Source organism: Vicia villosa, unplaced genomic scaffold (assembly GCF_029867415.1).
Source record: "Vicia villosa cultivar HV-30 ecotype Madison, WI unplaced genomic scaffold, Vvil1.0 ctg.000044F_1_1, whole genome shotgun sequence".
Taxonomy (NCBI): Eukaryota; Viridiplantae; Streptophyta; class Magnoliopsida; order Fabales; family Fabaceae; genus Vicia; species Vicia villosa.
Window position 1 is genome coordinate 1211117 of NW_026704976.1, and position 67912 is coordinate 1279028.

The window sequence follows — 67912 nt, forward strand, 5'->3', positions numbered from 1 at the left end:
AGAGTTGGAGTATCTTGCTTCATCTTATCCAAATACTTCTGAGACGCGTCTCGGTTCAGTTCAACAAACAAAACCTTGAAATACAAATGAAGCTTTAGTATATAGTCATGCTTGATAATTTGATAGTCAGATAAACAAAAAGCAATTTAAGTAACTATACCTGATCAAAATATTCATCGGAATTCGGCAAATCCTTGCTTTTAGGTAGAACATAATTAGCTGCCATGGTCATAAAATAACAGAATAAGCATAAGAAGATTATTAAGTTAAGAAAAATATGATAAACTAAACACCAGTAGATAACAAGTAAAAGGTAAAAAAAATACCAATCATGTTATTCAGAGCATCAATTGGAACTTCTTTGCCCATTTCTATAAATCTTTTTTCAGATCGTCTCGTGAGCTCTTCTGGGTTTGGGAACACGACAACAGCAATCTAGAATGGACAAAATATTATATTATCAAATCTATAGTAAACTTATTTTTCCAACTCCAACAAACAAATAGATAAGTAGCTACCTTTTGATAGTCAACAAAAGGCGTAAGCTTACGCTTGCGTGCATTTTTATACACATTAGTCTGATCGATTATATAATTGCGAGGTATGTTAGCCGCCCTGGACAGAATTACATTGAACATTGAACTTGCCTTGTCCATCAAACGATCAAACCTTTCCCCGTAGTTGTTTTTCCGCAACAGTCCAGGAACCTGAAAATCACTAGATTACATAAAAATTGAAGATAGAAAAATGATAATAAAAAAAAATGAATGGGGAGCTAAACTAACCTTCATCTGTTCAAGAATTAAGTTTGTACCAAGCAAAACATATCGCTTCTCCGAGTGATCTTTCACCCATTTTTCCGCCCATGTAGTCTTGCCTGAAGCCGGTAATCCCACCATCATCATCAATTCACAATCATTTCGGTCAGAAAACGAAGGTCCCATAACCGCATTTCCATCTGCAACTGCCAAGGCCCAAGGTCTGAACCCTTCTTGAGGAACAAGTCCTTGTTCAGCACTGAACTGCATCCGAACCTCAACATTTTTCAAAAGAACATGCGGAAAAAGTGCCCACTCCCAAGGTGAAACCTTTGAAAGAGAAGAATCCGCTCCAAGACCAAGAGAAGTGACATCAAACTAAAATGCAGTACCCAACCATTTACCATTCTTAGAGAAACCAATAGAAGCCATTGGTTTACTCTCAAGATCAACACAACAAACAATTGTATCACCAACACCAAACCTATCACCATAATTCAAAAACTTGCCGGCATTGGAAAACTTGCCAGTGCCACCATATCCAAAGCTGTGTTTGGTCTCACCAAGAGCTCCAACAACATCATCACCTCTAGAAACACCAAGACGACAAAGGTTCCGCTGATCAGGGGTAGTATCATCCGTATCAACATCTTGAGCAGAAACAACAACACAGCCAAAACAATATCTACCATTTGTAATTCCAACATTAGCTCTAGCACCAGACCAACAATAACCGAACCCTTCCTCATGAAGGCCATATCCAACAAGTCCATCGCATTCAATGTTAAAATCTAACAAAATCATCCATGAAACACAATAAACACGCAACTTAAATAAAGAACTTAAATGAACGTAAATTAAACAACATTAATCAAGAAGCACCATATATAAACATGCAAAAATAAATAAACAAATTATACTAATGTAAATTAAAGCGAGGATTATGAATTTTGATGAAGTGAGTGAGAATGAAAAAGATGAATACCCAAGTCACAATCAGCAGAATTGAGAACAACACGCGATGACGAAGAAAGCGGTTCCAACGCAACTTGTTTTGCTTTCTTCTGATGAGTTGATGCTTCGTCTTTTTCGCATGAGAAATGGCGTTTGGTAGGAGCCATTGTGGAATGAGATACAGAAGCAGCAAATGGAAGAATTGAAAACTGTCAGTAGAATTGAGTTAGTTGAAATAAGATTCAGTAGAGAAAAGAAAACGGAAATGCAAGGAAATTTTTTATTATTTTTCTAAATATTAAAATTTTATTTTAGTAATTTTATTTTTTTATTTATTATTTTAGTATTTATTATTATTAGGAAAAAATATTATTCCCATTATTTTAGGTAAATTTTACTATATGTTTTATCTTATTTTAAGATTTATTTATTATTAACCAGTAAAAAAAGTATTTATTATTATTAGGAAAAAAATTATTCCCATTAATTTTACTATTTTCAAAATAACTATTTCCATAATTTAAGATTAAGATTTATGTATTATTAACATATTACATTTTAAAAAATAAAGTTGTAAATTTTATTTAATTAAAAAAATTTATTATCTAATAGTAATTGCTATTTCCAGAAATTTAGGTCTTTATTTATTTATTTATCATTTATCAATTATTTTCCTAAAACAAATTCATGAATTTTCTAAAAAAATTTACTTTATTATTATATTTTCCTAAAATTAAAAGAATTTTCTAATTTGTTTTATCTTATTTTAGCATTTATTTATTATTTACCAGAACTACTATTTTCATACTTTATGATAATATAGAAAGAATGATTCTCACAATTTAAGTTATTTTTTATGAATGTCTCAGCAATCCATTGTTGACCATTGGCATTATTATTAATTTTACTGTGTCATCAAAACCCTTATAAATCAGTATCAGACTATTAAGACATTAGTGATATTTGTTCAAAACTAGATTTTTGGCCCGTGCGTTGCACGGGTTTTATTATAATTTTTACCTGAATTTTATTAAAATCAAATAATATATTTATTAAGTATAATTAATTATAATAATATCATTAAACATACTTTAAAATTATATTAAATACAAAATAAAATTTTATAGTATGAGATATGTTAATAAATTATACATAAAAATTTTCAATTATATTTTTAAATTAGAAAGATATGTCATATTTATGTGAATAATACAATATTATAAAAAAATGTTATATAAAATTATGTGTATGTATTATTTGTGATTAATCATTAAGTTCATAATAAATATAAGAGTCAATCAATGTAAATTTCAATTTAGTGTTTAATCTATAATTTATAAAACCTTAGAATTTTTTATTCAATGTCAAGTCCAAAAAAAGATTTAATTATATATTCTCTAAAAAAATTAATTATTTGAAATTATATTATATCTTACCATATTGATTCATATTTTCATGATTTATTTATTTATTATAGTGGAAGAAATATGTTGTGACTTGATTAATTGATTGGTTATTTAATGGGATATAGAAAGCTATTATTTATTATGGGGAAATGTATATCATTAATCAATTGAAAAACTTTATATAATCATCTAAATAAATTAATTATATTCACATCAATAATTAAATTAAAGAAAAATAATTATGAAAATTAAAATGAAACAATAAAGAGTTCTTTTTCCAATTTTATAGACATTGATGGTTCTAAAATTTATTATTAAATAGTGATATTTAGATTCTTAAATATAACTTAATGATAAAAAAATTAAATTAGTCCTCATATTTCTCTTCCATTTAACAAAAAAAATTAATTATTTATAGTACATATTACTTGAATATTATAATAAATCAAATACTTATTACGTAACTCTTAAAAAGTTTAGTAACTTAAAACTAAATCAACTATAACTTACAACTAAATTTTATTTTACAATTTTATTTTTCGTAAATAATTATTTAATTTTAAAGGATATTTAGAGATAGTTAATAATTTATTATCATATTAATACAAATTGAAATTAAAATTAAAAAAAATAATAGTACAAATAAAAATAATATAATTTATAGGATTCAATTGATCTATAAAATAAAATAGAAACCATGCCTATTACTCATATAAAAACCCAATATTATTAAAATGATGTGTAACAAAAATTAATTATTTTATTTATTATAATTAAAAAATAGAGATAAAAAACTATAAACATAAAAATTACAATATAAAATTAAAAACTAAAAACCATTTAAGAGATAATACAAAATAAAAAAGTATATATGCACCATATGAGAAGTGTTTGGAGAAAAAAAATAAGATCTACGACTAAATTGTATACTACAACTATGTAAAATATGTGCATCAATTATACATTTATATATGCAATCATAAATATTAATAGGACCATAAATTTCATTAAAAATGATAACTCATAGTTTTAGTGAATAAAATTATAATTAATTAATATCATTTGTATAAAGTAATAGTCTTCTAGTTCCGCTGCCAGGTTTTCAACATTGATCAAAAGAGAAGTTCAATATCTGTTTTTGGTCATTGTGCCAAACAATATCCCATTGATAGGAAGGCCAGTAATTCTCCTTTGCCACCACCGAGAACGTATTTATGTACACATTTAAGACTTTTTTCGACATTGCAAACGGGGAATATATGTCTTCTAGAGACATATAATACAAATATAATATATTATATATAAGACAGTACCTACAAACAAATACTAAAAAAATTAATAAACATCAATAAAATTAAAAAAACTTAACATATTATAAAATTGAACTAACAAAATAAATTTGTATTTTCTAACTCTCCTCAATCTTTCACAATCCAATTTATCAACAATTTTTTATATATATTTTATGATGTTTCAAAATTTATACCTACAAAAATAATTCAAGAATTAAGAAATATTAATAAATATTAAAATCAAAGCATACAAAAATAAGGAGTTTATACCCATTCTTCTCTCATCATTGCCAACCACCATTTCTGCCACCCACCATTTCTAAAATTAAGAATTAACAAATATTAGTAGTAAATGTAGAAATCAAGGCATACAAAAATGAGGAGTATATAAATAAAATATAAATATTGTGTTTGAGATGAAATAGCATACTAAGGAAATTATATGTGAGATTCAATGACATGAATTGTGATTGAGATGAAATAAGATAATAAGGATCGATTATTTATAAAGGGAATGATAGAGAATAAGTGGGTGAGTGAGATTGGTTATGAAATAATACTGGTGGAGAGTAATGATGTGGTTGATTTTTCTTAAAATAATTAATAGTTGAAAAATGACTTTATGATAAGAAAACGGATGGTAATGGAGTTGTACGTTTTATTACAACTAATTAATAGATAAAAAAGGAGTTATTATAAGAAAACTAAATGTCAATAATTATAATTCGAAAACGAATGGAGTTATTGGACCATTTACGTAGCTATTATTATTATTTTAAATGCAATAATTATAATTGTCACACTAAATATTAAAATTTATTAATTGTAAAAATTATATATATATATATATATATATATATATATATATATATATATATATATATATCAAAACAGAATATATATATTTTTTTGGTAACCAAAACAGATTATATTTGAATTATAGAATATTAGTATAAATGTTGAAGCAATTTAAAGAGAATATTTATAATACTTGAGTTATAGAATATTTAGAAAAACTAAGTAATTCAAAGTTTATATAAAAAAAATTATGCTTTTAATATTAAACAAAATACTTAAAAAGAATACTTAAAAAAATAATTAAAAGAGAATTAGGATTATAAGATATAATAATATTAGTTGAATATAATAGTGTTAATTAAAAAAATTGTATTATTATTATTTGATAATTAAATATTTTTTTGTATGAAAAAATGAAAAATTAGGATAGTAAAATATAATAGTGTTAGTTGAATACTTTTGTTATTATTATTATTATTATTTGAATATTTGTATTAGTTAGATATTGTATTATTATTATTATTATTAATAGTGATGGTTTAGTTTTATTATAATTATATTATAATTATATTATTATTATTATTATTTATTTTCATATATATATTTTGTATAATTAGGATTTGCATTTAGAATTATTACCAAATGACAATTATTTATCTACTTAATCTAAATGCAAGGTTGTAATACTTAATCTAAATTTATAATATTTAACGATAATATGAGTTATAATATTTAAAATGTTGAATTATATAAATTTTAAATAAAAGATCAAAATTTTAAATTTACATTTTATTTTTATTACTATGAGTATATATTTTATAAATATCAAGAATTTCAGTTTAGGATAAAACATTATCAACAATTTCAATTTAGGATAAAAAATTACAAATTTAGTAAATAATAATGCACACAGAAATAGTAAAATTTAAAATTTTTATAGTTTTATAAATTTATTAAGAAAATGAAAAACTATTTGTTTGACATTTAAATTTTTCGTTGAAAACTATTTGTTTGACTTTTGAATTTTTCAATGTCTTAATGTAAAAAAATTGTCTAATAATAATAATAATATTAAAATATCACAATTTTGAATTTTTATTTTATTTTTATTTCCATTTTTATGATTATATATTTTTATAAATTTATTAAAAAAAATTAAGGATTATTAATAAAATATAACTATTGAAGGATTAGTAATAAAGTAATAACTATTTATTAATATTATTATACTATTACTATTTGATGTTATTGCTAGAAAGATGATTTAACAATATTGTTAAAAATATAGTGGTTAGAAATGTGGTTTTAATAATATTGTTAGAAAAATATAGTGGCTCATAAAAATTAAAAATTCTAAAATTATGCCACATAAGCATTATAGTTAAGATTGTGTTCAAAGTTGCTATAATCATGCCACATAAGCATTAGGGTTAGGATGACAACCTTGCATTTAGATTAAGTAGATATAATTGTGGTAGTTGCTTATTAGAATATACTTTTGTTATTATTATTATTATTATTTGAATATTTGTATTAGTTAGATATTGTATTATTATTATTATTATTAATAGTGATGGTTTAGTTTTATTATAATTATATTATAATTATATTATTATTATTATTTATTTTCATATATATATTTTGTATAATTAGGATTTGCATTTAGAATTATTACCAAATGACAATTATTTATCTACTTAATCTAAATGCAAGGTTGTAATACTTAATCTAAATTTATAATATTTAACGATAATATGAGTTATAATATTTAAAATGTTGAATTATATAAATTTTAAATAAAAGATCAAAATTTTAAATTTACATTTTATTTTTATTACTATGAGTATATATTTTATAAATATCAAGAATTTCAGTTTAGGATAAAACATTATCAACAATTTCAATTTAGGATAAAAAATTACAAATTTAGTAAATAATAATGCACACAGAAATAGTAAAATTTAAAATTTTTATAGTTTTATAAATTTATTAAGAAAATGAAAAACTATTTGTTTGACATTTAAATTTTTCGTTGAAAACTATTTGTTTGACTTTTGAATTTTTCAATGTCTTAATGTAAAAAAATTGTCTAATAATAATAATAATATTAAAATATCACAATTTTGAATTTTTATTTTATTTTTATTTCCATTTTTATGATTATATATTTTTATAAATTTATTAAAAAAAATTAAGGATTATTAATAAAATATAACTATTGAAGGATTAGTAATAAAGTAATAACTATTTATTAATATTATTATACTATTACTATTTGATGTTATTGCTAGAAAGATGATTTAACAATATTGTTAAAAATATAGTGGTTAGAAATGTGGTTTTAATAATATTGTTAGAAAAATATAGTGGCTCATAAAAATTAAAAATTCTAAAATTATGCCACATAAGCATTATAGTTAAGATTGTGTTCAAAGTTGCTATAATCATGCCACATAAGCATTAGGGTTAGGATGACAACCTTGCATTTAGATTAAGTAGATATATCCTTTGTGGAGCAATAACGAGGTCTCAAAGTTTTCGAAAATTTGAACTTTCTCAAATAAAGCTTCCACCATACATCTTTTGATAAATTTGTTTCATATAAAAAATAAAATAAATGAATGAGTTTTTAATTAATCAAATTATAACTTTTAACATGATATATTCTCATTTATATGATTTTTTTTTAAGAAGCTAAAAAATATATTACCAACAATCAAAAATTCCTTCAAGCACAAGTCATACTTAAAAGATTACCGAACATTATTACAACACTTAAGTCTAATTAAAACTACACAACAAAACCATGACACCGAAATTGAAATTACCTAATACAATTTGTAATATATGATTGAATGGAAAAATCAACACTTCTAACCATTTATGGAAATGTCCTACCAATATTTAATTATTTATTATTACTATTAAACAAAACTATTATTCCTATAATTTATGGTTACATTTAGTATCTATTTTATTTTAATGTTTACTTTTTTTATTTATTATTAACTAATATCACCATTCTCAAAGTTATTTTTCCCATAATTTAAGGTAATGTTTATTTATTGTTAACCAACTAGTTTTTAAAAATAAATTAATAAATTTTTCTAATTTTTTTAATTATTTATTTATTATAAATCAAAAATTACTATTCCCGCGATTTATGGAAACATTTATTTATTTATTATATACAATTTTTTTCCTAAAAGAAATTTTTATTTGTGGATTTTCTTAAATTCTTGATTCTATTTGATTTTATTTTCCTAAAATTTTGAAAAAACTCATAAATCTGTTTTTTCTTATTTAAAATTTATTTGTTATTATCCTAAACTATTATCCCCATATTTTAAGGTAACTTTAAAAAAAAATTATGAATATAACATTTATTAATTATTAAATAAAACCACTATTCTCACAATTTAGATAACATTTAAATTTTTTTTATCAACGTCTCACATATTTAAGGCATTAATTTGAAAAATGTCTCTCAATCAGTTAATTGTTGAACATCCATGACCGTATATTTATTATTAATTTTATGGTGCCAACGATATAATTTATAAATAAATGTTAGGATATTGGTGATCTTTGTTTTTTAGAGGAAATAACATTTACTTAATTTTAATAGCAATAAGAGAATGTATACGTGTTGGTACATTATTGGTAAAAATCTAAAAATTAGCAAAAAGATGTAGCCGTCCGAGCCAAGACATGAGCAATTTTCCACAACGCTTTTAGCATCCAACTCAAAATCCACACTATCATAACCGCACCTCTTTGATAGCAAAAAGTAGCCTCATAGCTTCCTCAACTGCAACTTCAGTGATAGGGAAGAATCATTATGTCCTGGCTGCGATAAATAAACCTTTGTCGTCTCTGATACAAGCACCTATACCCACTTTGTTGTTAGAAAAAGAAGCGTCAATGTTGCATTTGAGACGATCAGCCGATGGTTTACTCTAAAAAAGATCAACTGAAGTATGAACTTGGGGGTTATTTGAATTCCTGGATTGATGGACATTTCTCCACCTGAATAACAAATGCATAGCTCGATTACAAATGTCATCTTTAGATTCTTCAGTTTGGCTTCATATCTGATTATCTCTGCACTTCTATAAACTCCACAAAATAGTAGAGAAAGTGGCTTGTTCCTCTTGGTTGGCAACCTGCAAAAAAGAGAACAAAATCGAAGCAACAAGTACTTGAGAATCCTGCATAAGTTATAATTTCGACCATAATCACACACTTTCCCAACACTCTATGCTTTTAGAGCATTGAGAGAATAGATGATGATTGTTCTCTTCCTCAATCCCACAGATACCACAAGTAATCGGGCAATCAACACTCTTATCTTTAAGCTGCACTCTAGTAGGAATAGAATTTCTACAAAGCTGCCACAAAATTTTTTTTACTCTTGGCAGAATTTTTAAATTCTACAGTAAATCCCAATTTCCAACTGCTCTGAGGTGAGAGGTGTCTATAACTTAACACAAAATCGATACGCATTTCACACAGAATAATTACCATTTCCGTCAAGCTTCCAAATGATTTTAGCCATAAGGACCGCTTCAAACAATGGCGTATTGAGAACTTTGTTTCTTCTACACCACTTTACCATATCTTCTATTTTTCTTACATGGTATCTTTAAGTTCATTTATCTTAATGGGTATGTGAGGAAAGAAAACCAACAAGAAAAAATTCAGAAAAAACCTTTAAACACCATAAATGCCTTCTAACAGTTATGGCTGGAAATGAGTCGAGTCGAGTCGAACTAGCCTAAGCTCAGCTCGACTCATGAAGAATTTGTTAAGCTCAAATATCGCTTCAAGTTCATCACAAAAAAATTTTCAGCTTAAACTCGACTCGTTAGAAGTTGACGAACAATTCAGTTCTACTCATTAGGTTCAACTCTCTTGTTTCACGGACCTAAAAGTCATTTTTTTAAGTATATATATATATATATATATATATATATATATATATATATATATATATATATATATATCATTTTAAATTACTATTTTTTTAAATAAATAATATAGAAATAAAATAAAAGTTATAAAATTGGAATTTATACGATGTTGATTTTATTTGTATAACTATTTTTAGAATATTTTGCTCACTTGAGAATATAAATCATCAATTAAATTTGTTAGATTAAAAAAATATAGGGGTAAGATTTAATGCAAACTTTTAAGCATACTTTTAATGACAATATAATTCATCTCATATATAATCGAATAGACCCGTGAAGCGAACGAGTAATATTATGTATAGTTCAAGTTTAGTTCATTTAGTTAACAAACTTAGTTTTTAGCTCATATTCAGCTCATTTGATTCATGAACCTATGTTTTGTAAGTTCAAGAGTGCGCCTAAGAGGGGGTGAATTAGGACTTTGAAAATTTATCGATTTTTAGAAACAACTTTTTCTCTTATTTTTAAGGTTTATGGTGAGATTAGGAAAGCAATAAAGTGCATAAAAAAATAAAGGACGCAACGATATTTCCTGGTTCCCCTCACAATCTAAGAGTACTCCAATCCCCTTTCAACATGAAAGAGATTTTATTATTGTTTGTGACTTGTACAAGACCCCCACAAACACCGAGAACAATCCTCTTAGATTTTACACTAAGTCCACTAAGAGAACAATCCTCTCAAAGTGACTTTCTTGCTTCTAACAATCCTGGACAACAAGGTACAACCAACGAAGTAGAACAAGAAAAACAATTCTTTCCTTGCCAGTCTATTGTTTCCAACAATCCTGGATAACAAACAATTACAAAACACTTTTGGAAAATATTTGAGTAGTAAAGTTGATGAACATATATCAATCACTATGATTGATCTTCTCTTCCAACAAGCAATTTATAATGATAATATAGTGCTTAAGTGTTTATGAGAATGATATGAATTTTCTGGAATGTTATGAACATAGATGTAGAAAATTCTTTATGAAATATTAAGAACAAAAACACTTGTTTGAAAATTAGAGTGAAAAATATGATGTTTAATTGCAATGGAAGAGGTGATTTTTAATTTGAAATTTCATGTATTTATAAGTGCACAACGCCTCTATGAAACATGGTAAAGTTTGAGATATTTTCATGAAGGTTTGCAATAGTTTAAAATAACAATGGTTCATGAAAAAACATAATTTTAAATTCAGTACAGTACTTCTTAAGTCAGTTAAAATGGTCATTGAACTTAACAAGTTTGCAGCATTTTTCAAATTTCAAATTTAAAAATACTGTTTCAGAACATTATAAATTGTGGCGGTTTTTGTACTATTACGGCAGGTCAAAATGCCACAATTTACCAAAAACTGCATGTTTGAAAAAATTAAAAAATTGTTAATTTGTCTAATTATTTTAACCAATCTAATGCAACATCTATTGATTTATTCAAGTCAATATATTATATTTGAAAGTGATTTAACATGGTTCAAACATGATAAAAAAATTATATTTAAATGTGATTTAACATGGTTCAAATATGATTAAAAAAATTATATTTGAAGGAAATTTTGAACACAAATGACCAATGCATGCAAGTGATTTTTTGGAGAATAATTTGAACATTAAAATTATCAATATTATTGCATGCTTGTACCTCTATCAATCAAGATCCAGCTTAGTCTTCAACTTTAATATTGAATAATTTGGTGCTAGCTTTTACTCATGATAAGACTTGGACACTTGAATTGATACATTGTTCTTGAAGTTTTTTCCATACTTTTTTACATGAATATTTGAATTTCACTTTGTCTTCATCAAAACACATTGGATGGAGAGTCTTGACTTCACACGTTCAACGATTTAATTGTCGAACCGAGTTATGAAATATTTCTGTGTTGGTTCGGTTCATTGTCAGTCCTACTAACAATAGTTATGTACCTCTACCTCCCATGTTCGTAGGAGAAAACTATCAATTGTGTACTGCAAAAATGAAAGCTTATTTGAGAGCTCAAAGTTTATGGGATATTGTGGAAAATGGAAGCAATCCACCATCTCCTCCAAATAACCAAACAATAACTCAAATAAAAAATCACAATGCGGAAGAGGCAAAAAAAGGAAGAGCATTTGACATAATACATGCAACACTACATGATTATATATTTATCAAGATCTTGATTCTTGAGACTACTAAAAAAATCTTGGGACAACCTGAAGGAGGAATTCCAAGGGAGTGAATGAATAAAGAAGATGCAAGTGTCGAACTTGAGAAGAGAGTTTGGAGCACTTAAAATGAAAGAAACCGAAACTGTTAGAAAAATTTCTGACAGAATTTCGAAGGTTATTTCACAAATAAGATTACTGGGAAAGGAACTCAGCGATGAAAGAATTGTGGAAAAAAATTTAGTGTCTCTTCCAGAGAGGTTTAAAGCAAAAATATATTCTCTCGAAGAAACTAAGGACTTTTCTCAAATCACACTTACAGGGCTTGTTAATGCTTTACAAGATACTGAACAGAGAAGATCTTTAAGGATGGAAGAAAATGTTGAAGGTGTTTTTGTGGCCAGCACCAAAGGAAAAAACCAAAACTACAACAGTTTTGGAGAAAAATTCTTTTAGTTAGAAGAAAGAAAAAGGAAAAGGAGAGGAAGTCAACAACAAAGAAGAGAGAGTTGGAAAAAGAATTTTCCACTTTGTAAACATTGCAAAAAAGATACTCATTAAAGAAGTATTGTTGGTACATGCTAGAAGTTAAATGTAGAGTCTAAATGGATAGCAGAGATGTAAAATTTGATGAGTCCTCTAAATGGAATTGGGAGAAAATTCAAGATGAAGATTCAAGTAAGGTATTGTCTATGGAAGATAGTTTGGAGGATCAAAATTTAGAAGATGAAGGAGAAAATTATGATAGTGATGCTGATTTTCCAACCCGAGGTATTAGAACCTTGGATGATTTTTATGCCATGTGCAATATAACTACATTAGAGTCTACACGGTATGCTGAAGCTACTAATGTTGAGGGATGGAAAGCTGCCATGCAGGAAGAGATGAAGATGATAGAGAAAAATCAAACATGGAAGCTTGTAGAAAAGCAAAAAAAATCAAAAGATTATTGTTGTTAAATGGGTTTATAGAACTAAATTCAATCCTAATGGTTCTATAAATAAGCTTAAGGCCACATTGGTGATAAAAGGTTATTTTCAACAATACGATGTTGATTTTTCAAACACTTTTGCACCTGCTGCAAGACATGATAAAATTAGGTTGTTGGTTGCCTTAGCAGTAAAATTGAGATGGAAAATTTATCATTTTGATGTTAAATCAACATTTTTAAATGGATTGCTTGATGAAGACATTTACGTCGACCAACCTGAAGGTTTTATGGTTGCAGGAAATGAAAATAAAGTTTACAAGCTTCAGAAAGCCTTCTATGGCTTAAAACAAGCACCAAGAGCATGGTATAGCAGAGTTAATGGCTATCTTTTGCAAAAAGGTTTTAAAAGAAGTGAAAATGAGGCTACTTTGTATGTGAAGAGGTCAAAGAATGAATTGCAACTAATAGTGTCATTTTATGTTGATGATCTATTTGTTATAGGGAATTAATCTAATTCTCTAAGTCAATTCAAGCAAGCTATAGAGAATGAATTTGAGAAGACAAATTTGGGTGAAATGAAATATTTTCTTGGAATGGAGATCTTTCAATCAAGTGTCATAATCTTCATTTCTCAAAAGAAATATGCTTTGGAGGTATTAAAGAAGTTTCATATGGATAAATGCAAGCTTGTTTCCACACCTCTGGTTGTGAAAGAAAAATTATCAAAGGATGATGGTGATAATAGTACAGATGCTTCTATTTATAGAAGTATAGTTGGAAGTTTGTTGTATCTTTCAGCGACTAGGCTTGATATAATGTTTTCTGCTAGCTAACTTTTCAGGATCATGCATTCTCTAAGTCAAGTTCATCTTAGTGCAGCTGAGAGAGTTTTAAGGTACATAAAAGGTACAACTAATTATGGTTTGTGTTTTATGAAAAATGGGAGTAGAGACCTCCAAGGATATAGTGACTGAGTTGGAAGTGTAGATGATGCAAAAAGTACCTTTGGTCATGTTTTCTCATTCGATAGTGTTGTATTCTCATGGAATTCAAAGAAACAAGAAACTGTCGCCCAATCATCAGCTGAAGCGGGGTATATTTCTGCTCTTGCAGTAGCAAATCAAACTATTTGGCTAAGGAAGATTTTAATAGATATGGGACAATTTCAAAACAAAGCTACTGTCATGTGGGTGGATAACAAATCTGCTATAGCCATAGCTAAGAATTCAGTCCATCATGGAAGAATCAAACACATCAAGGTTAAATATCATGCTATTAGAGAAGTTGAAAAGTCAAAAGAAATTAGTTAGGAGCATTGCAATTCAAAAAATCAAATTGCAGATATAATGACCAAAACTCTTTCCAAGGAAAAGTTTGAAGAATTGAGATCAATGCTTGGAGTATTCAAAACAAAACAAATAAAATCAAAGAGGAGTGTTAGAAATTGATATTTTTCTAACATATCAATTACTTTACTTGTTGTTACTTTACTTGCTTGTTGTTACTATAATAATTATATTCTTGTCAAAATAGTAAAAGTAGACCAAAGCTCATGATGTCTACTATTTAGAGTAGATTTACTTTGGATTTTATCTCCACTCCAACAAACAAGCTTGCGTGGCTCTATGTATTTTTGTAATATTTTCCAGGTTTATGCAATTCAATAACATAACAGTTTCCTCCCAAAAAAACTTTATTATTTTGTGCTTTCTATTCATCTCTTCTGCACACTTTACCATTTTTTTTTTTTTAATAATTAATAGAGTAAAGAGGTACTAAACCCGGAAATACAAGGAACAAACTAAGCTGAACATAACAGACCCACAACCAAAAGAACCTACAACAGCACACCAGCAAAACAAAACAAACAACATTATTAGAGCGACGTAAAGGCTTCAAGATCCAATCAACCAAAGAAGTTCCATTTGGCCTTTAAACTTGGAATAGATTTTCAATCCTACTTATCCAAATAATCCAGCAGACTGCTAACCACATCAAATTTTGAAGCTTTGCCTTAACTTTTGGAACTGAATACAAATCAAGCCATCTAAGGATTTTGTACCACAACTGTCTTGCCTCAGTAATGTCTCTTCTAACAAGCTCCATTCATGTTTGCAATCTATTCAGCAAAACCCTTCACCCAAATAAATGAATTAAGCTCGGCACTATGGATCTCCAAAGCTTTCTCATTTCTCTAAGAATACCTTCCTCTACAATAAATCCTTCACAGCTTAACTCTTCCAACCTCTCATAGCTACCTTTGACAAGGAATCCTTCCTTGGTTTTCCACCACGCGCATCTATCTTCCATATTTGGTTTCAGTTGAATCAACATCAGGATTTCCTTCAAAAGCTCGTGTCCTTTAAGTCTTCCATGCGCATCCAGGATTTTTTCTCTGGCAGAGCCGTACCTACAAGACAACAAACCAAGCCAAACAGAATTGCAACGATTGAGAACGCGCCATATAGGATTTGTTTAATGAACGTCATACATACCAATAGCAAGAAAAAAATATTTTATCTCTTGTTTTTTATGACATGGTGGTATTAGTTCATGCCTAAAAAGAGATAATTCATAACTGTTCAATAGTAGGCTACTTATAAGTTTTCACAGATCATCTCAAATCATATTTCCTATATAAACAATCCTAACATATGCACATAGTCATTTTATATACTAACACCATGTTATTTTATACAACTATCTCATCCGAACACTAAACAAATCCTATATCAAATAACTAAAACTAAACAAATCCATAATGTTAACTCAAGTTAATGGGCTACAAAGGATTATCGAATGCCAAAGAAAATTCCACTTCTCCATTTTGTATCATGAAAACCAAACAAATCCTATATTGTGGATTTTTATCTTAAATATTATTTTAAGATTACTCCATTTCATGTTTTTATTATGAATCTTAAATACAGTAATACATTTTTAAGTTAGAGTACATGCCCACATAAAAACAGCACTATCTATCTTACTACAGAAATTGTTTCTGAGCTTATTTCATTGGACTGATGTTCTTGTTTTATATTACAAAATCATATTTGGTGTTCTTAACTTGACATCTCTAAGCCAAATTGTATATCCAAAATACAAACAGACATCCAAAATTACATATTGAGAGTTCCACTTACCAAATATAATGTCTGGTAAATTTCAAGGGTAGTAGTACTTTGGATACTGACAAGCATATCTCCCTGAATACTGCACGTTATCAGGTAATCCACCATGTTGAGGTCTTAATGTCGCTTCTCCATACGGGGGAAGCGAAGCTGAAATGTAATAGCAACAAATTATTATTGTGTTGATTAAAAAAATAACTTAAAAAATGAGAAATTCTAAGAGAATAACTACGTGTGGCTGCAGCAGGTGAAGGCAACTCAGGTTGGAAATCTCTGTATTCAACATAAGGTCTTCCATATGTACTATAATTAAAAGGTTGCGACTCACGGTAGTCAACATAAGGTCTTCCAGGAAAACCCATGTTGCTGTTCCCTGCCATACTTGGCCTATACTGGCTACCCAAAACAGGATTCCTATATGCTTCGACGTCACCGTAAGTTCTACTGGAACCAGCATTATCTCTAGGATAACAAGATGGTTCGTGATTGGAATAAAGTCCAAAAGGATAGGGTGGTCTTGCAACATTTGAAATTTGACTGCTTGGATATCCTCCTGACAATGGATTCATGCTAAGCTGAGGTTCAGTCATATGGCCATGTGCATCGACCTGAAAACAAGTCCTTAGAAATTAGCATTGTTGCCACAAGATAGAAATAACCAAGATGGGAAAGTTTCAGTGCTGGAAATGGCAGATCTTAGAAAATATTTTGACAATATTTTGTATTAAATATCATATTTCAAAACAATAGCTAGTTATATTATCCGCTATTTAACAACACTGAAAAGTTTACAAGTAAATAGAAAGTTGCAAAATAGGTTTGTCTGACTAACTTGACTAGGCATCCTATAGTCGGCTTGAGAGTTTGGACAATGAGCTCTCCACTGTTGAATGCCACTTCCTGAGCAAAAATGCAATAACGTCGGGAATATTAAAGATAATTATACAATAAAGTAGACTGCAAGATCAAGAAGCAACTGTAAGTAGATAAAAACCTGTTGAACTTCCTTGATTTTGCAATGCAGGCCCGAAAGAAGACTGAGAAGAACCTCTGCGCGATAATGTTGACTGGTTGTTATTAGATAGAGATGGAGTATCTTGCTTCACCTGATCCAAATACTTTTGAGACGCCTCTCGATTCAGTTCAACAAACAAAACCTTGAAATACAAATGAAGCTTTAGTATACTAATGCATGATAATTTAATAGTCAGATCAACAAAAAGCAATGCAAGTTACTATACCTTATCAAAATATTCATCTGAGTTCGGAAAATCCTTGCTCTTAGGTAGAACATAGTTAGCTGTAATGGTCATAAAATAACAGAACAAGCATAAGAAGATTCTCAAGTTAAGAAAAATATGATAAACTAAACACCAGCAGATAAGAAATAAAGGGTAAAAAAATACCAATCATGTTATTCAAAACATCAACTGGAACTTCTTTGCCCATTTCTTCAAATCTTTTTTCAGATCGTCTCTTGAGCTCTTCTGGCTTTGGGAACACGACAACAGCAATCTGGAGCGGACAAAATATTATATTATCAAATCTATAGTAAACTTAATTTTCCAACTCCAACAAACAAATAGATAAATAGCTACCTTTTGATAGTCAACAAAAGGCATAAGCTTACGCTTGCGTGCATTTTTATACACATTTGTCTGATCAATTATATAATTGCGAGGTATGTTAGCTGCCCTGGACAGAATTACATTGAACATTGAACTTGCCTTGTCCATCAAACGATCAAACCTTTCACCATAGTTGTTTTTCCGCAACAGCCCAGGAACCTAAACAAAATTGGATTAAGCAAAAATTGAAGATAAAAAAATTATAATAAAAAGATGATTGGGAAGCTAAACTAACCTTCATTTGTTCAAGAATTAAGTTTGTGCCAAGCAAAACATAACGCTTCTCCGGATGATCTTTCACCCATTTTTCAGCCCATGTAGTTTTTCCTGAAGCCGGTAATCCCACGAGCATCATCAATTCACAATCCTTTGGTTCAGAAAATGAAGGTCCCATAACCGCATTTCCATCTGCAACTGCCAAGGCCCAAGGTTTGAACCCTTCTTGAGGCACAAGTCCTTGTTCAACACTGAACTGCATCTGAACCACAACATTTTTCAAAAGAACATGCGGAAAAAGTGCCCATTCCCAAGGCGAATCCTTTGAAAAAGAAGAGTCCATTCCAAGACCAAGAGAACCAACATCAAATTGAAACGCAATACCCAACCATTTACCATTCTTAGAGAATGCAATAGAAGCAAATGGTTTACTCTCAAGATCCATGCAACAAACAATTGTATCACCAACTCCAAACTTATCACCGAAATTCATAAACTTGCCGGCATTGGAAAACTTTCCAGTGCCACCATAACCAAAGCTGTGTTTTGTCTCACCAAGAGCTCCAACGGTATCATCACCTCTAGAAACACCAAGACGACAAAGATGTTGCTGATCAAGGGAAGTATCATCGGTATCAACGGGTTGAGCAGAAACAACAGTGCAACCAAAACAATATCTTCCCTTTGTTATTCCAACAGTAGCTCTAGCACCAGACCAACAGTAACCAAAGCCTTCCTCATGAAGGCCATATCCAACAAGTCCATTGCATTCAATGTTGAAATCTAACAAAACCAATCATGCAACACAACAGATTAAGATACAAATAACCACTGCTTCATTAGTGAAATCTAACATGAATCATTTATGAAATACCATATATAAACCTACAACTTGAATAAAGAAAGCAATATTGAAGAAGGTATAGAAAAATGAATACCTAAATCACAATCAGCAGAATTGAGAACAATACTTGATAAAGGAGGCAGTTGTTTTGCTTTCTTGTGATGAGTTGATACTTCCTCTTCTTCACATGATAAATGGCGTTTGGAAGAAACCATGGTCTAATAGTTTTATTACAGAGAATATAAAACTGAGTTAGTGGAAATATAAGGTTTAGTCGAGGGAAGAAAACAGAAATGATATGAAGTGAAATAGTTTTCTTATTTTAAAGTCATATAATAATGACTAATGATAACGTGTCAATTTTATCATTTTTTTTTTATCTTTTATATATAATATTTGATAATATTATTTGGGAATATATAAGGAACACCATCTATATTATAAGGAAAACTATAATATTAGTTGGTAATATATATAAGATAATATTATTTGGTAATATATATAAGGAACACCATCTATATTATAAGGAAAACTATAATATTAGTTGGTAATATATAAGGAACACCATCTATACTATAAGGAAAACTATAATATTAGTTGGTAATATATATAATTGATAATATTATTTGGTAATATATATAAGGAACACCGTCTATATTAATTATAAGGAAAACTATAATATTAGTTGGTAATATATATAATTGATAATATTATTTGGTAATATATATATATATATATATATATATATATATATATATATATATATATATATATATATATATATATATATATATGAGGAGGGATCAAATTACACCAATATGTTACACTTATAGTTACACTCATTAATAACCTTTGATTTTATTTTAATCCAATGATTAAAAATGTTTAATTAGTGACTCATGATTCTTACTTAAAATAGTTTTATTCTATTTTTGGTAATTAATAATTTTGATTTTATGAAATTATAATTTATTCTTTTACTCATAAAATTAATAACATCTCTCCTAATTTATAAACTTCAATTTTATAAAAAACTGATTCTAAACATTTCTTAAAAAATCAAGATTCTTAGTAAAAAAAACTTTTCTTATTTTAAAATATATCAATTATATAGTGAATTTAAGTAAATAAAATATAAATTTATTTACATAAAAAATAGAAAATTTTGTTTACAGTTACAAAAAATTATATAAAAATAATTTTTGATATTAATAAATATTTAAAATCATAAATTTTTAAGAAATAATAATAATAATAATAAGTGAATTGAATATAGTTTTATTTTATTATAAAAATTGTGAATTGTTTAAAAAGGTTAGTAAACATTATTTGATGAAAAATAATGTTTGTTACTAAGAAAAATTTGGTATAAAAATTGTGATTTATTTTAAAGAAATAATAATATTATATTCGCTTAATGTAATTAATAAAACAGTTTTATTTTTAAAAAATAAAAAATAATTCTCAAAATATGTATAAAAAATACAAAAAAACTAAATAATAAATAATTAGAACATAATAATTTAGTTGTGGATCAAATAAAATTTTATTTTAAAAAGTAGTGAATTTTTTTTAAAATTAAGAATACAAGTTTTTTTAATTAAAAAATTATAGTTTTATTAAGAAATGATAAAAATTAACATATTTTAGGAAATATTAGTCGAAATCACTTGATTTTTATTAATATTTTATAAAATTACGTGAATTTTTATATTTCTTAGTAACAAATATTATTTTTCATCAAATAATGTATACTAACAATTTTAAATAAATCATAATTTTTATAATAATATAAAACTATATTCTATTCACTTATTCTTATTAACATTTTTTTAAAAAATTTATGATTTTTAACATTTATTAATATTAAAAGTTATTTTTATATAAAAAAAATTTAAATTTAAACAATTTTTTCTGTTTTTTATAATTTATATTTTAGTTACTTAAAATTCTATATATAATTGATATATTTTAAAAAAAGAAAAGTTTTTTTTTTAATCTTAATTTTTTTTATGAAATAATTAGAATCACGTTTTTTATAAAATTGAAGTGTGATTTAATTGTTACAAAATTAGGAGATATTTTATTTATTTTATGAGAAAAAGAATAAATTATAATTTGTTAAAATCAAAATTATTAATTACCAAAAATAGAATAAAACTATTTTAAGTAAGATCATGAGTCACTAGTTAAAAATTTCTAACCATTAGATTAAAATAAAATCAAAGGTTATTAATGAGTGTAACTATAAATGTAACATATTGGTGTAATTTGATCCCTCCTCTCTCTCTCTCTATATATATATATATATATATATATATATATATATATATATATATATATATATATATATATATATATATATATAATGATATATTAAGTATAAAAAAATCCTCCCAGCACATAAAGTAACAGAAGAATTTTAAATGTAAAGTTACATCAACAACCAGAATCAAAAACCGCAACAACGAATAGGAAACCAAAAACTATAAGTGACTATAGAAGAATTTTAAATGTAAAGTTACATCAACAACCAGAATCAAAAACCGCAACAACGAATAGGAAACCAAAAACTATAAGTGACTATCTACTATATATTGTATAGAATGTATCCTTTAACTCTAGTAATCAACAATAAACGATTTAAAATAAGATTTCAACTACCAGGAGAATTGTAGTTTAACATTTTCACAAATAGAAATCAACAAATGAGTAATATTTTGGAAAATTCCTTGATTTCGTACTTTCCAAATGATCCACACAATGGCCTCCCAGATTACATGTAAGACGTTACATCATGCTTTTGACCACCCACCCAATGCTATAAAGTGATCATGTCGTTCTGGTAAATTACTCTGAGAAACCGACGAAAATCCTAACCAACAACCGGACAACATTGGCTACAGTTTTCCATAATAACTACATCTAACAAATATATTGAAGGATAAAAAAACACTTAGAAAGGGGGGTTTGAATAAGTGTGACTTTAAAAACTCTTAAGATAAAAACAATGAACACAATTATTTTTATCTTGGTTCGTTGTTAACGAAACTACTCCAGTCCACCCCCTTAGAGTGATTTACCTCAACTGAGGATTTAATCCACTAATCAATCTGATTACAATGGTTTTCCACTTAGATAACCTCTAAGTCTTCTAGAGTATACTGATCACAACTTGATCACTCTAAGAATACACCACTTAGATAACCTCTAAGTCTTCTAGAGTCTACTGATCTCACTGATCACTCTAGGAACCTTTTACAATCAATGTAAAATAATGTTTACAAGAGTATGAATTGCTTCTTAGAAAGCTATAATCAAAACTGTGATATTTCTCTTAAGTTCTAAGCTTAACACTCACTAAATATTACAAGAGTTTGTGAGGTTGTAGATGAAGTTCGTGAGCTTTGATTTTGACAGCGCTTTGGTATATTTCACAATAGTTGGTTGCTGCTTCTGATCAGAACTTCCATATTTATAGGCGTTTGAGAAGATGACCGTTGGGTTGCATTTAATGCATTGCGTAAATAGTACAACGCTGCATTTAATGTTTCACACTTTTGTCAACTACCTCGAGCCATGCTTTTGCTGCTTTTACTGACTTTGCCTTTTGTAGCTTCTAACGTTCCTTTTGTCAGTCAGAGATTAGACTTAATAGCCTGTCATCTTGTACTTGCTTCTGAACTCAAATTTATAGATACAACGTTTGAATATCAGGGTCATTCAGCTTGGTACAGAGCATCTTTTTGTCTTCTAACTTTGAAGAGCTTGAGCGTGATACCGTTCAGAACATCAGTGCTTCTGCTTCTGACTTCATGTTCTTCTGATGCTTCATAGTTCATGTTCTGATCCTGCTTGACCATCTTCTGATGTCTTGCCAGAGCATGTTCTGATGTAGCCATCCAGAACCTTCTGAGTCAGTGCTTCTGAGCGCTGAATTATGCATACTCTTTATGTATTTCATACAAGTTTTCACGGATCATCTCAAATCACATTTTCAAAATAAACAATCCTAACATATGCACATAGTCACTTTATATACTAACACCATGTTATTTTATACAACTCTCATCTGAACACTAAACAAATCCATAATTACATATTGAGAGTTCCACTTACCAAATACAGTGTCTGGTAAATTTCAAGGGTAGTAGTATTTTTGATACTGACAAGCATATCTCCCTGAATACTGCACATTATGAGGTAATCCACCATGTTGAGGTCTTAATGTCGGTTCTCCATACGAGGGAAGCGAAGCTGAAATGTAATAGCAACATATTATTATTGCGTTGATTAAAAAAATAACTTAAAAAATGAGAAATTCTAAGAGCATAACCACGTGTGGCTGCGGCAGGTGAAGGAAACTCAGGCTGGAAATCTCTGTATTCAACATGAGGTCTTCCATATGTACTATAATTAAAAGGTTGTGACTCACGGTAGTCAACATAAGGTCTTCCTGGAAAACCCATGTTGATGTTCCTTCCCGTACTTGACCTATACTGGCTACCCAAAACAGGGTTCCTGTATGCTTCGATGTCACCGTAAGTTCTACTGGAACCAGCATTATCTCTAGGAAAACAAGATGCTTCGTCATTGGAATAAAGTCCAAAAGGATAGGGTGATCTTGCAACATGTGAAATTTGACTGCTTGGATATCCTCCAGACAGTGGATTCATGCTGAGTTGAGGTTCAGTCATATGACCACGTGCATCGACCTAAAAAACATGTCCTTAGAAATTAGCATTGTTGCCACAAGATAGAAATAACCAAGATGGAAAAGTTTCAGTGCTGTAAATTGCAGATCATAGAAAACATTGACAATATTTTATATTAAATATCATATTGCAAAACAATAGCTAGTTATATTATCTGCTATTTAACAACACTGAAAAGTTTGCAAGTAAATAGAAAGTTGCAAAATAGGTTTGTCTAACTAACTTGACTAGGCATCCTATAGTCGGCTTGAGAGATGGGACAATGAGCTCTCCACTGTTGAATGCCACTTCCTGAGCAAAAATGCAATAACATTAGGATTATTAAAGATAATTATACAATAAAATAGACTGAAAGATCGGGAAGCAACTGTAAGTAGATAAAAACCTATTGAACTTCCTTGAATTTGCAATGTAGGCCTGAAAGAAGAATGATAAGAACTTCTGCGCAATAATGTTGACCGGCTGTTATTAGATAGAGATGGAGTATTTTGCTTCATCTGATCCAAATACTTTTGAGACGCGTCTCAGTTCAGTTCAACAAACAAAACCTTAAAATACAAATGAAGCTTTAGTATAGTAATGCTTGATAATTTGATTCTCAAATAACCAAAAAGCAATGTAAGTAACTATACATGATCAAAATACTCATCGGAATTCGGCAAATCCTTGCTTTTAGGTAGAACATAATTAGCTGCCATGGTCATAAAATATCATAACAAGCATAAGAAGATTCTTAAGTTAATAAAAATATGATAAACTAAACAACAGTAGATAACAAGTAAAGGGTAACAAATACCAATCATGTTATTCAGAGCATCAACCGGAACTTCTTTGCCCATTTCTTTAAATCTTTTTTCAGATCGTCTCTTGAGCTCTTCTGGTTTTGGGAACACTACAACAGCAATCTAGAACGGACAAAATATTATATTATCAAATCCGTAGTAAACTTATTTTCCAACACCATCAAACAAATAGATAAATAGCTACCTTTTGATAGTCAACAAAAGGCGTAAGCTTACGCTTGCTTGCATTTTTGTATACATTTGTCTGATCAATTATATAATTGCGAGGTATGTTAGCCGCCCTGGACATAATTACATTGAACATTGAACTTGCCTTGTGTCAATAATTTTTGGCTTCATACTTTTCTCATTATTATTTCTCAAATATACAAAGGTTAGAAGGCTATACTGGTAATTACACTAAATAATTACATTTAATGAGAACAAATCAATTCTCCCTTATTCTAGGAACAAACCCTTATTCTAGGAACAAACCCATTCTTATTCGCATCCCCCCTCAAATTGATGCTGCTTGTCAATGAGCATCAATTTGCTAACAAGAAACTGATGACGTGGACGCGAAACATCCTTGGTAACAATATCTGCAATTTGCAACTGAGTACTGACATGAGGAAGTGATATTATTCGGTCATCATAAGCGTCATGAATTGAGTGACAGTCAACTTCAATATGTTTGGTGCGTTCATGAAAAACAGGATTCGCGACAATTTGGATGGCACTTGTATTGTCAGCATAAAGCGAAGTTGGCTCTATTTGAGGAAATCCAATTTCAGCCAAAAGACCACGAAGCCAAATTATTTTAGAACAAGCAGCAGACATGGCACGATACTCAGATTCAGTAGAAGATTTAGAGACTCTCGCTTGTGTTTTACTTTTCCATGAGATCAATGAAGAGCCAAGAAACATGCACCAACCAGTGACAGATTGTTGAGTATCAGGACACCTTGCCCAATCGGCATCACTATAAGCACTCAATTTAGGAGCAATTCCACTAGAAAAGAATAAACCACGATGAGAGCTTCCCTTCAAGTAACGAATTATACGACGAACTGCTGTCAAGTGAAGGTGGCGAGGAGAGTGCATGAATTGACTTATTTGTTGGACAGCAAACGATATGTCAGGGCGAGTAATAGTCAAGTAATTAAGGCTACCCACGATTTGACGATACAATAAGGGATCAGGCAATAGATCACCATCATCACGATGATATTTAACATTAACCTCAAGAGGAGTATCCACTGGATTAGCCGATTGGAGACCAGCCATGGAAATTAAATCTATGGCATACTTGTGTTGATGGAGGAATATGCCCTTGGATGTAGAATGAACCTCAAGACCAAGAAAATAATGCAAATTACTAAGATCTTTCATATGAAACGCTGCTTGTAACTGCTGCTTAAGGCTTTGAATGGAAGCATGATCAGAACCATGAATAATCATATCATCAACATACAGAAGAAGTAGGACGATTCTAGTAGACGTTCTATGAATAAATAGAGAAGAATCATACTGACTCTGAGTAAAGGAGAATCCAAGTAGAGTGGAGCGGAATTTTTCATACCATGCTCTAGGCGTTTGTTTCAAACCGTATAAGGAGCGTTTGAGCTTGCACACACCTTTAGATGACGAAAATAAACCTTGAGGAGGAGTCATATAAATATCATCTGCTAGGTCACCATGAAGAAAAACATTTTTCACATCTAATTGATGAAGAGCCCACCCGTTAGAAGCAGCTATAGAGAGTATCGTACGAACAAATGTCATTTTGGCAACCGGTGCAAATGTCTCATCATAATTAATTCCATATTCCTGTTTGTTTCCTAAGGCAACCAAGCGAGCCTTGAAACGGTTGAGGGACCCATCCGAATTCAATTTCACAAAATACACCCATTTGCAGCCAATAGGTTTCACATCAGGAGGGCAAGAGACAATATCCCACGTGAAATTCTCTTGAAGAGCTTGAAGTTCCTCATTCATTGCTTTTATCCAATGTACATCTTTAACAGCCTGTGAATAACAAGTAGGAATAGATATGCTAGAGAGTGTGGAAGCCAAAGAAATATGTGGGGAATCATACTTGTCTGGCAAATATCTATCTGGTGCTCGAGATATTCGAACAGAACGTCGTGGTTCAACCGTTACAGGATCAGGTGGCGGTTCAGCATCGGGAAGGGGTGTGGGAATCTGTTGTTTGTGTTTTCTGACATATACATGACCTGGTTTATAACGTTCTATAGATTGAGGCATAATAGAAAACTTAGGAAGAGTAACAATATCATTCATGACAGGAAAAACACATGGAAACATAAACTGATTATCAAAAAATGTCACAGTTCTAGAAATGCGAAAACGATGGTTAGTGACATCATAACACACAAATCCTTTATGAGAGTGGCTATACCCCATAAATGCACATTGAACAGACTGCGCTTCAAGCTTATGCCTTTCAAATGAAGGTAAGGGAACAAAACAAACACATCCAAAAGTATGTAAATCATTATAATTAAGCTGAATTTTAAAAAGGCGAAAGAAGGGAGAGTCAAAATCAATAACCGTTGAAGGAAGGCGATTGATCAAGAATACCGCTGTGGAAAGAGCCTCAACCCAAAATCGGGATGGCACAAAAGCTTGAAGAAGTAAGGTGCGTGTTATATCAAGCAAATGACGATTCTTTCGCTCTGCCATCCCATTTTGTTGGGGGGTATTGGGACAAGACCGTTGAAACAAAATCCCTTTTTTTTTGAAGATATTCCTGAAATTCATGAGACATATACTCACCACCCGATTCGGATTGAAAAAATTTAACACTTGCTTGAAATTGATTTTCAACATATGTCAAAAACTTCTGAAACATAGAAAACACTTCAGACTTAGATCTAAGAAAATATATCCAAGTAAAGCGGCTGTAATCATCAATAAATGTGACAAAATATTTATAGTGAGCATGAGATGCTACAGGAGACATTCCCCACACATCACTATGAATCATCTCAAAACAAGTAGAAGCACGATGGGCACCTGACGGAAAAGGAAGTGTTTTACTTTTAGCCAATTTGCAAACAGAACATGAAATAGAAGTAGTACAAGCATGTTTATTTCCCAACAAACCAGTTTTAAATAAATGAGACAAAACAACAGAATTTGGATGACCCAATTTTCTATGCCAATCCTCATAAGAGTTCAAAACAGTATTACACGCAAAAGATAAATGACTAGAACTAAACTGGAGTGGAAACAATCTTCCCACTTTAGGCCCCTTCGCGATCACCTTCCCCGACACCTGCTCCTGCACAAGACAACCAGCACGAGAAAAATTAACATTACAATTGTTATCCACCAATTGACCAACCGACAGTAAGTTGGAAGCAAGTCCGGGTGATACAAGCACATCACGAAATTTAAAGTTTATGTCACCAACATCAGTGATAGAGAGTTTATTGCCATCAGCAATTTGAATTTGTTGATTACCATTATAGGAATGTAAATTTTGCAAGTATTTCGAGGAACCCGTCATGTGATTGGATGCACCAGAATCAAGAAACCATGATTGAGAAACATTAGAATACTTACCCTGAATTCCCAAGGCTGAAAGAGCAGAAAATACCATTTGTTGAATCAATTCAGGTTGTAGAACACCACCAGTAGATGCACCAGTACTGAGAGGACCAACTAAAGAGTTGGTAGTGGCATGGAAAGCTTGAGCCGGACGTTGTGCTGGCCGGGGAGGACGTGTGGGACATCAGAGATGATATGACCCTGTTGTTTGCAATAATTGCAAAACTTCTTACTGCAGTTTCGAGCAACATGTCCAAATTGTTTGCAAGAAAAATATTGGACTTGTCGCATATCACGAACCTTTCCTCTACTTTGAGCAACATATGCAATTGCCACAGGTTCGGAACTGACAGCATCATGAGACATGGTTTCTTGAGTAATTAGACGTTGTTCCTCCCTTAAAAGTTCACCGACACAAGTATCCAAAGAAGGAACCAGATTCCTATTGAGCAAAGCACCTCTAACAATATCAAATTCTGGACGAAGTTTCATGAGAAATTGATCTCGCCTACTTGTGTTGTAGACCTCTTGAACAACCGCGAGAGAGGTTTTGGGAACATTAGCATGTATAATAGCAGAGTGTTCTGTCCAGAGATTCAGAAAACCAGAATAGTATTCTTGAATAGACAAATCACCTTGTTTGTAGTTGGCTATGTCTAGCTCCAACTGAAAACGTTTTGCCAAATTGTCCTGGTGTTAAATGCGTTTAAGATAATTCCATATTTCTTGAGCAGTTAAAAAGGAGCGCATATTATTTATCATCTGAGGATCAATACTGTTGAGAATCCAAGTGATGATTTGAGCATCTTGAGTTTCCCATGCATCTAAATCATTTTTATCCTTCGGGGCCTTAGAAACATCATCTAAGTGGCTCCATAATCCCTTTCCTCTAACATACATCTTGAATTGAAATTCCCAAGCCGAATAATTCTTGCCGGTGAAACAAACACAAAAGGTATCTCTTTCTTTTTCGAAAGCCATCTATGGAATTAGATTCAACCTCACTGATTAATATATTACTATAATAATAATTATTATAATTATTATTATTATTATTATACTATTATTATAATAACAAGCTACAGGCAGCAACCAAAAGGAACAAACCTCACGACCAAGATACGCAGTGCAATCCGTGAGAACTAAATGAAGCGGCAACAAAATTCTATACTTAGCGGCGGAACCAATGATATTCAGAGTAAGAATCACAAACCAAGAACCAAAAAAAAGAACAAAATTATAACCGAGAAAACAAACCAGTCACGACCTAGAATCACAATTCGTGAAAGAATCGCAAACAACCGAAGCAAGCCAAAGCCCTAAACCCAGAATCACAATGAAAATCGGCACTAAACGAATTCCACGGTGATCGATCAGCAACCAGAAACGATGAACAACAAACTGAACCAATCAGGAAATTGTCGCAGACCGAGAGAAAAAAACAATCAGAACTAGAAAATCACATGTTTGATCTAGAGGCTGATACCATGTCAATAATTTCTGGGTTCATACTTTTCTCATTATTATTTCTCAAATATATAGAGGTTAGAAGGCTATACCGGTAATTACACTAAATAATTACATTTAATGAGAACAAATCAATTCTCCCTTATTCTAGGAACAAACCCTTAATCTAGGAACAAACTCATTCTTATTCACACCTTGTCCATCAAAAGATCAAACCTTTCACCGTAGTTGCTTTTCTGCAACAGTCCGGGAACCTGAACATCACTAGATTAAGTAAAAATTGAAGATAGAAAAATGATAACCAAAAATTGATCGGAAGCTAAACTAACCTTCATTTGTTCAAGAATTAAGTTTGTGCCAACAAAACATAACGCTTCTCTGGGTGATCTTTTACCCATTTTTCAGCCCATGTAGTCTTTCCTGAAGCGGGTAATCCCACCAGCATCATCAATTTACATTCCTTTGGGTTAGAAAATGAAGGTCTCGTAACCGCATTTCCATCTGCAACAACCAAAGCCCAAGGTCTGAACCCTTCTTGAGGAACAAGTTCTTGTTCAGCACTGAACTGCATCCGAACCTCAACATTTTTCAAAAGAACACGCGGAAAAAGTGCCCATTCCCAAGGTGGAAACCTTTGAAAAAGAAGAGAGTCGACATCAAATTGTATTGTAGTACCCAACCATTTACCATTCTTAGAGAAACCAATAGAAGCAAGTGGTTTCCTCTCAAGATCAACACAACAAACTATTGTATCACCAACATTAAACCTATCACCGAAATTCAAAAACTTCCCGGCATTAGAAATCTTGCCAGTGCCTCCATAACCAAAGCTGTGTTTGGTCTCACCAAGAGCTCCAACAACATCATCCCCTCTAGAAACACCGAGATGACATAGATGCCGCTGATCAGCAGCAGTGTCATCTGTATCAACATGTTGAGCAGAAACAACAACGCAGCCATAACAATATCTTCCCTTTATTATTCCAACAATATCCAAAACCTTCCTCATTAAGGCCATATCCAACAAGTTATTAAAAATCTTCTACTGGTTTATTATTCTCACAATTTAAGGTAACATATACTATTTTTATTGTATTTTAATAATTATTTACCAAAATAATTATTACTAAAATAAATATTCTCATACTTTAAAATAAAATTTATTTAATATTAAACAAACAGTAGTTTAAATTAATTTCACGTTTTTTTCTTATTTATTTATTTATTTATTATAAATCAAAATAAATTATCCCACAATTTAAGGTAACATTTATTTATTTGTTTGTTTCAATTTGTGAGTTTTTTTAATTCTTTACTTTATATTATTTATTTTCCTAAAATTAAAGAAATTTTAGTTAACTGGTTTTATCTTATTTTAGCATTTAGATATCTATTCATTATTACTGGGGACATATTTTCCAAAAATTATTATTACCAAAATTACTATTATCATAATTTAAAATCAAATATATTTAATATTAACAATTAGTTGTTAAAATTATATTCATGTGTTTTTTCTAAATTATTTATTATAAATCTAAGTAAATTTTCAAACAACTTAAGCAATTATTTTTCTAAGAACAATTCGTGACTTTTTCTAAATTCTTCACTTTTTATTATTAATTTTCCATAAAAAATATTATTTAATTAGTTTTATCTAATTTTAGAATTTATTTACTTATAAGTACAGGGACATATTTTTCTAAAATCATTGTGACCAATATAACTATTTTCTAATTTAAAAAAAAAAATTTAATATTAAACAATTAGTTGTTAAAATTAAATTCAAGATTTTTTCTAAATTCTTTATTTATTTATTATAAATCGAAATAAATTTACCCACAATTTAAGGTAATATTTATTTATTTGTTATTAAGCAATCATTGTTCTAAAGCAAATTCGTAATTATTTCTAAATTCTTGATTTATTATTATTTTATTTTTATATAATTAAAAAAACTATAACTTGTTTTACCTTATTTTAGAAATTAATTATTTAATATTTTTGGGGACATAATTTCCTTAAATCATTATTACCAAAATAACTATTCTCATAATTTAAAATAAAATTTATTTATGACTAGTAAGATGTTAAAAATCTCATAATACTAAACCCGGCAAGTAGAGGACTAGTAGGATGTCGACCATCCTATAATACTAGATGTTGAATATTTGACTCCATACATAAGGCGGAGAGATAAATTATGGAATTTTGACAAATGTTAATTTAAAATAAAATTATTTTGTAAAAGTAGAGTTTGAAAATATTTTATATCCAAACGAGAAACTAAGCAGCGGAAAATCACAATAAAGTAAAGAGTTAAGGGATAGAGAGATATACTAGATATTTATACTAATTCGGCTTAAATAGAACTACTTTATCCCTAAGAGTTATTCTTAAGAGTATTTAATAAATTTGAGTGGTTTTAAAAGAATATGCCCACAAACATCCTTAAATAAGAAAATGAAGTTTTAAGACTAACTTTTAACTAAATGTTGACAATTGCAGTTAGCAGCTCTCAATCAAAAAACTTGAGTAAGTATCTTTTATCGTCTCCATAGAGATTAGTGCAAGGGAAAAACTACCGTTCAACAGTTTCAATCCTTCTAAGTTTGATTTTGGATGCGGAAGGTAAAATGCGGGAAAAGTAAATAACACAAATAAACAATCTCATAGTCTAAGAGAATTTTTTATGAAATTGCATTTCATTCTACTCGTCAAATATTTAAATTTGCCAATCAATTGCACTCAACCTAAATTACTCGTCAATACCATCACGTATCGCTCACAACCAGAGTTGTGTCTAACGCAAAGCTGAGATAACAACCATGTCATCTCGAAGGCGGTGTCTCAACGAACTCGATAATACAGAAGCATTAAGCTTCGACAAACAAGCAATTATTAGGACTAAACATTGTGTTTAGAATCCAGAACCTAATATATATTCATTCAAGAGAGAATCAGAGAGCATATGTCTACGGCAAACTAAACCTCTACATAAAGCAAAAACAAGAACAAACATCTTTATTGATTTGTAAAAGAGATTTTATACAATCCCATGATCAACAAATATACATACAATAAGAGTAGAAGTATACATACAAAACCCACCATTGAAATGATACATAGAGAAGAAGGAGATGAACCAGAAACTTCTCATGGTGTCAACGCAATCCGAGACAAATCCATAGTCAATCGATAAGATGTAGCCTCCAATGATGTTTCCTAAACCTCTAAACTACCAAAATCGAATCAGAGCCTCTCCAAGGGGAAAAGGGTGATAAAACCTAACAAAATATGTTTTTACAACATATATAAAATTCTGGTTTACGAAGACCTCGCTAAGCGAGACTTCATTTAATTGAGCTAAACCGCCTTTGGGAGAAAATATTTGGAACAGTAAAAATGATCTCGCTAGGCGAGATGGGGCTCGCTAAGCGAGCTTGCCAACACAGCTCTGGCTACTTTCTTGAAAGTGGTAACGTGCTATAACTTTTGCTCAGTGAGCTTCTGCATAATTTTCTCCTTATTGCTCCAAAATTGTGTATTCGAAGTCGTGCCTTCGACACTTTATTGTTCGAGGCTCTGATACACATCAATACCTATAAAACGAATGAAAATGGTCAAACGGTACATAAATGAATCAAAATTCAAGTAAACACAATTCATACATATTTACAAACTAAGCGGGGAATTATTCAAAGAATATGAACAAAATAACCGACAAGTGCCACAAGTTACATACACAAAAATATCGATATTTTGGCACTTATCACTAAACAACAAACAAGGCTTATATTGGTTATCCTGTCAGCCATAACATGTTACATTAGTTAAATTCGACATCCAAAAGGATCAAATATGTAACTAAAACTCTGATTGTTCTCTAGTTTTGTGAAATGCTTATGAGGGCTGAGATATTATTACCGTAAAAATCAAATTTATGGAATATTGGATCGAACTCTAGTCTCAACAAGGGGAAACTCCTTGCCCAACAGGGATTAAGTATGAGGTCAAAGTCTGTTCGCATGCTATTGTCAGAATAGTGCATGTTGTAGTCCAAGTTGTTCTAACATGCATTAGTCGATATATGCTAGGTTTGTTAGCATGTCAAATTATGTCTGTTTGTTAAGCCCAATTGTTTAAGTTAGCTTGTAGCCTAAGTTAGCATAGTAGTCTATAAAAAGACTAGTTCTCTCTGGTTGTTAAGAAAGGTTAATTGTTGTTATTCACTTGTAATCTGTAAACCCTAATAGAGAAAGTGAATAGAAAGCACAATTACAACCACTCCTAAGTCTTCTTCTTCCTCACTCTTCTCTCTCTTTTGTGAAAACCTAATAGGGTTTCTTGTGTTTGTTCAAGAAACTCGTAATTTCGGGTTGTTCTTGACGGAACTCTGTTGCAATAAACTGGTGCGGTGAGCATGGAGAAGATGTCATTAACAAAGTTTGAGATTGAGAAATTCATCAGAGTGAATGATTTTAGTTTATGGAGCTTGAAAATGTGAATCCTTCTTGTTCAACCGGGTTTGCTAGAAGCCTTGCAGGGAGCCGAAGCCATGGATGTTTCCCTAACTGGGAAGGAGAAAAATACGATGGTAAAGAAAGCCCATCGCACCATTGTATTGAGCCTTGGTGATAAGGTTCTCCAACAAGTGTCGAAGGAGAAGACGACGGTGGGTGTGTGGTCGAAACTTGAAAGTTTGTACATAACTAAATTGTTGGTCACTCGCCTCTACCTAGAGCAAGCTCCGTATTCATTTAAGATGAGTGAATACAAAGTATATGTTGAGAAGTTGAATATGTTTTAAACAAGTTAATTCTTGATCTAGAGAATATCGAGGTCAGTATCAATGATGAAGATCAAGCATTGTTGTTGCTCTATGCTTTACCATGTTCTCATGATCACTTCAAAGAAATTCTCTTGTATGGAAGTGATTCGTTGAGCTTTTAAGAAGTTCAATTTTCCTTGAACTATAAGGATTTGAACAAACGAAAGGAGAATAAACCATCTTCTGTTGGTGAAAGATTATCCGTTAAGGAAATATTCTTGAAGAAAGATGGCAAGTTCGACAAGAAGATGGGTAAAAGTCATCAAAAATCTTATGGTGGTGATGTTTCTGGTATTCGATGTTATCATTGTAAGAATGAGGGTCATATAAGAAAGTTATGCCCTAAACGCCTGAAAGATCATAGAGGAAAGGATAATGGAAACACAACCATTATTCAAGATGATTTTGACTCATTTGATGTTCTTGTGGTTTCAAGCAGCGACTTGAGTAAGGAGTGGATTATGGATTCAAGTTGCACTTGGCACATGAATCCAAAAAAATATTTTTTTGAGGAATTATGTGATCAAGATGGTGGATCAATGCTGCTGGAAAACAATAAAGCTTGCAAGATTGAAGGTATTGGATCTGTGAGATTCAAGCTCCATTATGAGTTAATAAGGTTGTTGATTGGTGTCAGATATGTACCTGATCTGAAGAGAAATTTGATTTCTCTTGGTGAATTTAACAAGAAAGGATATATTTTTAAAGGAGAGAAAAGTATTCTAAGGGTCATGAAGGGGTCGAAGGAATTCTTAAGAGGCTTGAATAAGCAAGGCTTGTATACCCTTGAGGCTGAGGTTGTAAATGGTTCAATAGATATTTCATCCATGAAACATGTGTCGAAGACAGAAATATGGTACATGAGATTGAGCCATGTCAGTGAAAAGGGTGTGGTTGAGTTGGAGAAACAAAATCTGCTCGGTGGAGATAAAGTAAAAAAGCTGAAGTTTTTGTGAACCTTGTGTACTTAGAAAATCTTGTAGAGTGAAGTTCAATAAAGGCAAACAAAGAATACATGGATATGATAAGTGCAAATTGTAGTTATTTTTGTATTTTTGTATATAAGTTTTGTTGCACTTATATATTCTTTTGTTAGTATTCTTTGAATAAATCCTCCTTTAGTTTGTAAATAGATTTAGTTTTAGTATAATCGTGTTTTCGTGTATATAGTGTACAGTTTGATAGTTTTCCTTTATTTTTTAGGTATTGATGCATATTTGGAGCATGAGCAATAAAGTGTCGAAGACACAACTTCAAATCTGCGATTTTGGAGGAAAATAAGGCGCTCTGGGAGTTGAAAAGTTAGATTTTGGTAGAGAGGACCACATTTGAATGAACAATATTGTAAAAGTACAAGGACTTTCTCATAAAGTTATACGAGAAATTACACACACACTAAATAAAATTTTAAATTTATTTTTCTCAAGAAAATATTTCTAAAACTGTCTTGAATTCGTGCCATATAATTTGAAGTTGTCATAAATGTTCAGGGCAAGTTTTTGTTCTTACGAATCGATTGTCTCTTCACCCAATCAATTGGGTTAGTGCAAAACTACGCCCTAAACGGTCACTACAAGAAAATTGGCAAATTGCGACGGCTAGTTTTGGCATGTTACGACGGTTTTAACAGCCACAAATTGCAAGGCGCGACGGTTATGTAACTGTCGCGGAAAGCTGTGTCGCCAGGGTGTATTGCGACGGTTGCTAAAACCGTCTCTCCAACAGTCGTTATCAATCGCGACGGGTAGGAAACTGTCGTAAATTGTAAGTAGCGACGGTTACAAACCGTCGTGAATTTTAGTTTGAGTTCTTTTTTAATTCTAGTTGCGACGGTTTTAAACCGTCGTTATTTTATTACATTTAATTTTTAAAAAAATTACGGAGGTTTGTAACCCCCTCTAAATGTATAAATTTAAAATAAAAAAAAAGTTAACTAATGATTAAATGTTAACTAGTAAATTCAAAATTGAAACATAGATATTTCTCAAGATCAAACATAACAATACATCAAAATTCAGAATTAACCAGAAACAATTGTAGCTATAAAATTTATAATGCAGCTTCATAGAAAGAATTTTTTCTACTAAACTTGTCAACTAAAAACATTCAAACTTATTTCTTTAGAATAACTTGTTCTCTAGAATATATCAAGGAAAACAACATCTAGAATAAATAACTTGTTCAAATAAATAACTTGTTCTCTAAAAAGAAACTATTAAAATAGAATTGAGAGGCCAACAAATTTTCAAACTTATTGTTGTCCACAATGCAACTTTGGAAGCAAATGCACCAACGACATATTCAATATTATCAAGACAAAGTGTTGTCGCCAAATGTGAGAAATCCCATATTGCAACACTTCCATATAGCGAAATACATAAAACAAACCTGTACATAAATAAATGAGTTCAAAAATCAGAGATTCACAAACATGTATGACACCATTAAGCCCACACAACAAACACAAGAATTAGAACAAGTGTATGATGGAGTTCAAAAAGCACCTAAGGTCAGATGCATCTGATTGAAGAGAAGCCTGAAAAGAAGCATCATCAAATTCTGCGCAGAATGAATAATCGGACGAGTTTGAGGAGGCATGAAGAATGGGACACTATTTTCTTCTCTTGGTGGAAATTCAACTCTAGCATCCTTTTAATGCAAAAAAGAAACAACTCAATTAAATGTCAGTTTTGAGCTGTAACTTTTTATATATTGCATTGCTACTGCAGATTTCATTATCTACCATGCCCTGCTTTCATTAAGCCATTAAAATTATCTACCATGCCATGCTTTCATTAAACAATGGGATTTCATTTTCTACATGCTTCTTAGTGTATGTGTATATACATGAAAAAAAACTAAACAATGAACCTACTTGCAAACTGTTTTGAAAATCCTACTACTAGTTAACAACTAATAATAAGAGTTAAGCCATGTTTCGATAAGCAGTTTAATTTGCAGCTTATTGCATAAGCACTTTTCATATTAACCGTCGATGTATAAGTTATTTCTATAGTACACAATAAAGTATAAAAATATAATAACTAATTTACTACATGATTAGCCATAATTCTATATTCTAACAGAAACTATGCATAGGAAAATTGATTTAGGAAAGAAAATATTTCAATAAGCCTAAAGATATAACAGCCAGTAAAGAGAAACTATAAACTAAAACCATTGAAAAGGTAAATTGAGATTTCATAAGTAAAACCATTGAAAGACAGCAAGCATATTTGTAACACAAACAGCAAAGTAAGACAATTCTAGAAACACTTTTGTGGGCAGAATGTGATTACGAGAACCAACCAACATGCAAGCATATTTCCTTCACAATAAAAAATGCATTCAATTAGTTATCATCAATCTCATTTAACCTTAACATAATGATAAAAAGGGGGAAAATGAAAGCAAAATAGATCATCCTTATAGACATAAAATAGATTTGTAACCTAAATTGGTAGTCATAAATCTTCAAAGTCTTACCAAATTAGTACTCATTATTAGTCAAGCATATGTTGAATAATAAGTCAAAGTGAGCATACTTAGTCTTGCTTAAGGATACTTAGTCATTCTTAAGGATGCTCTAAAGCTTTATAATATTTGCACAATGAATCCCCTTATACACAAAATAGTTCCTAATATTAGAATAAATTCTTTAGAAAAAAAACTAAGATGAATTAATTTTTTTCCTTCATGAAGGCAACCTTCAATTTTCTTACATATATAATATTATCTTAGAGAGATGTCCAGGTTAAGAAATAATATTATAAAACTGCACATAATTCACAAAAAAAAGTAATCAACAATGGAATGAATGGATATAGATATGACATACCTTATCTACCTCCAATTCCTAATAATTATTAAACTTGTAGAGTCCTTTCAAAAGTATTTTGCATCTACAGAATAAATATATTCAGTATTTTAACTAAAAACAAATAAAATAATTAGTATTATAATCTTTTACTACCAAAACAAAGGCCACACTTGACATTATGAACCTTTGGACATTCATTCGAAACAAGAAATTTTCAAAGATGTTTGAATAACCAAAACAATGAAACTACTGGTTAAAAAATGCAAGCTAATTGAAAAGATGCAAGCTAATTAAAAAAGCATAACTTTGAGTTGGATTGAGTATCGATGTGACAGTGCAAGCTAATTGAAAAATATTAAAAGGAAGGAAAAGCTGCTGCGAGTAAGCATGGTGGTGGAGAAAAGCAGAGTGGCGGTGAAAGCCTTATTTTTTTCACAGAATTATAAATAAGCACTTATGTGTTAAGTGTTTTTCCTATAAGTACTTAATTAATCTATTTATCCAATCATAACTTAAACAAATAGGAAGAACGAGATTAGATTACCCAGTCACTGTTGGAATCATCAAAAGTAGGAAAACCAGTAACCGATTGTTGTTCACTGCTAGAACCATACGACACATCAAGAGAATGTAACATGGATTTCGTCTTCTCGTGCATAAGCTTTATAACTAAACCATGAGTAATCTGAACCTATACAATTTCCAAATATAAACAAACTAATAACAAAATCAGCACTTATTAGTTACTTCTTCATTCAATTCAATTATAAATTCACAAGATCCCTAACCCTAACCAACGAAATTGAAATTAAGAAAATAAAAAACCTCGACGCCTTCAGAGGAAGCTGCAGACGAAGAACGGTAGAAGACGGAGAAACATCAGGATCGAGGGTGAGAAAGAGAGAAATAGCGAGAGCGGCGAATCCAAGAGCCATTACAATGGAAGATTGATTTAGAATGGATTTCGGTCGACCGATTTATTTGATGAAGAAGAAGGTTTTCTTTGTGATAGTCCTCCCTGGTGTTGTGACCCTGAGGAAGCCACTATAAAAGAACCCTTATTCCCTTCTTCGTACCATCCTTTAGTTTTAGATAGAAGGAAAGTTTCTTTCACGATAAAATTGAAACAATTTTAAATAAAACAAGGTTGAATAAATATAGGATAGGAGTATGACTTTACTTAAACATTTTTTTAAAAATTTAAAACTCTAAAATTATTGATCAATTATTTGATTTTTTATTTTGAAATTTTCTTAATTTAAAAAATTCTTAAATTATATATTGACTAACTAATGAAAATGATTTGTCACGTCAAAAAAATATAATGAAAATGGAAAATAAAAATAGAAAAAAAATAAAAATAAATTAGAAAAACAAAACAATGGAAAAAGTGAGAAAATAAAGGAAGAAAGAAAGTAGCAAGATGATTGGTCAAAACAATCGCGACAGTTCTCTCTTACTGTCGCAGGTGTAGAAAGAGGACGGTTCTTTAGTAACTGTCGCAATTGTTACATAATTGGTCTAGAAAATCTGCGACGGTTGACCCTAATTGTCGTGACAACCGTCGCAGTCTAATAATAAGGACAGTTTTGTGGGAACTGTCACAATTCATGTGTCGTAAATCTCATTTTTTCTTGTAGTGGTTTAGGACAACATCTTAATGAATGGTAACGGCTATATATCTTTTTTTTGTCTTTTTAAAACAAGCAAATCGATTGTTTTTACATCAAACAATCGATTGGAACATGTGCCAATCAATTGGCTCATCAATTCTGGCCCTACAAAATTTATTTTTTTGTGTCAATCTCTAACCTATAAATAGATATATCTTCTCTTGTATTTTCATATTCAGAAACGTGAAAAATCTTCAATATGATAAAAAATGCCAATGCTCTTCAAAAACTAGGTCTAAACACGTTAAATACTTGATTTTGGGAATTTAATTACTGAGTCACTGATTCAGTTCAAAGACCCAACCCGTTCAAAACTCTTCATTCAGTTTGAGGTCAACCTAGTGTTAAAATATCTACTTTCGATTCAACCTGGTGGTTATCCTATATAAAACCTCTTTCGATTCAACCTCAACTCGATGTTAAAAGTTTATTAAGGTTAGAGATCAATCCGGTATAAATTTTCTTCTCTCTAAGATTTTCTTTTTGAAGGATCTATTTGAGAAAAAAATTCGTTTAATACTAAATAAGGAAATAACTTAACTGGATTAAGTTGAACAAATTCAAGGTCGGATCAATAAATTTGGACTTTCATATTTAATAAAACAAATGGACAAGATATGGTATCAAAATAAACTTTAACATACCAATCGATAAATGGTCCAAAAATATTTGACGTTAGATTTTGTAGGAAGGATCACGGTTCCATCCCTGCAACTGCGTATGGACATCATTAAAATCATGCAGTGTTTCAAAAGTATATGAAAGAGTGTTGGTTAGAACTAAATAAATACCCTTTCTTTCCGTTGCAATAATACCACCAAGAAACTCAACAAAAAATTACATTCTCAAGTCGATTCAAATCTCACATGCATTTACCATTCAACAATTGTTTTCTCAAACACGTATATAAAATGACAATCATCATCTTCATGATATGCGCATACAATTTATGAGCCTAACACTTTGTTTGGAAATTTAAAAGGGATGGGAAGAGGAGAATTTTGAAGAAAAATGAAGTGAAATGAATGGAGAGGTTAATGAATTAATTTGTTTTCATGATATAAAATTTTCCAAATTTGTGAAACTCTTGTATTATTAAATGAAGATTTTGATGGATTTTAGAGGGCTTATATAAATTCTTTAAATATAATCTATAGTATTAAAATATTTTAAATACTAAATAATAATAAATATTTATTTATCATTTTTTATAAAATATTTCTTCAATTAAATGAAAATTTTATCTACTTTTTCCTAAAATCATTGCAAGTCCTCTCATTTTGTCTCATACCAAATAAATACTAAGCCTTTTTTATAGTTTAGAGAAGAATTTAAGATTTTGAAAAGAAAAAAAAAAGCATGCAATATGAAAATAATCGAAGGTTTTGGAAGGGAAGTATTTTAGGAGGTTTTATTTATTTATTTTATAATTGAGAATTAGTTTAGTTTGATAAAACTTTTATCAGAGAAGAGTTTTTGAGATTATTAGTCGACTTACATTAAATCGTTAAGTTTAATCTATAAATTAATAATACTCTTAATAATAAAATATGTTAATAATAATATATTAATTTATCACTTTATACAGCAATATTTTAATTTTTTTCTATTTACTCTTCTCTTCCAAAATATTGTTTCCTCCCTTATCCGAAAACTTTGAGAAAAATAATAAATATAAATAATTGTGAATTTTTGAAAGAAATATTTTTAAATTTTTTTTGTATCCATTATACAAAATTTATCTAAAGTTGAAGTCAAAAGTTGTAATGAATGAATAGGTTAGAGAGTTTTGATAAATAACATAAATCCAATATTGATATAATTATTTAAATAGTAAATTATTATAATCACTAATAATAATTATTATTTTATATAAAAATCAAATTTTAATAAGAATCAAAAGATTTATCCATTCTTTTTTCTTCTATCTTTTTTCCATTTTTTTTTTCATTTTCTAAACTCACCAACAAAATCTAAAAAAAGTTATATGAGTTATATTATATTCAATAAATGCAAATATAGTAAATCTATGATATAATTAAACCTTATTTCATTCATTGAAGTACTTCATTTAAAAAGATTTTTTTAATATAAAAAGGGCCTAACCCACATAAATAACTATAAAACAATATCACAACTAGCTTCTTACAACAAATCATTGCTTAAGAAGATAACCAAAACATCTTGACAATCTTGAAGAGGTGCAAGATCATGAATAGAACTCATCTTAACCATAGGATCTGCACATCTATTAACCTTCGAAAGTTATGAGTGAATCTCACTATGACATCTTCTGCGATAAGAACATTTATGTTTATTAGCAATCCATTTAAAAAAATTGACTATGATCGAGAAGTGCTTAAAAAGATTAATGAAAATGCTATTTTTTGTCCAATTTATATGACAATAAACTTGTTTCATTTTTGTTACAATTGAAATTTATAGAAATTTTTACTCACTATTAGAATCATGCACAAACAAAATATGTATAGATATTGCATTTTTATAGCAATAAAATATGAAACTAAAATTTGATATATTAATTAGTTTTCACCCAAACGATAAAAACGTATACAAAAATTTTAAAAATATCACAATATTTAAATAGAACATAAAAATATAAATGGACTTGCTATTTTGACATTCAAATCATACACCCTATACCTACACCTTTAAAATTACAACTATGGTATATGTTTATTTGTATTAGAAAAATAAGTAATAATTATTAAATTTAATCAAAACAATAAAATCGTATAAAGTACTATGTAAGTTGTCACATGTAGTGTATGAATATCAATTTTCAAATATATATTGTCTTTTTTCTATGCAATTAAACAAAACTAAAGAATAAACTTATCATGATACTTGTAAGAAAAATAGAATAAATATGAAAGAGAATGAAAAACTCATTATAACAATTATAATAATTCTCATGGGTTGGCCTAGTCAGCGGCGGAGCTAGCGCCCGGCCAGATCGGATAGCTGCCTAGGCTCTTCTCTATCTCTTTCTCAATTTCTCTCTCTATATTTTCATAACCATCTTCTGGTATTATTGGTATAGTTGATTGATGATCATTTGCTTAGGCCAGATCGGATAGCTGCCTATGCTCTTCTCTATCTCTTTCTCAATTTTTCTCTCTATATTTTCATAACCATCTTCTAGTATTATTGGTATAGTTGATTGATGATCATTTGCGGTGTGTGATTTGGCGGAGAATTGTCGCCGATTCGCCGTTGCTACCGTTTTGCAACTCGCGCGTCACATGTTCGACAAAATGTTTCAACCGATTTCTTTCCTCTTTTTGGTTGAATCATGAAAACTAACCATAATTTCCTTGAATGAGGAACTCTTATGTTGTTGAACAAGCTGCTGCTGAATTAAAGAAAACTTGGAGTTAAAAGCCCAATACGAAAAAAACCAACTGCAAAAAGGGCTAAGGGTGGAAAAGATAAGAATAAGAAAAAATAGAAGAAGGTTAAAAACCCCAACATGCCCAAATCTCATGCTACTGCTTTCTTTGTTCATTGTTTGACATTCACATTCCTATTAGAAATATACCTTTTATGATTATTTACATTCTTGTTTTATGAATTAAATTATTATTTTTTATTTTCTTGCTGCTAATAATATAAGGAGATGGAATAAACTAGGGGTGGCAATTGGATCCATTAAGTAAAAATACATCCAATCCATCCACTAAAAAATCCATCCAATCCATCCACCACATTAAAAATAAGTTAATGGATGGATTAAATCCATCCACTTATATACATGGATGGATTCAATCCATCCTACACATTTTGATAATTCAATGAATTGTTTTTATTGTATACTTTAAATCCATTAAATTATATTTTTAAAAATAAAAAAAATATTTTTTTAAAAAAAACAATAAAATTAGAAAATACAAAAAGTCGAGTTTTTATCGAAAAACGAAAAAAAATCGAGTTTTTTCAAAAAAAACGAAAAAGTCGAGTTTTTTTCAGAAAAACGAAAAAAACTCGAGTTTTCTCGAAAAACGAAAAAATTGAGTTTTTCTTAAAAAAACAAAAAAGTCGAGTCTTTTCGGATGAATAAAAAGTCGAGTTTTTTCTGAAAAACGAAAAACTCGAGTTTTTTTTTTTAAAACGAAAAAAAATCGAGTTTTTTCGAAAAACGAAAGTTAGGTTTTTCGGAAAAACGGAAAATCGAGTTTTTTACAAAAATGAAACATCGCGTTTTTTTCCGAAAAACGAAAAGTCGAGTTTTTTTCAGAATAACGAAAAAAATCAAGATTTTTTAGAAAAACGAAAAAAGTCAAGTTTTTTTGGGAAAAACAAAAAGTTGAGTTTTTTTCGTGAAAAACGAAAAAGTCAAGTTTTTTCGGGAAAAACAAAAAGTTGAGGTTTTTTCGTGAAAAACGAAAAAGTCAAGTTTTTTCGACTAACGAAAAAGTGAGGTTTTTTGAAAAAAATGAAAAAATCGAGTTTTTCAGAAAAATGAAAAATCGAGTTTTTTTCGAAAAAATGAAAAGCCGAGTTTTTTCGGGAAAAACGAAAAAATCGAGTTTTTCAGAAAAATGAAAAGTCGAGTTTTTTTGGAAAAAGTAAAAAAACGAGTTTTTTTTCAGAAAAACCAAAAAATCGAGTTATTTCAGAAATACGAAAAAAGTCGAGTTTTTCGGAAAAAGGAAAATTTGTGTTTTTTCTGGAAAATAAAAAAAAAACGAGTTTTTTTCTGAAAAACGAAAAAAATTGTGTTTTTTTGGAAAAACGAAAAAATCGTGTTTTTTTCGGAAAAATGAAAAAATCGAGTTATTTCGGAAAAACAAAAAATCGTGTTTTATTTAGAGAAACGAAGAACTAGGTTTTTCGAATAATCGAGTTTTTTTCGAAATAACGAAATAATCGAGGTTTTTAGAAAAAAAACGAGTATTTTCAGAAAAACCAAAAATTGAGTTTTTTTTCGGAAAAACGAAAAAAATTGATTTTTTTTGAAAAAAATGAAAAAATGGAGTTTTTTCAAAAAAATAAAAAAAAGAATCTAGGTTTTTCAAAAAAAAACATAAAATAAATTTTTTTCAGAATAATGAAAAAAGTCGAGTTTTTATTCTTCCGGAAAACGAAAAATTTGAGTTTTTTCGGAAGAACGAAAAAAATATTTTGAAATATTTAATTTTTTTATGAAGTTTAAAAAATATTTTAGAATATTTTAATTATTTTTTTATGATATTTAAAAAAAATTAAGAATTTTTAAAATATTTTTTGGATGGATGGATATCCATCCATTATAAATATGTTAATAGATGAATTGGATGAATTTTATTTTTTAATTGATGAATTGGATTGGATTTTTATTAAAGGAGTTTAGTGGATTGATAATGGATTAATGGATTGGTTTGGTCCATCCATTACCCATCCAATCCATATCCATCCAATCAATCCATTTTGCCACCCCTAGAATAAACATTGTTTTCTATGATCCAATTGCACGCATGAGCGGAAGGTTTTGCCACCCAGGTTTTTCTTATTTCTTTATTTCTTATAGCTTCTTTTTCTTATAGGATGCCATAGCTTTAATTTGATAAAATCAAATTGTAATAGAGATATATTCTAATTTGGTAGTCCCTGCAAGGGAATTTGGTTAGTTGGCTAGGAATATTTAAGAGCCTTAGTAATAGTTGCCTTTATTATATCTTTGGATCTATTAGCTCTATATGCTACAAGAAACTATAAGTCTCTTTACATCTTACGATATGAACTGAAGCAGGTGTTTTTATGGATGTATTTGGAAATGTAGGAAATATTATCTGATAGTGGCATTAAGTGATTGACCTTAAAAGACTTCATTGCATATGATACAAACACAAGATAGAATTTCTGTTAGACATATTGATATGCTCATTATAAAAAATACATCCACGAGATAGAATTTGTGTTAGACATATACATATAGACATTGCATATATCAATCTATTGTCTGTTATACAGAATATGTTTATAATGTTTGTTGTGTAATTTTTAATCTATTCATTAAGAGTATATAGCTATAATGGATGATGCTAAGTGAGATGTTGGAAGATTGGAGTTAACTTGATAACAAGAAACAAGAGCATCATTTGTTTATGTTGAATTTTATTAATTTGTACTTGTTATTTTAAAATATTATACTTTTGATCAAGGAGTTATTTTGAAAAAAATTAATTTGTTGAAATGTCTAGCTAAAACTTGGATACACTTTAAAAAATAATTTATATAAAAATTATTATGTTAAATACTTTTTTGATAGAAAATTATGAACCCAGTAGCGGAATCCGTGGAAACTTGTCCAGATTACATAATTTTTCTGGCTTCGTCACTGGGCCTAGTGGTTGAGGCTTGGGTCTGAAGAATGTGCTCCTCTCAAAAAATTTTCTTTAAAAAAATAAGAGATTTTTTTAACGCACACACGCACAATACTCTTAATAATAAAAATATATTAATTTATAATTTATAAGTTATAAAAAAATATATATATATTTTTTTAGAAATAATTTTTTTCTCTTTAATGTTCTTCTCCAAAATATCATTTCCCCTTGTGTAAACTCTTAAATAGAGTTTAATATTTTTGTTGGAAGTTTATCCGAAAAGAAGATAACTTTGAGAAAAATAATAAAATAGAAATAATTGAGAAGTTTTGAAAGAAATATTTTTAGTAATTTTTTTTATTATACAAAATTTATCTGAAGTTGTAAGAATATGTTAGAGAACTTTGATAAATTACATAAATCAGTGTAATTATTAAATAGGAAATTATGTTAATCATAAAAAATAATTTTTTATTTACAATAAAAAATTATATTTTAATAAAAAAATCAAAAGATTTATCCATTATTTTTTCTTCCAATCTCTTTCCATTTTTTTAGGTAAAAAAATCTGAAAATAAAAATATAAAACACAAAGACATAATTATCAAAGCTTCTAACAATAATCCAAAAAATATATATATATATAGTATATTCATGCTTTTGATAACTATGTGAACGACTTAGATTATATTCAATAAATGCAAATATAGAGAATCTATAACCTTATATCATTCTTTAATTTTACCACAACTGTTCTTGCAATCCTTGCAAATTTGACTTTTCAAGATTTTGGTTTTTCTTTAAATTTATATGTACCAGTGGCCACCATTCTTGTAAATTTGAGGTAAGAAATTTTTTGAATTATATACGTTGAAAACATTGAAGACACCCTGGTATGGACTATGATGAGAAAGTAGTTAAAAAATTAATGAAAATGTTAATTTTTTTACCCAATTTATTGATCAAATCAAGCATGTTCATAATGTATATGACAATAAATTTGTTTAATTTTAGTTACAATTGAAATTTATAGGACTCTTTAATTGGTTAAATAGTAAAATTTGAGTAGAAGAAATTTTATATATATATATATATATATATATATATATATATATATATATATATATATATATATATATATATATATATATATATATATATATATATATATATATATGAGAGTGGAAGTCAGAATCAGTTTTTTTTTTAATTTACTTTAATTTATAATCTTTAAATTGAATTTAACACTTAAAAAAAACATATTTGGTTACATGATTTTACATAAAGCACTTATTTTCACTGATGGAAAAAAAATGCGGTGGCAGTTTCGTAATAAAAACAAAATTTTAATCTAAGGGATTTTACATCGGTTTTTATCTAGAACTGATGTGAAATGTTGTTGTAAGGGCTTTTACATCGGTTCCTTGAAAAACCCGATGGGAGAGCGAGTGAGCTTTTACATCGGTCCGAATGGAAAACCGATGGAAAAACTCTATTAGCAAAACGTTTACATCGGGCCAGTAGTAAACCCGATTGAAAAGGTCTCCAATATTTTTCTCTAAACCTTAATAATTACAATAAAAAAAAATCTCACGTGAAACTCCTTCTCTCTCTCTGCCGAAACTGCTTCTTTTTATCTGCCGAAACTGGATCTCTTCCTCCACCGAAACTGCTGCTCGCCGTCACCACTCCCTACACCGAAACTGTTGTTGGCCGTCACCACTCCCTCCCTTGTGTCGTTCGTTGGCCACATCTGTTTTCGTCGTCACCGCTCCGTTCGTTCTCCGACCGCGGCCGCCTCCGTTCGTTCGTCGAACGAAACCACTCCCGCTATGTTTGTTCGCCGAACGGCACCACTCCCGCTCCGTTCGTTCGTCGTCACCACTCCTTCCCTTGTGCCGACGTGACCGCCTCTGTGAAGGTAAAGCTTGTAACATAAATTTCTGTTTTTCTGTGAGTTTTGAAATATGCTTAACATAATGTTAGATTTGTCAGCATCTACATGTTATATATATATATATATATATATATATATATATATATAGTGATAGTGGTAGCTTTGTGAATCATGTGTTACCTTTGTGAATCAATTTTACTATGCATTGCTTCTCTTGATTATGTAGTTTTTAGTTGTAGAAATGCATATTTTTGTATATGTTTATGCTATATAGTATCACAGATTTATACTGAAAATTTGCACCATATGCTGGATGCGGTTGATATATCGTTCTAATTCAACCAATGTTTCTTAAAATTAAAATTGTTGCTTAGTCAAGAATCTTTTTGTGTTGTTTGTTAACTTTTTTAGTTGTTTATGAAAATCTGAAAATCAATTTTGTGATTCAATTTTACCATGCATTGCTTCTCATGATTTTGTAGTTTTTAGTTGTAGAAATGTACATTGTTGTATATCTTTATACTATATAGTATCACAGATTTATACTGAAAATTTGCACCATATGATGGATGCAGTTGATATACCGCTCCGATTCAACCAATGTTTCTTAAAATTGAATCGAAACTCCATTCAACAATAGTTTTTAAGGCATTCATAGTTGTCATCAATAATTTTTGCTACCATTGATGCAGCAGTATCTCCATATAAAGAGGAGCCTCCTTTGATTCTACTCAGCTTTCCGAGATAAAATCATTGACAGTTACTCCATCTACTCTCCAGGTACCTTAACTTAGCATGTTTGAAACCATTTTTTACTTTCTTAAATATACTTCGTCGGTAAACAGTTTAGTCCAGGCACTTATTAACAGCTAACTAAAATGTTTTCCTTAAACTTCAATTCTAAATTGTTGCTAGTAATTTTTCATGCAAATACTAAGTAATTTTTATGCCGCATTAGATGTGGCTAAACAATGATGTTTCATGCTTTAAATAAATGAGTACTAAAGCTAAACATGAAATAATTTCATTAGAAATAATGTTTATACCCCCGCATTTTGGACAAATTTTTAATATCAACTGTAGGCGTCATAATCATTTAATTATGTATGCATTAATTTTGTAACATAGGTATGAATCGTAGTTGGATGAAAACTAATCGATTAAGTGCTGAGTACGAACATGAAGTGATGGAATTTCTACAGTTTGCTGAAAGTAATGCTAAAAAAGATCTTCCTCCTCCTAAAAGTAATGCTAAAGAAAGTCTTCCTACGCTTTTTCTCTGTCCATGTGTTCGTTGTGCAAATCAAGAACCAAAACTTAGGAAGAAAGAAATCATGGATCATCTAATTTGTGAAGGGATTTGTCAAAGTTATACACAATGGATATGGCACGGTAAAGTAGTATTAAACTCAAATGTGTCCCAAAGAGATAATGTTAGTGTAGAAATGGATGATCGTCTGGAAGATTTGTTTAAGAGGGCACATGCGTATGATAGTTTATGCAATGACAAGGATACACCTTTGTACACGGGATGCACAAATTTTACACGTTTGTCAACCGTGTTAAATTTTTTTAATCTGAAGGCAATTAATGGGTGGACTGACAAAAGTTTTACTGAATTGCTTGAATTATTGAAACAAATGCTTCCAGAAGGTAACATATTTCCAAGTCGTTATTACGAGGCAAAGAAAATATTGTGTCTGATGGGTTTGGAGTATGAAAAGATACATGCATGCCCTAATGATTGCATATTATACAGAAAAAAGTATGTAAACTATAACCATTGTCCGAAGTGCAAGGCGTCACGCTACAAAAAGAGACATGGTGAATCTAGTGATGATGAGGAGGTCAAATAGGGTCCTCCCGCGAAAGTGGTATGGTACCTACCGATAATTTCAAGGTTCAAGATATTATTCGCTAATGCAGACGATGCAAAGAATCTTAGATGGCATGCAGAAGAAAGAAAATGTGATGGACAAATTCGCCATGTAGCTGATTCTTTGCAATGGAAGAAAATAGATTCTTTGTTTCCAAATTTTGGCAAAGAGTCGAGAAATATTAGACTTGGACTTTCTACTGATGGAATGAATCCGTTTGGTAATCTAAATACTAATAATTATTCTTGGCCCGTTCTTCTGATTATTTACAACCTATCTCATAGCCTGTGCATGAAGCGTAAATATATTATGTTATCGGTGATGATTTCGGGCCCAAAATAACCATGAAATGACATAGATGTTTATCTAAGTCCACTGATCGATGATTTAAAAGTTTTGTGGGAGGAAGGGATGGATGTTTTTTATGCGCATTCTGGTGAACAATTCAATATGCGTGCCATGTTGTTTTGCACCATCAACGATTTTCCGGCATATGGCAATTTTTATGGGTATAAGGTTAAAGGGCATAAAACGTGTCCTATATGTGAAAAAGACATATGTTACCATCAGCTTGAAAAAGGAAATAAGACTGTTTATCTCGGGCATCGAAAATTTCTAAATCGTTATCATCCATATCGTAGATTATGGAAAGCCTTCAATGGGGAACAAGAGCATGGTGTTGCTCCAAAGCCCTTAACTGGAGAGGAAGTTTACCAACGACAACAGGGCATTACTGCTGTCTTTGGAAAGTACCAAAAGCGACCTATTGTGGAAAATATATGGAGAAAGAGGTCGGTTTTCTTCGATCTTCCATATTGGTATCGTCTTGAGGTAAGACATTGTATTGATGTGATGCACGTGGAGAAAAATGTATGTGATAGTGTAATTGGAACACTTCTCAACATTCAAGGCAAGACAAAGGATGGTATTAATACTCGTCTAGATTTTGGCGTGATGGGTATACGAGAAGAGCTAACTCTATAATATATAGGTACCACCTATTTGTTCAAATTAAGTTATCCTTACCTTTTGATATTAAAATAACATGTCCATAACTTTAATTGTTGAAATTCTTGATGATAACATTATATAGGTAACAAGACGTATTTGCCTCCTGCCTTCTACACTTTGTCTAAAAAAGAGAATACAAGTTTTTGTGAGTGTTTAGAAAGTATCAAAGTGCCGCATGGTTACTCATCAAATGTCAAGAGGCTTGTATCGGTTAAAGATCTCAAATTAGTTGGCTTAAAATCTCATGACTATCATCTCTTAATGCAACAACTACTACCAGTGGCTATTCGTGGGATATTGCCTAACAATGTTAGGAAGACTATAACTAGGTTGTGCTTGTTTTTCAATGCAATTTGTTGCAAAGGCATTGATCCATTAAAGTTAGACGATTTGGAAAATGAGACTGCAGTTATCTTGTGCCAATTAGAGAAGTTTTTTCCTCCTTCATTTTTTGACATTATGGTTCACTTGATTGTTCATCTAGTAAGAGAGATTAGATTATGTGGTCCCATTTTTTTACGGTGGATGTATCCAATAGAGCGATACATGAAGATCTTAAAAGGGTATACCAAAACCCCACACCGTCCAGAAGCATCGATTATTGAGAGGTACATTGCAGAAGAAGCAATTGAGTTTTGTTCTAACTATTTGTCGGAAGTGGATGCTGTCGGGGTTCCCAAGTCTCGTCATGAGGGAAGATGTGAGGGTATGTGTACACAAGGTTTAAAGGTCAAGAGCTTAAGTATTGATGTGGTTGTTCAAGTGCATTTGTATATATTGAATAACACGAATGAAGTTCAACCTTACTTATCTACTCACAAAAGCATCATAAAGAAAAAGTACCCCAAGATGAATGAAAGAGGGTTGTTAAAAGAGCATAATAAGAGTTTCTCTGAGTGGTTTAAAGAAAAAATGGCTAGTGATGATAGTGCTTCAAAAACAATTAAGTGGTTGTACTATGAACCTAAATGTAACATAATAACTTGAAATGGATATGATATTAATAAAACTTCCTTTTATACGAAGTCAAAGGATGACCATAGTACCACGCAAAATAGTGGGGTTATGATTGTGGCCGAGTCCATGCACTTCTCTAGTGCTAAAGATAAAAACCCGGTTATGGCATATACACCCTACTTTGGGGTGATTGAAGAGATTTGGGAAGTTGATTATGTTGTGTTTAAAGTTTCTGTATTTAAATGCAAATGGATTGATATCAATAGTGGTGTAAGAGTCGATGAATTTAGAGTTACACTGGTTGATCTTAACAAGTTTGCTTATGCGGACGAACCTTTCATCATGGCATCTCAAGCAAAACAAGTTTTTTATGTCACAAATCCTTCTAATAAAAGGTGGTCAGTTGTTCTTTAAGGAAAGGTGCATGATAGTGATGAAAATCAAGATGTGAATCTTGATATTTCCGAAACTCCTCCTTTCTCAACAAATGTTCCTACCTTCATTGAAGAAAATGTAGAGGATGATGTGCGTGTCATTCGCATAGATCATGAAGAAGGGATATGGGAGAGGATATAGTTAAAATATAAAATTAAAAACAAAAGGAAATAGAAGATAACACATTGAATTACTTGAAAAAAGATTAACGAAATGAAATAAGTTATTTTGGCCCCAAATTAGTCAAACCTGTTTCCGCTTGTCATTAGTGGAACATGTCATAATCTTATCATATATAAAGGTAATGTCTAAAACAACGGTTCAATCTACTCTCTCATTAATGGAACATAAAAATAGAATTGTTTGATTTAATTAATGATATAGATTTATTAAAAATTAAAAGAGTAAATTACACTTCCTTTTCTCAAGAGATATTAATAGGAAATTTCTTTTCCTACCTCCCTCTTTTCTTGGCCACCTCTGGTGAAAAACCCAAAATATCCTCACTTCGGAAATGCATTTCCGAAACGTTTTTTTTTTTCAAAATTTGTCTTATTTCGGAAATGCACTTCCGAAAACACGAAAAAAAGGTGTTTTCGGAGATGCATTTCCGAAAACACCCCTTTTTTGAGTTTTCGGAGATGCATTTCCGAAAACACCTTTTTTTTTGAGGGGGTGTCTTCGGAGATGCATATCCGAAATATTCCAAGACAAAATTGGTCTTGGAATGTTTCGGATATACACTTCCGAAAGAATTCAATAATTATTAAAAAATTAAAATCAAGGTGAATCAATACAATTAATAGGTATAAAATGAAGGTGAATCAATAAAATCAAGGTGAATCAAAATTTACTAAACAATTTTAAAGTTTAAAATTATTTTTAACTTATATAAATCAAAAACATTTTAATTCCATAAGTAAATTTTAAATTATATAAAATTAAATATAAAATTTATTCATTGAATAAAATTAAGACAAAAAATTTTTTTAATTTTTTTAAACTAAATAAAAAATTATAACTCAATTTTAATTATGAATCAGAATAGAAATATATAAATATATAATAATAATTATTAATTTTGTAAGTGAAATATATAAATATATAATATATAAATATATAATAATTAATATATAAATATATAAATATATAATAATTATTATAAATTAAAACACTAATTTTTTAATTTTTATAATTATTATATAAATATATAAATATATTTATAATTAATATATAATAACTATTATATAAATATATAAATATATAATAATTTTTATAAATATATAATAATTATTATAATTATTATATAAATATATAAATTAAAACACTCATTTGTTTAATTTTTTTTATAAATACATAATAATTATTATAAATATATAAATATATAAATATATTAATAAAAAATTATAACTCATTTTGTAAGTGAAGTTATTTTAGTTTTTTTAATAAAAATTATTTTAAATTTTAAAATATGAATCAGAATAGAAATATATAATAATTATTATTCATAACTCTTAAATTATATCAAAATATATGATTATTATTATTCATTACTCATAAATTATATCAAATTTTTTTAAATTTATTATTCATATTTATTATTCATAACTCATAAATTTTTTTAGATTTATTATTCATATTTATTATTCATAACTCATAATTTTTAGATTTTTTTTTCGGAGATGCATCTCCGAATTAATCAAAATTCCAATTTTTGGGATTTTTTCGGAAATGCACTTCCGAAGTCTGGAAAAATTTAAATTTTTTTTTCTTTTTCGGAAATGCATTTTCAAAGCAAGGGTAAAGTGGGGTTTTCGCTGGGGGTGACCCCCATAGGGAGGTGGGTAAAGAAATTTTCTATTTATATTACAATATTTTTATCTCTTGTGTTAAATATATTGTTTAGGGCCCGTTTGTTTTGGTTTTTTTTTAAATGATTTTATAGTGTTACAAAATTTGTGAAAAAAAAATTTATAAATAAACTTTTTATAAAAGTTTTAAATGAAAATTGTGTTTGAATAGTTATTCTTAAAATGTGATTTTAGGTATTTCACCTATTTATGGAATAAAATTGGATATCAAAATTTCAAAAAATCACTTAATTTTGAAGCTATTTCAAATAGATTTTTATAAAAATCATTTTTGAAATACAATTTTTTGAAAAAATTGCGATTTGGAAAAAGTTTGATCTTCAATAATCTATGTGTATGTTTTAGGATGTCAAAATTAGTATTTCATTTTAGAAAAAACGAATATAAAAAAATTGTAATATTTTGAAAAACGGTTTTGGAAAATCTATTTTCAAAAATACAAAGAAAAAATCCATTTTTTTAAAGCTGAAACAAACAGACCCTTAATCTCCTTTTATCATCCCATCTCCATCAAACCATTCACCACAATTGTTTTTCCGCAAGGAACCTCAACAACACTGGTTTAAGCAAAAATTAATGATAGAAAAATGATAGCCACGAAATGGCCGACATGTTAACTAACCTTCATTTTTTCATGAATTTAGTTTGTGCCAAACAAAACATAACGTTTCTTTGGGTGATCTTTCCCCCATTTTTCAGCCCATGTAGTCTTTTCTGGAGTTGGTAATTCCACCAGCATCATCAATTCATAATCCTCAGGATCAGAAAATGAAGAATCTGTAACCGCATTTCCATCCGCAATAGTTAAGAGAATCGCATTTGAACAAAACAATTTTCTATAAAATATGCACAAAAAAAAAAAAAAAAGTGTCCATTCCCAAGCAAAACCTTTGGAAAAGAAGAATCAGTTCCAAGACTAAGAGAACCAACATCAAATTGAAATGCAGCACCCAACCATTTACTATTCTTAGAGAAACAAATAGAAGGTTTACTCTCAACTTACGCAACAAACTATTGTATCACCAACACCAAACCTATCCCCATAATTTAAAAACTTTCCAGCATTGGTAAACATACAAACCATCATTGCTTCAATGGTGAAATCTAACCATATAAATCATTCAAGAAACACATTAAACATGCAACTTAAATATAGAATTTAAATTAAATTAAATTAGATAATATTAATAAAAAAACACCATATATAAATATACAATTCAAATAAATAAATGAATTACATTATTGTAAATTAAAGGGAAGGTTTTGAATTTTAATGAACTAGGTGAGATTGAAAAACATATAGAAAAATAAGTACCAAAGTCACAATCAGCAAATTTAGAACAACAAGTGATGACGAGTAGTGGAGGGCGATGGTGTGGTGTGGAGGGCGGAGCCCGATGATGTTTTTTCCGTAGCATCTTGTTATAAGTTTTATGCCGGTTCGCGTATTCCTTTTGGTCCGTTTAATATATATGATGGGGCGTTAGGTTTGGTGTGGAAAGTGGAAGTTCCCTTCAAAATAAAGGCGTTTGGGTGGAGAATCCTTGTTAATAGACTTCCTACTAGGGATTTACTCTTACAAAGGGGTATTTCTTTGTCGGTAGATAACTCAAAGTGTGTTTTTTGTGGAGTAGATCCGGAAAGTCGGAATCATTCCTTCTTCTCTTGTTCTTCTGCCAAGGCGGTTTGGATTGCGATTGCTATGTGGATTGGAAAACCGTTTAACGGTGTGGAGGAAGATTGTTTTCTTGGCTTTATGGATTGGTTCTCCTTTTGTAAAAAAAAGAAAGTTAAAGAAGGTAAAATAGGAGTAGTTTGGTTGGCCATTTTATGGACTCTTTGGCTTTTTAGGAATGGGGTTTGTTTTAGGAATGAAGTATGGAATGTGGATAATACAATTTGGAGCATCAAGGTATTGGTTTGGAAGTGGTTGTTTATAGGAGAGATTACACATCCCATTTGTAGTTTTTACGAATTTAACAAAGACCCTTTGTTATTTCTTTCGTAGCACTAATTGTTTTGTAATTTCTCTCGATTTTTTTTGGTGGGGCTTTATTTCCCCTTTCTTGATGTAAACAGGTGTTGAGAACCCTTAGTTCTCCTTTTAATATAACTTGCTTACTCAAAAAAAAAAACAAGCGATGACGAGTTCCAACTCTACTTCTTTTGTTTTCTTCTAATTCTGATGAGTTCATCAAGATTGAAAATGATAGAAATAACATATATTTGTTATTTACACATTTGTTCAAGTATTATTCAAATTTAAAAAAATTGTGAAGTGCTTTAAAATGTTACAAGTGTCCTCAATTATATTAAGGCATGTAAGAGAGTACTAGTATCCAAATACATTATTAAGGTAATGTTGCCTTAACTTTACACTAAACTGAAGCCGAAACTGCAATTATTTTTCAGCCAAAGAACTCACTTTTGGAACTGAATACAAGTCAAGCCTCCTAAGGATTTTGTACCGCAACTGTCTTGCCTCAACAATCTATTCAGCAAAACCCTCCACCCAAATAAATGAATTTAGCTTGGCACTATGGATCTCCAAAGCTTTCTCAATTCTCCAAGAATACCTTCCTCTACAATAAATCTTTCACAGCTAAACTCTTCCAACCTCTCATAGAGCTACCTTTGACAATGAATCCTTCCTTGTTTTTCCACCACACACATCTATCTTCCACATCTGGTTTCGGTTGAATCAACATCAGGATTTCCTTCAAAAGCTCCATGTCCTTTAAGCCTTCCATGCGCATCCAGGATTTTTTCTCTGGCGGAGCCGTACCTATAAGACAACAAACCAAGCCAAACAGAATTGCAATTATTAAGAAAGCACATGACACAAAACACAAGAAAATTAATGAACATCATACATACTAATAGCAAGAAAATACCACTTCTCCATTTTGTATCATGAAAACCAAACAAATCCTATATTGTGAATTTTTATCTTAAATATTATTTTAAGATTACTCCATTTCATGTTTTTATTATGAATCTTAAATACAATAATACACTTTTAAGTAAGAGTACGCGCCACATATAAAAAACAGCATTATCTATTTTACTACAAAAATTATTTCTGAGCTTATTTCATTAGACTGAAATGTTCTTGTTTTATATTACAAGATCATATTTGGTGTTCTTAACTTGACACCTCTAAGCCAAATTGTATATCCAAAATACAAACAGACATCCATAATTACATATTGAGAGTTCCACTTACCAAATACAGTGTCTGGTAAATTTCAAGGGTGGTAATATTTTGGATACTGACAAGCATATCTCCCTGAATACTGCACGTTATCAGGTAATCCACCATGTTGAGGTCTTACTGTTGGTTCTCCATACGGGGGAAGCGAAGCTGAAATGTAATAGAAACATATTATTATTGCGTTGATTAAAAAAATAACTTGAAAACAAAGAAATCTAAGAGAATAATTACGCGTGGCTGCAGCAGGTGAAGGAAACTCAGGTTGGAAATCTCTGTGATCAACATAAGATCTTCCATATGTACTATAATTAAAAGGTTGTGACTCACGGTAGTCAACATAAGGTCTTCCAGGAAAACCCATGTTGATGTTCCCTGCCGTACTTGGCCTATAATGGCTACCCAAAACAGGGTTCCTGTATGCTTCGATGTCACTATAAGTTCTACTGGAACCAACATTATCTTTAGGATAACAAGATGCTTCGTTATTGGAATAAAGTCCAAGAGGATAGGGTGATCTTGCAACGTGAGAAATTTGACTGCTTGGATATCCTCCAGACAATGGATTCATGCTAAACTGAGCTTCAGTCATATGACCATGTGCATCGACCTGAAAACATGTCCTTAGAAATTAGCATTGTTGCCACAAGATAGAAATAACCAAGATGGAAAAGTTTCAGTGTTGTAAATTGCAGATCATAGAAAATATTTTGACAATATTGTGTTAAATATCATATTGGAAAACAATAGCTAGTTGCTCAAATATTATTATGCTATTCCATTGTATAGCTGTTATTTCCTCTATTTAACAACAGTGAAAAGTTTGCAAGTATATAGAAAGTTGTAAAATAGGTTTATCTGACTAACTTGACTAGACATCCTATAGTCGGTTTGAGAGATGGGACAATGAGCTCTCCGCAGGTGAATACCACTTCCTGAGAAAAAGTGCGACAATGTTGGGATTATTAAAGATAGTTATACAATAAAATAGACCGCTAGATCGAGAAGAAACTGTAAGTAGATAAAAACCTGTCGAACTTCCTTGATTTTGTAATGCAGGCCCGAAAGAAGACTGAGAACCTCTGCGTGATAATGTTGACGGGTTGTTATTAGATAGAGATGGAGTATCTTGCTTCATCTGATCCAAATACTTCTGAGACGCGTCTCGGTTCAGTTCAACAAACAAAACCTTGAAATACAAATGAAGCTTTAGTATAGTAATGCTTGATAATTTGATTGTCAGATAAACAAAAAGCAATGTAAGTAACTATACCTGATCAAAATATTCATCGGAATTCGGCAAATCCTTGCTTTTAGGTAGAACATAATTAGCTGCCATGCTCATAAAATAACAAAATAAGCATAAGAAGATTATTAAGTTAAGAAAAATATGATAAACTAAACACCAGTAGATAACAAGTAAAGGGTAAAAAAAAATACCAATCATGTTATTCAGAGCCTCAATTGGAACTTCTTTGCCCATTTCTATAAATCTTTTTTCAGATCGTCTCTTGAGCTCTTCTGGGTTTGGGAATACGACAACAGCAATCTGGAACGGACAAAATATTATATTATCAAATCTATAGTAAACTTATTTTTCTAGCTTCAACAAACAAAAAGACAAATAGCTACCTTTTGATAGTCAACAAAAGGCGTAAGCTTACGCTTGCGTGCATTTTTGTACACATTAGTCTGATCGATTATATAATTGTGAGGTATGTTAGCCGCCCTGGACAGAATTACATTGAACATTGAACTTGCCTTGTCCATCAAACGATCAAACCTTTCACCGTAGTTGTTTTTCCGCAACAGTCCAGGAACCTGAACATCATTAGGTTAAAAAAATTTGAAGATAGAAAAATGATAACCAAAAATTGATCGGGAGCTAAACTAACCTTCATTTGTTCAAGAATTAAGTTTGTACCAAGCAAAACATAACGCTTCTCCGGGTGTTCTTTCACCCATTTTTCCGCCCATGTAGTCTTGCCTGAAGCCGGTAATCCCACTAGCATCATCAATTCACAATCCTTTGGGTCAGAAAACGAAGGTCCCATAACCGCATTTCCATCTGCAAATGCCAAGGCCCAAGGTCTGAACCCTTGTTGAGGAACAAGTCCTTGTTCAACACTGAACTGCATCTGAACCACAACATTTTTCAACAGAACATGTGGAAAAAGTGTCCATTCCCAAGGCGAAACCTTTGAAAGAGAAGAATCTGCTCCAAGACCAAGAGAACTGACATCAAATTGTATTGCAGTACCCAACCATTTACCGTTCTTAGAGAAACCAATAGAAGCCATTGGTTTACTCTCAAGATCAACACAACAAACAATTGTATCACCAACACCAAACCTATCACCATAATTTAAAAACTTTCCGGCATTAGAAAACTTGCCGGTGCCTCCGTAACCATAGCTGTGTTTGGTCTCACCAAGAGCTCCAACAGCATCATCACCTCTAGAAACACCAAGTCGACAAAGGTGCCGCTGGTCAGGAGGAGTGTCATCCGTATCAACAGGCTGAGCAGAAAGAATAACACAGCCATAACAATATCTACCCTTTGTTATTCCAACACTAGCTTTAGCACCAGACCAACAGTAACCAAACCCTTCCTTATGAAGGCCATATCCAACAAGTCCATTGCATTCAATGTTGAAATCTAACAAAATCAATCATGAAACACCATACATTAACATACAAATAACCATTGCTTCAATAGTAAAATCTAACATCAATAAAGAAACACCTTCTATAAACATAAAAATTAAATAATTTTTTTTTGCCGAAGTGAGTGAGACTGAAAGAGTATGGTAAAATGAATACCTAAGTCACAATCAGCGGAATTGAGAAGCACTTGCGATGAAGGAAGCGGTTCCAACGCAACTTGTTTTACTTTCTTCTGGTGATTTGATCCTTCCTCTTCTTCGCGTGAGAAATGACGTTTGGAAGAAACCATTCTCTAATGAGACTGAAAACGAATGGAAATAGTTTTTGTTTCAGAGAAGATTTAGTAGCGGGAAGAAAACAGAAATGAAATGAAGTGAAATAGTTCTTATTCTAAAGTCATATATATAATGACTAATGAATGACGTGTCAATTTTATCATTTTTGCATTTTTGGTAAATTTCACTTTTATCTTTTAATAGTAATATATTAATTTCAGATACCTTTTCCTTTTAACTTTCTATTTATACATTTTATCCTTAACTTAATACTGCTTTTTCCTTTAACTAATAATTTCCAATACATTTTATAGAAGTATTTATTTTATAATAGTAGTTGATCGTAACTGGTTAGATAGATTTTTGTGGCCTGTAATGATATGGACTTCCGTTGGACGGGGGTGTACCTGCAAGGTACTTCCGTTGGTCTGAATTCATTAGAGGCCCACGTGCTAGGAAATTGCCAGAACTCCCACTAGGTAGGACTGAATCAACAATAACTTTAAGTGGGGTCTGCTCGACTCAGACCAGAACAGGAGCCCCCTAAGTCTTTGTCTCTAAGTGGGGCAATGACTTTAAACTGTTCGGAATAGTTGTCGTCACGTGCGTCGTGCTCGTGATCATTACCCGCCGAGGGCCGTGTGAGCGTCTCTCCTTGAAATTTCCAGGGGAGACAAAGCCAAGGAGGTGAATCGTTTCTTTTGCCTTCACGCGGTTGGGAAATGCGAAATGATTGACATTCAACATGTAGAGCGTTAGATTATTTATGACGTGTGGCAGACAATTGCGGCGCCATCATTGCCTAGGGGAGTCTAGCAGCCTAGGTAATAATGGCAGTGACGACTCCTCTTCCCACTTCCCCGTAACGCACTACTATAAGAAGGGGTGAAGGAAATCATTTGAACATTTCCCTGAGTGTTCTCTTTCCTGCTGGTCCGTTATCAAGAACAAGAAGCTCCTCATCACCGCAACTTCCCAGCCTTCAAGTTCCAACAAGTAAGTAACTTCTCCTTAGTCTTGTTACAGATTGTTAGTGTTCTGGGTATTTATGTTTGACTGGTGAACGTTAGGTTAAAATAGGCTTGTAGTAGTGACATATTACGTGGCTATGAGCAGCCTTTTCAAAGAGGCTATGAGTAAGACGTGCAGGTTTTATTTTTCTTTGCGTGATTTTGCCGAGCAGTATATGTGCAAAACAAAAAAAAAATTTAGAGGTTTCCTCGGGAGGATCTACCCCGTCGTGAGAGTGATGGGACATTGATTTTCGAGGGAAAAAGTATCCATAGCCGAGAGTAGGTTCGTGGGCCGATCATCTATCCTTGCCTTTTCATTTGGTTTGCGGTGGAAGGGTGAATTTGATTATAGTCAAATTCACTGTTTCCTCTGCTTTTCAGGTAAAATGGCTGAAGAAAACCCTGATATCGACCTAATAGATGTGAAAGTTGACCCCGAAGAGTAGCGTGTCCCTACTGTTCCGGTTGTTCCGGCGAGAGACCTGAGGACTGGGTGGCTTCTGATGCGTTAACCGTAGTTTCGCGATTTTCTACGCATCTTCGGGAAGCATTTAAAGTTGTAGAGGATCTAGAGCCGGGCGCGGAAAGTTCATGGAAGGCTTGCCCGCCTAAGATTTATCACAGGATTTGCTTGGCTTTTCCGAGGAACCGCTTCGCGATGTATGAATTCGCCTTTAAAGAAGTAGGGATGTGATTTCCCTTCACGGCTTTGCAAGCAAATGTCTTCAATTGGTTGCAGCTGGCGTCTTCTCAACTTCATCCCAATGCAATGGCCTTTCTTTGGGCATTCAAGCTCGTATGTCAATACCTCGAGGTCGTGCCGAGCATATGGCTATTCTTCTGGGTTTTTCATTTATAAAGGAAAAGCGATCTCGATGGGAGATATGCTTGGGTTTCCTATAAGCAGTCGAGGAAGCTGTTTCATATCTACACCGACTCCGTAAAACACTTTAAAGACAAATATTTTGTGATTAAGCCACTTAACCCTGCCGCGGATTTTGATCTTGTTCGACACTGTGGAGTACGAGGAGGGAGGAGAGAGAAAAATGCTCTTTCCTGTAAGTTCTCTTTGGAATGGCAGTACGAGCACTTCGAGAGGGGAGCGGACAATTACATATACAGGGACGAGGATATGGATGACCGTGATCGGGCCGCGTACTAGATGCTCGTCAAATATGTCGGTGGTTTCCGACCGGCCAGGCATACCACCCCATATGGGCAACAGATCTATGATGATCGGGGTGAGCCTATCCAGGCCGCCTGTCATATAAATACCAAGGCCCTCCTTGATTGTTGAACGGACGGAGAGGCCACGATTTTGTTAGAAATTGAGTTTGTATGTTTTATAATTTTTCCTTCGTTTTCGGGTTAACCTTGTTTGTTGTGTGCAGGAAAAATGGCTGATGTGCACGAGAAGATGGTCAAGTTGCGAGCCACTAAAGGTGCTAAGAGTGGTCCGAAGAAGACCCGGGTCCAGCAACTAAAAACTGGTGGAAAGGTGGCTGGCTCTGAGGGTTCCTCGCCTTCTTCAGATGTGAGTCCTGTATCCTCGGGTGGTCCGGCCAAGAAGCAGAAGATTCAAATCTCCCCTGATGCTCGGCCGGAGGGTAAGGAACCTGGCTCCTCGGAGAATTTTGTACCGCCCCTTGTACAATCTACCGAGGACTTTTTTTCAGGAAAAAACTCTCTCCTCCTGCATAAAGAGGAAGCCTAACACATCCTTTCTCGTGATCAAGAGGCCCGAGAGGCGCAGGTAGCTCAGGACGCTGAGGGTACGATGAGGATTATGGCGGCCACACTCGCCCTTAACAGTGTGGGGGTTTTCTCGCAGGCTGAATATGATCATCTGAAGGCCAAACATGTGTCCCTTGGGCTTAAGTACGACAAGCTGGACCAGGACTTTGAGCATTACAAACACAAATATGAAGTTGAGGCTGGTCTAGTTGAAGAAATGATCAGCAAAAACAAACAGAGTGTGGATCTGACCAAGGAGTGAGACAACCTTGCCCAAAGGATTAAAGAGCTAGAGGCTGATGCTCGTCCCGCTGAATAAGAGACCAAAGATAAGAAGGCTCTATCGACGCGAGCGCAGCTGATCGCGAAGATAAGAGAGCTAGAGGAAGATTATATGGCTACTCTAAGTGTTGGTTTCTCGACAACGGTCGAGCAGATGAAGGTCATCAATCCTCAGGTCGAGCTGGTCATCGAAAGAATCAACCCGTACTACAAAGTGGTGGAGTAAGGATCTACTCCATTTCCTAAAAAGAAATGGAGGATCCATTACTATAGTTTTGTGTGCATAAAGTTAAATAAATAGTAACTATGTGTCACATGTCTTAGAAATACGTGCAATATACACACAAAACTATAGTAATGGAGAAGAAATGGAGTTTAAGAAATGGAGTGGATCTTTACTCAAAGTGGTGGCGGGTGAAATTGTGGTCCCTGAGGGCATCGAGGACGAGAACGGGGAGGAAGAGGAAGGTGAGGACGCCAGATAGGAAAGCTTGATGTTGTTTGTCCTGCGTGCCAATTTTTTGCTTTTTATTTAAGACATGGGGCTATGCCCATTTTTTTTGTTTTGGGGGCCTGCGTACCTGTATATTTTGTGATATTTGAATATTGTCGACCGTTTTGGTCGGTCCTTTAATGCATTCCTTTATTTTCATCATTTGTTTTAAAACTTTAAGTGTTTTCTGAAGCCTGCATGCTTGTGTATGCTGAATTGTAATGATTGAATTTTTGTAAGTGTTGTATACTTGACATAGGTTCTGATTTGAAGATGCTCGACTGACAATAGTCATCTAGTTGTGTGGGGAACAAACCAGAAATACCAGAGTGGATCCAGATGAATGACGAGTACGAGCCCGCGGCCGGGGCCAAGCGCTCGTGGCATGAATGTTCCCATCGCGAGCTGGGTTCCGAACAGGTACCACAATGGCGGAACTAGGTATAGACTTCCCCGCAAGGCTGAACTGATGTTCTTATGAGCGAGAGTTCGACCTTTATTGTCATGGAGATGTGCGCGTCTGTACCATGACGCGCATCCTTACCTGGCCATGCTTCGTTGTTAGTGAAGGCTGGTCGGATGATGAGTAGCTTGGTTAGCTATAGTATCGTCTGAGCTTCTCAACGTTCTAGGGTCGAGCCAGTTTTTCCCCGAGCAAGTTTTCGAGATAGTAGGCCCCGTTTTTTGTTTTATCGTAAACTCGGTACGGGCCTTCCCAATTAGGTGCGAGTTTGCCTTCGCGTAAGTCTTTCATGTTTCTGCATAAGACTAGTGAGTCGATTTTGACAGGGATTTAGTCCGACGAGAAAGTTCTCTGATTTTAACGGGGATTACGGTCTCGGTTCCGTATGTCAATTTGAAAGGGGTCTCCTGTAACACCTCAAATCTACCCGATAAATTATACGGAAAATCAGAGTATAAAATTCAAAACATACAATCATTTGGGATATCACATATTCGTCATTCAAAACAATTATGGCTTAATTACCTTCACATAGATACATAACACAGGAATTTAAAACGATAATTAACAATTAACTCGCAGCGGAATCAACAAACTTCATGAATATTCAAATAACGTCGTAGCATCTTTGCACACTTTAAGTTACAATTTAAACCAAAACCATATAAAATTCAGCAAATAAAACAATAATTAAAACAATCGTTTATCCCCCCGAGTGCTACGTATCAGAGCGACCACCGACTCAACTCACAGCGTGTAAATCTTCATCATGCTATCACCTGCACGTTACCAGTATAAAGGTAACGGCGAAACAAAAGAAAGGGGTGAGATATCAAACAATATAAATAAGGTGATGATAAACAGTATATTCAGGTTCAAGTTATAATAATTATCGCTTTGCGGTATAATCATTACCGTCTAGTTTACTTCAGTGTTTCAATCAACAACACAAGTCACAATATCTCACATAAGATCATATTCAAAGTTCAAAACAAGTCACATAAATTCACATATCAAACACATAACATCATAGTCACACAAATGAAATGCAACTCTAACAAATGCACATCCATGTGGTACCCAGGGCTTCAGCCCCCATCGCCAATTGCCAATAAATAGAGGCATCAAAACAGGCATAAGCCTTCGTCGCTGTTTGCCAATCCAGGCCGTCGCTAAAACATGCACATCATGAGACACTGATGAAGCAACAAATCACAAACATCGCAAAACAACGTCGCGAGGCATACTGTAGCAACTTGCCCTAAAAAATTAGATTTTTAGAGTCGCCACCTATTCTCCCAGGGCAAATAGGAAACCCTACGAAGTTGAGAGATCTGGATAAGTTATTATGATCGGGTCAAAGGAAGGTGTTAGGCACCCTTAACCCTTTCCTAAGGTTTTGTCTAAGGTAACGGTTGTGGCTAAAAATGTTAAGGCAAGGTTTATGCTTTCAAGGGTGAACGGTAAGATTCGAACCTAATTGGAGTTTCGGGGAAGGGGACTCGCCTTGTTACCAAGTGCCTACGTACCTCCTTATAGAGTATCAGAGTCTACGTAGTTCGGGGCAGGGTTGTACGCCTTAGATTTAGTGTGAGTGTGTTGAAGGTATTTTGAATTACCGTACGCAGTTTGGTAATTGTCGTAGTTTTGAAATTCGCAGTTTGTGAAAAAAAAGTGTATTTTGACGTGGCGTACAACCCTGATTAATGTTTCAAACCTTATTATTGTTAATCGCACTGACCAATAGCTTTGATCAACATAATTGACAAATTGATAGGTATTGATTTTTGTCACTAATTATCATAATCGATCGATTCGATTACAACCCTTAGCAAATTGCCTTTATTTTTTGGATTAGATTATTTGAATTGTTTAAGGGTAATAATTTATCATTAATCATCACAATCAATTGGTTTGATTAAAATAATTAATGAATTAAAGAAGGATTACTAATTATCGTAACCAATTGAATCGGTTAAAACCCTTAGCAAATAACCCTATTTGAATATATTATTTAATCAGAAGCAAATATTAATAATCAGCGCGATTATTAAATATAATCGAACCAAATATTAATTATTTAAACCTAATTATTTTAATCACTTAAAACCTAAATTAAAATTATAAAATAAAAAACCCTAAATTCAATTCTAAAATTAGAAAAGAAAATATAGATAAAATAAAAACAATAAGGATTAAAAAAATCTGGGCATTAATCATGTGTGGTGCGCTTCTGAGCGTCCATGGTGGACTTGCGTGTTAACAGGCGTTGGATCAATAATGGAGGCGATCTAATGGCTGAGATGGACCGGTGTATCGTGCACGTGCGTGGATCTGCAACGCCGGATCCGTAAACCAACCAAACATGCTAAATGGTAAAAATTAGAATGTCAAGGATAGGGATCGAGCCCAGGTCCTTGGACTCAAACGCAAAACACCCCTTGCCAAGCGCGTTGGCTGTAGTAGATGTTATTAGTATGCTTCACAATCAACATAAGCAGACAATAATAGTGAAATTTGAAAACGAAAACAACTCGCGCCTTGATCTCCTTCTTCTTCCTTCAGACCCTGGACTTTTGCTACGAAACAAATGCCAATTTGCTACGATTTGGCTCAGTAGCTATAACCTGCAAATTTTAAACTCATAAAACCCAATCAATAAATGTCAAAAAATAACATGGTTCGGATGGGAACCAGTTTCTAAACGTGATGGGGTTGTTACTTTGATCCAATTCCGGCTAAAACGTGAACCCCTTTTTCACGAACAAGAAACCCTAACAATGGCGTTTCATGGTCCCTGCATCAAATCTTAAATCAAAGTGCCCAGAAATAATCTACACATCCATATGAACTAGAATCCGGTATCAAATCATATTTATAATGCTTAAATTATAACGATTGAAATAGCAAAAAAAATGTTTAAACCGTGGTAGTGATGAACGCGATTCCAGGTTCCCTATGCTTCAGAGATGATCGAGAAAGCTTGCTAGACCTTTAGTGATTATCCCTGAGTCTTCAAAAGTCTCTTAATTGGCCTCAAACTTGAAAATCAATTTGCATTTTTCTTTGGATTTCTTGAAGCTTGAACACGATTTTCAGGGCTAAAATCCTTCTCTTTGGTGTCTGGGAAGGTTATGTACTTATAATAGAATAGATTAGGGTAAAGAAATTGTATCAAATCTCCCTTGAATCCAAAATTGAAGTTTGATTGAAACTTTATTTTCAATCTTTCCAAAATTAGCAAAAAATTGATTTCCTCTCCCTAATCTCCATTAGCACGAATCTTATATGAAATAAGATATATTTTGATGATTGATTATGATTAGAAATTAAACCAAATCAAACCTTTTCTATTTTTCTTCCAAATATTTGATCAAACCATGGTTTTAATGAATAAGAAATTCAAGAAAAATCAAATATTCATCTAATTTTCGTGGCTTTGGATATGAATCTTCTGG

The 67912-nt window shown here is 31.4% G+C and overlaps 4 protein-coding genes and 2 pseudogenes across 6 annotated transcripts; all 6 read right to left on the reverse strand.

The window, feature by feature from the left end:
• LOC131622840 (uncharacterized) overlaps positions 1-1562 on the reverse strand; it is a 1876-nt pseudogene extending 314 nt beyond the window's left edge.
• A 13327-nt stretch (positions 1563-14889) lies between these two features.
• LOC131622781 (uncharacterized) lies at positions 14890-19346 on the reverse strand. Its single transcript, XM_058893820.1, has 10 exons — positions 19170-19346; positions 18251-19014; positions 17986-18174; positions 17794-17902; positions 17629-17687; positions 17382-17544; positions 17220-17287; positions 16620-16995; positions 16400-16537; positions 14890-15666 (listed from the first exon to the last, which is right to left on the reverse strand). Exons 1-9 carry the CDS (start codon positions 19288-19290, stop codon positions 16422-16424), a joined length of 1965 nt encoding a protein of 654 aa, XP_058749803.1. The 5' UTR covers positions 19291-19346; the 3' UTR covers positions 14890-15666; positions 16400-16421.
• Positions 19347-23216: 3870 nt separating this feature from the next.
• On the reverse strand, positions 23217-30633 carry LOC131622842 (uncharacterized; annotated as a pseudogene).
• A 5824-nt stretch (positions 30634-36457) lies between these two features.
• LOC131622782 (uncharacterized) lies at positions 36458-39370 on the reverse strand. Of its 3 annotated transcripts, none has more exons than XM_058893822.1 (4): positions 39092-39370; positions 38811-38957; positions 36951-37095; positions 36458-36834 (listed from the first exon to the last, which is right to left on the reverse strand). In XM_058893822.1, the coding sequence occupies exons 2-4, from the start codon at positions 38922-38924 to the stop codon at positions 36698-36700; spliced, it is 396 nt and encodes a 131-aa protein (XP_058749805.1). In that variant the 5' UTR covers positions 38925-38957; positions 39092-39370; the 3' UTR covers positions 36458-36697. The 3 variants fall into 3 exon arrangements, 2 of the variants coding, with proteins under 2 accessions (XP_058749805.1, XP_058749804.1); XR_009289997.1 differs by adding an exon at positions 38285-38348 and having other exon boundaries at positions 36460-36834; positions 38811-39370; XM_058893821.1 differs by having other exon boundaries at positions 38811-39370.
• Positions 39371-56601: 17231 nt separating this feature from the next.
• Positions 56602-58123, reverse strand: LOC131622783 (uncharacterized). The gene is made up of 3 exons (XM_058893823.1): positions 57762-58123; positions 57543-57680; positions 56602-57101 (listed from the first exon to the last, which is right to left on the reverse strand). Exons 1-2 carry the CDS (start codon positions 58117-58119, stop codon positions 57565-57567), a joined length of 474 nt encoding a protein of 157 aa, XP_058749806.1. The 5' UTR covers positions 58120-58123; the 3' UTR covers positions 56602-57101; positions 57543-57564.
• Positions 58124-58328: 205 nt separating this feature from the next.
• Positions 58329-60483, reverse strand: LOC131622843 (uncharacterized). The gene is made up of 7 exons (XM_058893868.1): positions 60351-60483; positions 59423-60186; positions 59160-59348; positions 58968-59076; positions 58801-58859; positions 58557-58716; positions 58329-58462 (listed from the first exon to the last, which is right to left on the reverse strand). The coding sequence occupies exons 1-7, from the start codon at positions 60481-60483 to the stop codon at positions 58329-58331; spliced, it is 1548 nt and encodes a 515-aa protein (XP_058749851.1).
• Positions 60484-67912: the final 7429 nt, after the last annotated feature.

Excerpts from the sequence above, each read along its gene's own strand:
- LOC131622781 (XM_058893820.1), bottom strand. The coding sequence starts at position 19,290 with ATGGTTTCTTCCAAACGCCATTTATCATGTGAAGAAGAGGAAGTATCA. Across the intron at positions 17,903-17,985 it reads CTTTTGTTGACTATCAAAAG|ATTGCTGTTGTCGTGTTCCC; the intron begins GTAGCTATTTAT and ends TGTCCGCTCCAG. Across the intron at positions 17,545-17,628 it reads CAGATGAATATTTTGATAAG|GTTTTGTTTGTTGAACTGAA; the intron begins GTATAGTAACTT and ends TTGTATTTCAAG.
- LOC131622782 (XM_058893822.1), bottom strand. The coding sequence starts at position 38,924 with ATGCACGAGAAGACGAAATCCATGTTACATTCTCTTGATGTGTCGTAT. Across the intron at positions 37,096-38,810 it reads ATGATTCCAACAGTGACTGG|GATGCTAGAGTTGAATTTCC; the intron begins GTAATCTAATCT and ends TTGCATTAAAAG. Across the intron at positions 36,835-36,950 it reads TCAGATGCATCTGACCTTAG|GTTTGTTTTATGTATTTCGC; the intron begins GTGCTTTTTGAA and ends ATTTATGTACAG.
- LOC131622783 (XM_058893823.1), bottom strand. The coding sequence starts at position 58,119 with ATGACTGAAGCTCAGTTTAGCATGAATCCATTGTCTGGAGGATATCCA. Across the intron at positions 57,681-57,761 it reads TTCACCTGCTGCAGCCACGC|CTTCGCTTCCCCCGTATGGA; the intron begins GTAATTATTCTC and ends ATTACATTTCAG.
- LOC131622843 (XM_058893868.1), bottom strand. The coding sequence starts at position 60,483 with ATGGTTTCTTCCAAACGTCATTTCTCACGCGAAGAAGAGGAAGGATCA. Across the intron at positions 60,187-60,350 it reads TTCCGCTGATTGTGACTTAG|ATTTCAACATTGAATGCAAT; the intron begins GTATTCATTTTA and ends TGATTTTGTTAG. Across the intron at positions 58,463-58,556 it reads AAATCAAGGAAGTTCGACAG|GAAGTGGTATTCACCTGCGG; the intron begins GTTTTTATCTAC and ends ACTTTTTCTCAG.